Source organism: Callospermophilus lateralis, chromosome 15 (genome assembly GCF_048772815.1).
Source record: "Callospermophilus lateralis isolate mCalLat2 chromosome 15, mCalLat2.hap1, whole genome shotgun sequence".
In the NCBI taxonomy this organism is placed as follows: Eukaryota; Metazoa; Chordata; class Mammalia; order Rodentia; family Sciuridae; genus Callospermophilus; species Callospermophilus lateralis.
Window position 1 is genome coordinate 3,801,930 of NC_135319.1, and position 72,089 is coordinate 3,874,018.

Below are 72,089 nucleotides of genomic sequence, written 5' to 3' on the forward strand. Positions count from 1 at the left end.
TACATGAAGAACTATTTCAATTAAAAATTAACTAGATGTATAACACCTAACCTACATAATGCAAACGGCAATCCAACTATACACCATGCCTCTTCTGAACTGCTTGTATTTCTATTCTGTTTGAGTTATTTTTCTCCATCATATTAGGAATAGTAGTCAGAGTCTAGTAGGGTATGGGTTCGTGTCAGGGATTCAGTATTTGAATGGAAAATTGGAAAATGAATCCAATGTGTATGCAATTATGTGCTACACAAAAATCTTCCCACTTTCCTCCACAACAATGCCTTGACATTACCTTTGCCACAAGTAAGACACAATTAGAGGAGAAGAGTTAGAAAATATGTGAATGCATATCTGGAATGGAATACGCTCAGGAGTTCCCAACCTTTGAGGTGATAGAGCAGTTTCCAAAAGTAAGGGACATGGTAACACTCCACAAACATGGAGCTCTGCTGGCCTAAAGACTTCTTGAGAAACTGCCTCTGAGGTTGGGCACTTGAAATATATGTTGTTGTCAGGAGCTTTAGCTTCCTTTGTAGTGAGCCCATCAAAGCTTGATCTGCATCTATGTGACCAGGAGGACATGGTTTCTTATGTTCCAATGAACCTGAGGCAGCAGTGCTGAATTCTCTCTTTGTAGGTAAACTGTGTCCACTGGCGGGCTAAGTGTCACCCTGTGTGGACTGTGAAGCCATTTGGTCATCTTCCACTTTCTGTGGTGGTTCTTGCTGCTAGACTGGGACTTTGGTATTTGCTTCATGAAATACAACAATTTCAACTGGGAAGCAGTGCTGAAGAGAGTTCTGTCACTTGTGGTGGGTCAGGGTCTGCAGGAGAATGCACCAACCAGGCTTCTTTCCCACATAGCTTGCACCCTTGAAAATATCCTGATTCTGAACATTGCCCTGAAACCTCTCCATATATCAAGATGCCTTTACAAATAAGGGTCTGCTGGCTGCACCATGTCCTTCACAAGCCATTTGGTAGTCAATGGCCAAACCACATGGACCTACCACAGATGTTTTATCACACACCTGCCCACCACTGCTCTAGGCCCACTACTCAGCAGGCTCCAACTTACTGTCATCTTTGTTCTACATTATTTTTATGAAACCCAGTCAATCAAGGCACTATCTAGTATACTCATGATCAGCAACAGGACACCCAAAGATTCTCCAGTTCCACCTGGTCATGGGAATTTCAAAAATTTCATGGTATTTATCTAGCCATTTTTCAAGGATGAAGTTGGAGGCACTGTGGGTTTCAAGAACCACTAAAAGTTATGGAAGCTCATTTCAATGAAACTCTGGAGAACTCTCATAGGCAAGGCTTCCCAAAGAGTGGCCAAAAGGTCAGATATAGCCAGGCCCATTGAGGTATACAATATGAGTTCCATGTGTGTTTTGACTCTCAACTATGGCTACCAAGTCTTTAAGAATAAAATCATGGGATATCCTGGCTGATATTCCCAGTGCTCTGTGGAAAGCCACCCTCGGCCTTGATCTCAGTTTATAAGGGCGACTCTCATGCGTGGCCTCCTAAAATTTCAACACAATTCATGCGATACTTCTCTGAGGTCAGTTCCAGAATTCAGTCTCTAAGGAGATTCACACCAGACTTCAAGCCCAGGTGGACGCAGTCATCTCTTCCAACCGTCACACAAATGACCACAATTAATACCAAAACAATCCCACATTGCCCTCATCTTCTTCCATAAAGGCACTCATCATAACATCTGGCTGGAGGTTTCTATGAGGGGCACAGCCCAAGACAGTGTCCAAAATAAGCTCCCTTGGCCCTCATTTGCCTAAAGTCAGCGTGGCTTGGACACCCTTCTTGTGCACCCAGAGTGATCCGTAATGGTAAAAGAAATTGAAATTAAAGTGTAAAAGTTAAAGTGTAAATGACCGGGTGTTGTAAAGTTTCTAAGCAGCAAGGCTTGAGTTAAAATGTAAAGGACCAGGTATTGGTAAGTTCCTATGCTACATGCAAAACCTGAAATTCCTGTCGCTTGTAGGACAATTCCCGGACTGCCCAGTAAATATTTCCCCTGACCGCCTGGTTGTTTAATAACCTAGGACCCTGTGAGGCCTGGCAAATAGGCATTGCTGGGCCTAAACCAATCAGTTTGAATGTGTACCCGATTTAGGACTGACCTGTCACTCCCGCCTGACATGTTCCCGACAATAAATGAACTAATCATATTTAGGAATTGTTGTTTGATTTTTCCGTGGTGTATGATGATTTCTTAAAGGAGATTGTAATATATGTAAAGTCCCACCCTGCCCAAAAAGTGTGCTTAAGCACTGCTCAACCCCTGCTCGGCGCTCTGGGATGCTCTCCCTTCTTGAGTTAGCACGTAGCCCCAGCATGCTGGATTGGATCCTCAATAAACGCCTTTTACTGTTGCTTGAGCCGCAGTCTCTTGGTGGTCTCTTCCTCCAAGGTTCGCCGGACCCTTACATTTGGTGCGTTGGCTGGGAATCACGCAGCCCAGAACAAGGAGACCCCAACGAACCTTTCTGGGGGTAAGTAAGGCGCCTCTTTCCTTAAAAAGTGATTATGGAAATGGAAAATAATGTGTTTGAAAAGAATCTCATTAAAAGAACAGTCAAGAAACATGGAGGAATACATATGTTCTGAAGCAGGAAGTAATTGAAAGTGAACCAAATGCCTACAGATTTGTGAACTTATGGATGAAAAGTTATATCCAATGATATCCATCAACTGAAGAAATAGTAATGTACCAGTGTTGAAGAAAAATGAACTTCAAAATACACATCATGTCCCATAGGATTATACTTGCATTAATGTTAAACTGGGTCAGTTACTGTGCGAATATTAGGATTTGTAAGCACCATTCACCGAAGTTTGTATTTTATGTGGATGAATCTTTCTGAGAATTATCTTGTGAAAATTTGATTATAAATCAAAATATAGGAACACGAGTGAAATTAGTGAATGTATAATAAGACACATATATTACATATTTTGAATAATCTAGAGAAAAAAAATATATATATATATTTATATATTTATATATAAAGATAAAAACACACACATTAAAATGAAGCAATATATATGTCAATCAAAATTCATCATGAAATATATATCATCCTCATATCCAAAAATATTCTTTTTACTGAGCATGGATTTATGTATAATGTTGTTCATCTAGGAAATTCACAAATATGTTGAATTTTCAGTTCCATCAGTATTTAGGGGGAGTGATCTCTTCTCACAATTTGTATCTTCCATAAACAGCGAGCTCACAAGAATGTACGTGTGATACCAGGTAGGATTCTAAATATGCATAATAAAATACATGAGATGAATAGGCTACAGAGAAAGGGAGACAGAAATATACATATGTGTTAACTTTAAAAACTCATGGAGAAGTATTACAATGAAAAGTTGACTAGATTTATAACACATACCATTGATAAAGCAGAAGGCAAGTCCAAGTATACACCATGCCTCCTATGAATGGCCTGTATTTCTATTCTGTTAGGTTTCTTTTTCTCCATCATATTAGGATTAGTAGTCAGAGTCTAGTAGGGTATGGATTAGGGACAGGGATTCAGTATTTCAAATGGAAAATAGGAAAATGAATCTAATGTGTATGCAAATATTTGTTAGAAAAAATCTTCCCAATGTCATCCAGAAAAATGCCTTGATATTTCCTTTGCCACAAGTAATACACAATTAGTGGAGAAGAGTTTGAAAATCTGTGAATATATATCTGGAAAGGAAAATGCTCAGTAGTTCACAACCTTGGAGGTGGTAGATGAATTTCCAAAAGTAAGGTAAAGGGTAAACACTCCACAGACATGGAGCTCTGGTGGCCTAATGAATTTCTGAGAAACTGCCTCTGAGTTTGGGCACTTGAAATATTCGTTGTTGTCAGGAGCTTTAGCTTCCTTTGTAGTGAGACCATCAAAGCTGAGTCAGCATCTATGTGACCTGGATGACATGGTTCCTTATTTGCAATAGAACATGAGGCAGCAGTTCTGAATTCTCGCTTCATAGGTAAACTGAGGCCACTGGGGTCTAAGTGTCTAACCATGTGGTCTGTGAAACCATTTGGTCATACTCCACTTTTCGTGGTGTTTCTTACTGCTGCACTGGGAGTTTGGTATTGGCTTAATGAAATACAAGGAGAATAACTGGGACACAGTGCTAGAGAGAGTCCTCTCACGTGTAGTGGGTGAGGGTCTGCAGGAGAATGCACCAACCAGGCTTCTATCCCAAAAAGCTTGCACCCATGTCCATATCAACATGATTCTGAACATTGCCCTGAAACCTCTCCATATAATAAGGTCCCTTTACTTGTATGGGTCTGCTGGCTGCACCATGTCAGTCACAAGCCATTTGGAAGCCAATGGCAGATCCACATGGCCCCACGACAGACGTTTTATCATACACCTGCCCACCACTGCTCTAGGCCAACTAGTCAGCAGGCTCCAACATTCTGACATCTCTGTTCTCACCGTTTTCGTGAAACCCAGTCAATAAATGCAATGTCTGGTACACTCGTGATCAGCAACAGACATCCAAAGGTCGTCCAGTACCACCTGTTCATAGGAATTTCAAAAATTTCATGGTATTTATCTAGCCAATTTTCAAAGATTAAGTTGGAGGCACTGTGGCATTCAATTCATTCAGGAACCATGAAATGGTGAGAAAGCTCATTTCAATTAAAGCTCGGGAGAACTCTATGAGGCAAGGCTTCCCAAAGAGTGTCCTAAAGGTCACATTAAGCCAGGCCCATTGAGGTCTACAATTGAGGGCCATGTTTGTTTTGACTTTCAACTATGGCTGCCAAGTCTTTCTGAATAAAGTCATGTGATATCCTGGCTGAGATTCCCAGTGCTCTTTGGAAAGCTATCCTGGGCCTAGATCTCAGTCTCCAAGGTCAACTCTCATGTGTGGCCTCCTAAAATCCCAACACAATTCATGCCAATACTTCTCTGAGATCTGTTCCAGAACTCAGTCTCTATGGGGAATCACTTCAGAGTTGGAGCCCACGTGGACCCAGTCATCTCTTCCAACCACCACAAAAATGACCACAATTAAACCAAAACAATTTCACATGGCCCTCATCTTCTTCAATTTATAGACTCTTCATAACCTCTGGCTGGAGGTTTCCATGAAGGGCGCAGCCTAAGACAGTGTCCAATGTAAGCTCACATGCGCCTCATTTGCCTAAAGTCAGGGTGGCCTGGAAACCCTTCCGGTAAACCAGAAGTGATCAAATAGGCCTGCCATTAATACTGCTCTACTTCTCCAATTTGAGGCCTACTCTCTGTGGGGTATAGATTCTTTATGTGAATTGGGGTCATGAGAAAACCCAAGCACCTATGGGCTACCCTCTGCAGGGCTTTGAAGAACCCATTTGAGTGAGTCGAGGAGTTGGACCAAATGTTCTTTAGATATGGGGTTTTGATTAGAGAGTCAATGTAAATGTCAGCATATGTGAAGAGTCAGTCACAGTGATGAACTGGGGAAAATGTGTAGGAAATCAGATATCAATAGAGACATTAGGAAATAAGGCAAAGTACAAAGTGAGTGATAGGATAAGACATTTTTAACAGGGTTCAGTTTCAATATATAATCTTAGGAAGAAACAAATATGTAGTCACCAATAGGAATGATATTTGAGATCATTAGTTAATCAGGGCATGGATGTTGTTAGTAATACATGCTCACTTTCAATATAGGCTTTGATACTATCATAAGTGTGAACCTTGCATTTTGAGTCAGGAATATTACTGTGATGAAATGTATATGTATATCAGGTGACTAGAGTATTTCTTCCACCATTTCTGAAAGCAATATTTTAAAGACTTAAAAATTATTATTGGGGATACAAATAGGTATACCATCGGTCTATGAATATAGAGATGATGCCTTAATAGACCATACAGTGAATAAACAATATAACTGGTTCAAACTTTAAATAATGGATTGAAATGATATCTGAAAATATATAGGAAATCTTATATTGATATACACACATTCATTCCAACCAGTTATACATCTAATGGTAATATTAACGTTATGGTTTATCATGAAGAGTGTGTGAGTTTTGCTTCAAAAGTGATTATGGAAATCAATAATAATGTGTTTGGATAGAATCTCATGAAAAGAACAGTCAAGAAACATGGAGGAATACATGTGTTCTGAAGTAGGAAGTGATTGAAAGTGAACCAAATGCTTATAAATTTGTGAAATTGTGGATGAAAGGATATATCTTATAATGTCCATTAACTGCAGAAATAGTAATGTACCAGTGTTGAATAAAAAATAACTTCAAAATACACATCATGGTCCCATAGGTGTCTACTTGCATTGATGTGAAACTGGGTCAGTCACTGTAGAAATATTACGAATTGTATACACCATTCACTTAATTTAGTTTTCAGTACTAGGAAAAAAATATGTATTTAAGGCGGATGAATATTTCTAAGAATAATTTTGTGAAAAGTTGATTATAAATCCACAAACACACACATGAGTGAATTTAGAAAGTGTATAATAAGACACATATATTTCATATTTTGAAAATCTTAAGAGTAGATATCTATATATAGATAGATAGATAAATAGATAGATACACACATACACAGACATTAAAATATAGCAACATATATGCCATTTGAAATTCATCATGAAATATATATCATTCACGTATCCAAAAATGTTCATTTTACTGAACATTTATTTATGCATAGTATTGTTCATCTAGGAAATTCACCTATAGGTTGGAATTCAAGTTCCATCAGTATTTAGAGGGAGCGATCTCTTCTCACAATTTGTATCTTCCAAAATAAGTGATCTCACAAGAATGTACATTTGATACCAGCTAGAATTCTAAAGATGCATAAAAAAAATACATGTGATGAATAGGCTACAGAGAAAGGGAGACAGAAATTTACATATGTGTTAACTTTAAAAACTCATGGAGAAGTATTACAATGAAAAGTTGACTAGATTTATAACACATACCATTGATAGAGCAGAAGGCAAGTCCAAGTATACACCATGCCTCCTATGAAAGGCCTGTATTTCTATTCTGTTATGTTTCTTTTTCTCCATCATATTAGGATTAGTAGTCAGAGTCTAGTAGAATATGGGTTAGTGTCAGGGATTCAGTATTTCAAATGGAAAATAGGAAAATGAATCTAATGTGTATGCAAATATGTGCTACACAAAAATCTTCACACTCTCATCCAGAACAATGCTTTGACATTACCTTCACCCCAAATAAGACACAATTAGTGGAAAAGAGTTAGAAAGTCTGTGAATACATATGTGGAAAGAAAAATGCTCAGAAGTTCACAAACTTGTAGGAGGTAGAACAGTTTACAAAAAGGGAGAGGGTAAACACTTCACAAACATGGAGCTCTGCTGGCCTAATGACTTTTTGAGAAACTGCCTCTGAGGTTGGGCAATTGAAATATATATTGTTGTCAGGAGCTTTCGCTTCCTTTGTAGTGAGACCATCAATGCTGGGTCTCCATCTATGTGACCTGGATGACATAGTTCCTTATTTTCTAGTGAACATGAGGCAGCAGTGCTGAATTCTCTCTTTGTAGGTAAACTTTGGCCACTGGGGTCTAAGTATCTAACCGTGTTGTCTGTAAAGCCATTTGGTCATCCTCCACTTTCGTGGTGTTTCTTACTGCTGCACTGTGAATTTGGTACTGGCTTCACGAAATACAAGGAGTTCCACTGGGACACAGTGCTGGAGGATGTACTCTCATGTGTGGTGGGTGAGGGTCTGCAGTAAAATGCACCAATGAGGCTTCAATCCCACATAGCTTTTCAACTTGACAATAGCCACCTTATTCTGATCATTGGCAGGAATCCTCTCCATATAACAAGATGCCTTTACATAGAAGGGTCTGCTGGCTGTACCATGTCAGTAACAAGTCATTTCTAAGCCAATGGCAGATCCACGTGGCCCCACAACAGATGTTTTTTCACAGAGCTATACTCCACTGCTTTATGCCAACTAGTCTGCAGGCTCCAACTTTCTGGCATCTATGTTCTACAGCATTTTCATGAAACCCAGTCAATTAAGGCACTGTCTGGTACAATCATGATTAGCAACAGGACATCCAAATGTTCTCCAGTGCCACCTAGTCATGGTAATTTCAAAAAATTCATGGTATATATATAGATATTTTTCAATAATGAAGTTGGAGGCACTGTGGGATTCAATTTATACAGGAATCTTTCAGAATAAAATCTTATGATATCCTGGCTTAGATTCCCAGTGCTCTGTGTAAAGTCACCCTGGGCCAAGATCTCAGTTTCCAATGGTGAATATCATGCGTGGCCTCCTGAAATCCCAACACAATTCATGGAAATACTTCTCTGAGGTCAGTTCCACAACTCAGTCTCTAAGGGGAATCACAACAGAGTTCAAGCCCAGGTGGACCCAGGCATCTCTTCCAATTGCCACACAAATGATGACAATTAAAACCAAAACACTCCCACACGGCCCTCTTCTTCTTTTATATAGACACTAATCATAACCTCTAGCTGGAGGTTTCCATGAGGGGCACAACCCAAGACAGTGTCAAAAATAATCTCCCTTGCCCCTCATTTGACTAAAGTCAGGGTGGCCTGGACAACGTTAGTGTGAACCAGAAGTGACCAAATAGGCCTGCCGTTAATACTGCTCCACTTCTCAAATTTGAGGCCTACTTACTGTGGGGTATAGATTCTTAGTGTGAATTGGAGTCATAAGAAACCCAAGCACCTATTGTCTCCTCTCTGCAGCGCTTTGAAGAACTCATTTGACACAAATGATCCCTATTCTCACCTGATGGAGGTCAGGAATCTTACACAGGAAGGCGAGAGGCTTCATCCACAATGACTGATCTTTTTTTCATTTTGGTTTTGGATGCCCACATGGGATCTTTCTTTAGATCCATCAGGTGCTGAAAATCTAAACCACAGGCTCACACAGGGCCAAGAGCCTGATTCAGACACATCCATTTCCAAAGCAATGAAGCAAAGAGCCACAGGTTATGCCCATTCATTTCCATTTGAAAACTGTTTTCTTCAGGCTTCACAAAGGGGTGGCCTGAGGCAAAGACCTTTCTGACATTCAGAGGAACAGAACAATAGGTAATCAAAAGGCCCCAAGCAGGGTTTCTCCATGGATACTTTCCTGGTTACTCTGATATGTGAGTTTTCTGAGATGCTCGCCATTCCCTTCAGCTATCCAGTACATGGCCATGTCACAGAGCTTGGAGGTGGTACATATCTTGTACAAAAATAAATGATACTAATCTTTAGAGTGGCCAGAATTCATGAAAAATGGAAACTTAGGTAGATAGCAGGTGTTGCCCATGGATAAGGCAAGCCTCAGTCCATTCATTAATTGGAAAGGATGCATGCTGGGAAGCTTTCTACTAGACAGGACACACCCAATGAGCTATTTTTATTCTAATATCTACAAAGGAAAACACAGTGGGATACACAGACATACAAACAGTCTCCTTGTAAAATGACTTACTGGAAACAGTCCACTCCAAACCAAAAAAACCTCCTTTTTTACCTATTCTCAGAACATAAGAAAAAAACCACAAACACAAACCAACACCCACAAATGCACCTCCTTCCCCCAAGTAGGTCTGTCACTATCTGGAGTGTCCTCTGACTGGTAGGCCATACGATGTTCTCCAGAAATGGCTGTTCTGTCTCAGATCTGGTCTCCTTGGTCAACTCTGTGAAGTTGTCAGGAGGCAGTGGTGAGCCAATTCCTGTCCTCTCAGGAAAGACTCCTCTTCAGAGCTTTCTTGGTATTTGGCTAACCTTACATCAGTAGGTACCAAGAAAGACTGACTCTGTCCTTGGTAAATCCAAACAAGTGAGCCCACTGCGACTGGGACTGGGACTGGCTCTGGGTGCCTGGCTTCCTGGATCACAAAATTCAGAGAGTTCCATCACCAAGGAAATGAGGTGAGGTCACTACCTTCAGGAAATGAATGAGGTCACTGTCGTGGCCACCACTTTGTCCTAACAGTTGCTACCTAGTGTCTCCTGACATGGAGGCTGCCCTACTTCCTGTGATACTTTCACATGTTAGAATGGTATAGAAACCATTGTCACCTGGGAACAGCTCTCCACACAGGCCTGCTTTGGTCCATCTTCCCTACATTAAGAATAGAGAGGCTGACTCAGACACATCCTTTCATCCTGACCATGTTGTTTGCCATGGAATATGACTTTTGTTCTCTCAGGTCTTTCATAGATGCCTACATCTTCTCCAGGGATCATTTCTGCATGGATTTTGAGGTACTCAGCAGGTGGAAGATCGCCTAACTTCCTGTATTGTAATACCAACTTTATCCCTGCTCTTCTGTAAAGTGAGATTGAGGGAATATTGTATGGTTAGGGTTAATAGCATGTTCCATTTGGCTTAGGAATCATTCTGCTGGATGAATAATGGTATTGGGAACCAGCGATATTTATAAGAATATAGAGGTAAAATATAAGTATGAAAACAGAAATCTAGGTAATATTTGAAGCCCAGAAGGATTTGGGCCCTTGATTGGGATCCTTAGTTTGAGTAATGTTTTGCACCGAGGTCTCAGTTAAATCAATATACAATGGCATAAGACCCTGTACCTCAGATGATTGAATGTAGAAGAGAACATCCAGTCCAAAAGGCATAGTGTGTAGGATTAGAAAGATAGTCAGTAGGTTTAGGAGGAAGAGTGAGTCTAGGATTTGGACCAAAAATTCTTTAGCAATAGGTTTCGGTTAGAGAGTGAATATAAATGACACCTTATGTGAAGAGTCGGGCATCATGATGAACTGGGGAAAATATGTAGGAAAGCAGACATCAATAGAGACATTAGGAAATCAGGCAAAGTATAACGTGAGTGATAGGATTAGACATTTTCAACAGGGTTGAGGTTGAATACTTAATCTTAAAAAGAAAAAAAATGTAGTCACCAATTCGATTGACATTTGAGAGCATTAGGCAACCTGGACATGGATGTTTTTAGTAATCCATGTTCACATTCCATTGAGGCTTTAGTACAATCATAAGGGTGACCTTTGCATTTTGTGTCCAGAATATTACTGTGATAATATGTATATGTAGATCAGGTGACATGAGTATTTCTTCCACCTTTTCTGGGAGCAATATTTTGAAAACATATAAATTAGTACTGGGGATACTAATAGGTTTACCCTGTGTTGATGAATATAGAGATGATGCATTAATAGACCATACTGTGAAAAACTTATATGACTGGATCCAAATTTAAATAATGGATTGTTTTAATATCTGAAAATATAGAGGAAATCATATATTGATATATGTACATTCATTCCAATCAGTTATATATCTAATGGTATTATTCGGGTTACCGTTTATCATTTATAGTGTGTGAGTTTTGCTTCAAAAATGATTATGGAATCGAAAATAATGTGTTTAGAAAGAAGTCTAGTGAAAAGACCAGTCAAGAAACATAGAGGAAAATATGTGTTCCGAAGGAGGAAGTGATTGCAAGTGAACCAAATCTTTATAAATTTGTGAACTTGTGAATGAAAGGATATATTTTATGATGTCCATAAACTGAATAAATAATAATGTACCAAGTTTGATAAAAGTGAACTTTAACAAACACATCATATCTAATAGGAATGTATTTGCACTGATGTTAAACTTGGTCAGTTACTCTAGAAATATTAGGATTTGTAAGAACCCTTTCCTGAAGTTAGTTTTCAGTACTAGGAAACAAATATGTATTTCAATGGATGTATATTTCTGAGAATACACTTGTTAAAAGTTGATTATAAATCCACATATATGAATATGAATGAATTCAGGCGGGGTATAAGAAGACATATTTCATATTTTGGAAAATCTGGAGACTATATATATATATATATATATATATATATATATATATATATAGACACACAAACACACACACATTGTAATGTCGCAATATATATGTCAATCGAAATTCATCATGAAAAATAACTCATCCGCATATCCCAAAATATTCATTTTACTGGACATGGATGTATGTATAATGTTGTTCATCTAGGAAGCTCACCCATGGGTTGAATTTTCTGTACCAACAGCATTTAGGAGGAGTGATCTCTTCTCACAAATAGTATCTGCCAAGTCAGCCACCTCACAAGAATGTACGTGTGAAACGAGGTAGGATTCAATTTGTGCATATAAAAATACATGTGCTTGATAGGCTACAGAGAAAGGGAGACAGGAATTCACATATTTCTTAACTTTAAAAACACATGGAACTGTATGTAGTGTCCCTCTTTATCCCTTTTGATTAACTTTGGCTTAAAAAAAGAATTTTATTGAGAATTTTTGTATATATGTTTGTCAGGAATATTGCTCGGAAGTTTTCTTTCCTTGATGTGTCTTTGTCTGATTTTGGTATGGGACTGATATTAGCCTCATGGAATTAGTTTGGAGGAGTTCAATCCTTTTCTATTTTATGGAATAATTTGAGGAGTATTGTGATGAATGCTTCTTTGAAGGTCTTATAGAACATGGCTGAGAATCTGTCTGTTCCTGGGCTTTGCTTGATTGGTAGGCTGTTGACAACAACTTCTATTTCATTGCTTGAAATTGATTTGTTTAAATTGTTCATGTCCTACTAATTCAGTTTGGGTATATCTCTAAAATTTTATTGATGTTATCATGGTATTTTAATTTATTAGAGTATACATTTTCAAAATAGTTTTCAATTATCCTCTGTATTTTAGTTGTGTCCTCTGTAAAAGTTCCTTTATGATCCTTAATTTTAGTAATTTGAGGTTTCTTTTTTTCTTCATTAGCTTGGTTAAGGATGTGCAAATTTTATTTATTTTTCGAAGATTAAATTTTGTGTTTTGTCAAAAAAATAACACATGGAAAATTATTTCAACAAATTCAATAGATTTATAACTCCTACCTTATATCATGCAAAAGGCAAGTCCAACTCTACACCATGTCTCTTCTGAAATGCTTGTATTTCTATTCTGTTTGGGTTATTTTTTTCCATGATATTAGGATTACTAGTCAGAGTCTAGTAGGGTATGGGTTAGTGTCAGGGATTCAGTATTTCAAATAGAAAATTGGAAAATGAATCCAATGTGTATGAAAATATGTGCTACAAAAAAATCTTCCCTCTCTCATCCAGAACAATGACTTGACATTACCTTTGCCCCAAGTAAGTCACAATTAGAGGAGAAGAGTTAGAAAATCTGTGAATACATATCTGGAATGGAAAATGCTCAGGAGTTCACATCTTTGGAGTTGATAGAGCAGTTTCCAAAAGTAAGTGACATGGTAAACACTCCACAAACATGGAGATCTGCTGGCCGAAACCCTTCTTGAGAAATTGCCTCTGAGGTTGGGCACTTGAAATATATGTTGTTGTCAGGAGCTTTAGCTTCCTATGTAGTGAGACCATCAAAGCTGGGTCTGCATCTATGTAACCAGGAGGACATGGTTTCTTTTTTTCCAATGAACATGAGGCAGCAGTGCTGAATTCTCTCTTTGTAGCTAAACTGTGGCCACTGGAGCTAAGTGTCTCCCCATGTGGACTGTGAAGCCATTTGGTCATCCTCGACTTTTCGTGGTGTTTCTTGCTGCTGCTCTGGGAGCTCGGTATTTGCTTCATGAAATACAAGGAGTTCAACTGGGACACAGTGCTGTAGGGAGTTCTGACACGTGTGGTGTGTCAGGGTCTTTAGTAGAATGCACCAACCAGGCTTCTTTCCCACATAGCTTGCCCTCTTGACTATAGCAACCTGATTCTAAGCATTGCCCTGAAACCTCTCCATATAACAATATGGCTTTATATAGAAGGGTCTGCACAGCCCAACCAGTGCCCAAAATAAGCTCCCTTGCCCCTCATTTGCCTAAAGTCAGGGTGGATTGGACACGCTTCCTGTGAACCAGGAGTCATCAAATAGGCCTGCTTTTAATAATGCTCCACTTCACCACTTTGAGGCCTTCTTACTGTGGGGTTTAGATTCTTCTTTTTTAATTTTTTTTTGAAAATTTAATTGGAAAGTAAAAAAAAATTGTATTGCAGAATATTAAATTTCTTATGGCAAAACCTTCATCTTGTTTGTGAAGGAAACCTTGATGCCTTGCCAATCTGGTTGTATGGAGACACTCAAAATTTTCTGTTACATACTAAATGGATGAATGGCTAAAGCACATAGTTTTTAAAAACTGAAAGGCAGATACCAGCAAGTAAGAAAACAAATTAAAGACAATTTTATTAAAAAATAAAGTTGTTAAATGACTCAAATATTGGAAATTCAATTCTTTTTTTTTTCTTTTTTCTTTGGTTGTTCAATACATTATAAAGCTCATGATATATCATCTTTCATATATTTGACTCAATTGGGTTATGAACTCCCATTTTTACCCCAAAAACAAATCGCAGAATCACATCAGTTACACACTCACGTTTTTACATAATAGCATATTAGTGATTGTTGTCTTCTGCTACCTTTCCTTTCCCCTACTATTCCCCCTCCCCTCTTATCTTCCCTCTCTACTTCATCTGCTGTTGTTTAATTCTCTCCCTTGTTTTCCCCCTTTAGTCTCACAACCTCTTATATGTAATTTTGTGTAACATTGAGTGTCTCCTACCATTTCCATATGCTTTCCCTTATCTCTCCCTTTCTCTTCCCCCATCATCTCTGTTTAGTGTTAATATTTTTCTCATGTTCTTCCTCCCTGTTCTGTTCTTATTTGCTTTCTTTATATAGAAGGAAATATTTGGCATTTGTTTTTTAAGGATTGGATAGCTTTGCTTATCATAATTTATTATATTGCTATCCATTTCCCTGCAAATTCTATGATTTTGTCATTTTTCAGTGCTGTGTAATACTCCATTGTGTATAGATGCCATATTTTTTTTTTTACCCATTCGTCTATTGAAGGGCATTTAGGTTGGTTCCATGGTCTAGCTATTGTGAATTGTGCCGCTATGATCATTGATGTGGCAGTATCCCTAGAGTGCTCTCTATTAAGATCCTCAGGGAATAGTCTGAGAAGGGCGATAGCTCGGTCAAATGGTGGTTCCATTCCCAGCTTTCCCAGGAATCTCCATACTGCTTTCCAAATTGGACTCACCAATTTGCAGTCCCACCAGCAGTGTACAAGTGTACCCTTTTCCCCACATCCTCGCCAACACTTGTTGTTTGACTTCATAATGGCTGCCAATCTTACTGGAGTGAGATGGTATCTTAGGGTGGTATTGACTTGCATTTCTCTGACTGCTAGAGATGGTGAGCTTTTTTTCATGTACTTGTTGATTGATTGTATGTCCTCCTCTTTGAAGTGTCTGTTCAGGTCCTTGCCCCATTTGTTGATTGGGTTATTTGTTATCTTATTGTTTAATTTTTTGAGTTTTTTGTATATTCTGGATATTAGCGCTCTATCTGAAGTGTGAGGGGTAAAAATTTGTTGCCAGGATGTAGGCTCTCAATTTACCTCTCTTATTGTTTCTCTTGCTGAGAAAAAAACTTTTTAGTATAAGTAAGTCCCATTTGTTTATTCTTGTTATTAACTCTTGGGCTATGGGTGTCTTGTTAAGGAATTTGGAGCCCAACCCCACAGTATGTACATCGTAGCCAAGTTTTTCTTCTATCAGACGCAGTGTCTCTGATTTTATATCTGGCTCCTTGATCCATTTTGAGTTAATTTTTGTGCATTGTGAGAAAAAGGGATTCAGTTTCCTTTTGTTGCATATGGATTTCCAATTTTCCCTGCACCATTTGTTGAAGATGCTATCCTTCTTCCATTGCATGCTTTTAGCCCCGTTTTCAAATGTAAGAAAGTTGTAATTTTGTGGATTAGTCTCTGTGTCCTCTATTCTGTACCATTGGTCCACCTGCCTGTTTTGATACCAGTACCACGCTGTTTTTGTTACTATTGCTTTGTAGTACAGTTTAAACTCTGGTATCGCTATACCTCCAGATTCACACTTCCTGCTTAGAATTGCTTTCGCAATTCTGGGTCTTTTGTTTTTCCATATGAAATTCATGAGTACTTTATCTATTTCTACAAGAAATACCATTGGGATTTTGATTGGCATCACATTAAACCTGTAGAGAACTTTGGGTAATATCGCCATTTTGATGATCTTATTTCTGCCTATCCATGTACAGGGTATATTTTTTCATCCTCTAACATCTTCTTCTATCTCTCTCTTTAGGGTTCTGTAGTTTTTATTGTATTAATCTTTCACCTCTTTGGTTAGGTTGATTCCCAAGTTTTTTATTTTCTCTGAGTATACTTTAAATGGAGTGGTTTCTCTCATTTCCATTTCAGAAGTTTTGTTGCTGATATACAGAAATGCCTTTGATTTATGCGTGTTGATTTTATATCCTGCCACTTTGCTGAATTCATTTATTCACTCTAGCAATTTCTTTGTAGACCCTTTTGCGTCTGTTAAATATATTATCATGTCATCCACAAATAGCGATAATTTTAGTTCTTTTTTTCCTATTTTTATGCCTTTAATTTCCTTTGTGTAATTGCTCTGGATAGTAATTCAAGAACTAAATTGAAAAGAAGTGGTGATAGAGGGCATCCCTGTCTTCAGTTTTTCTCCATTTAGGATGATGCTAGCCTGAGGTTTAGCATATATAGCTTTTACCATGTTGAGGTAAGTTCCTGTTATTCCTAGTTTTTATAGTGTTTCAAACATAAAGGGATGTTGTACTTTGTAGAATGCTTTTTCTGAATCTATCGAGATGATCATATGGTTCTTCTTTTTAAGTCTATTGATGTGATGGATTACATTTATTGATTTCCATATATTGAACTAGCCTTGCATCCCAGGGATGAATCCTACTTGATCATAAAGCACAATTTTTTGATATGCTTTTGTATTTGATACACCAGGATTTTATTGAGAATTTTTGCATCCAAGTTTATTAGAGATATTGGTCTGTAGTTTTCTTTCTTTGAAGTGTGTTTGTCTGGTTTTGGGATCCGGGTGATGTTGGCCTCATAGAATGAATTTGGAAGATCTCCTTCTTTTTCTATTTCTTGAAATAGCTTGAAAATTATTGGTATTAATTCTTCTTTGAAGGTTTTGTAGAACTCTGCTGTATATCCATCTGGTCCAGGGCGTTTTTTGGTTACTAGTGTTTTGATGGTTTCTTCTATTTCTTCTATTGTTATTGGTCTATTTAAATTGTGTGTATCTTCCTGTCTCAATAAGGGCAGATCATATGACATAAGAAATTTATCGATATCATCATTTTCTTCTGTTTTATTGGAATATAGAATTTCAAAATACTTTCTAATTATCTTCTTTATTTCTGTAGTGTCTGTTGTGATATTGCCATTTTTATTCCATATGTTAGTAATTTGAGTTCTCTCTCTACTTCTCTTCATTAGCATGGCTAAGGTCCTGTCGATTTTATTTATTTATTCAAAGAACCAACTTTTATTTTTTCAATGTTTTTTTGTTTCAATTTCTTTGATTTCTCCTCTAATTTTAATTTTTTCTTGTCTTCAACTACATTTGCTGTTGTTTTGCTCTTTTTTTCTAGTTTTTTGAGGTGTAGTGTGAGATCGTTTATTTGTTGTTTTTTTTTTTTTTCTTTTTTTGAGGAAAGAATTACAAGAAATGAATTTACCTTTTAAAACTGCATTCATTGTTTCCCATAGAATCCGGTATGTTGTGTCTGTATTGTCATTTTTCTCTAAGAAATTTTTATCTCCTCCTTTATGTCTTCTGAAACCCATTGATCATTCAGTAATATATTGTTCATTTTCCATGTGATGTAGAAATTTTTCTTTCTTCTCTAAATCATTGATTTCAAGTTTCATTCCATTATGATCAGATATGGTGCATGGTATTATCTCCATAACTTTATATTTTCTAAGAGTTTCTGTATGGCATAATATATGGTCTATATTTGAGTAGGACCAATGTGCTGCAGAGAAGAACATGTATCCACTTTATGATGTTGGATATATTCTATATATGTTGGTTAAGTCTAGGTTATTGATTGTGCTATTGAGTTCTATAGTTTCTTTATTCAGCTTTTCTCTAGAGGATCTGTCTAATGGCGAGAGATGTGTGTTGAACTCACCCTTAATTATTGTGTTATACCATATTTGACTCTTGAACTTGAGGAGAGTTTGTTTTATGACTTTGCAGCAACATTGTTTGGTGCATACAAATTGATAATTGTTATTTCCTGTTGGTGAATGGTACCTTTTAACTTATATAATGTCCTTCTTTATCACTTTTGATTAACTTAGGTTTGAAGTTGATTTTATTCGATATGAGTATGGCCACTCCTGCTTGCTTCCGAGGGCCAACTATGGCTGCCAAATCTTTCAGAATAAAATCATGTGATTTACTGGCTGAGATTCCCATTGCTCTGTGGAAAGCCACCTCGGGCCTAGATCTCAGTTTCAAAGGGCGACTCTCATGCATGGCCTCCTAAAAACCAACACAATTCATTTCAATACTTCTATGAGGTAAGTTCCAGAACTCAGGCTGTAAGGGGAATCACACCAGAGTTCAAGCCCAGGTGGACCCAGCCATCTCTTCCAACCCCCACACAAATGACTACAATTAAAACGAAAACACTCCGACATGGCCCTCATCTTCGTCCATAAAGACACTCATAAAAAGTTCTAGATGGAGGTTACCATGAGGGTCGCAACCAAAGACAGTGTCCAGAATAAGCTCCCTTGCCTCTAATTTGCCTAAAGTCAGGGTGGCCTAGACACCCTTTCTGTGAACCAGGAGTGATCAAAAAGGCCTGCCATTAATTCCGCTCTGTTTCTATAATTTGAGGCCTAGTGAATGTCAGGTATAGATTTTTTATGTGATTTGGAGTCATGAGAAAACTGAAGCACATCTGCAGAGCATTCAAGAATTCATTTGACTCGAAGGATCCCTATTCTCACTTGAAGGAGGCCAGGAACCTAACAAAGGAAGGCAAGAATCTTCATCCACAATGACTGCTCTTTTTGCCATTTTAGTTTTGAATGCACACATGGGATCTTTCTTTAGATCCATCAGGTGCTGAGAATCTAGCCACAGCCACACACAGGGCCAAGACGCAGATTCAGACAAATCCCTTTCCAAAGCAATTAAGCAAAGAGCCACAGGTGATGCCCATTTATTTCCATTTGTAAACTTTTTTCATCAGGCTTCACAAAGGGGTGGCCTGAGGCAAAGACCTTTCCTGACATTCAGGGCAACAGAACAAAAGGTAACCAAAAGGCCCAAAGCAGGGTTTCTCCACTGAGACTTTCTTGGTCACACTGATATCTGAGATTTCTGATATACTCGCATTTTCCTTCAGCTATTCAGTACATGACCATGTCACAGAGCTTCGAGGTGGTACATATCTTGGACACAAAACCATAAGCGTAATCTGGAGAGTGGCCAGAATTCAGGAAGAAAACAGGAACTTAGGAAGATGGCAGGTGTTGTTCATTCATAAGGCAAGCTGTAGTCCATTCATAAAATGTGCAGGATGAACCCTGGGAAGCTTTCTAGTAGACAGGACACATGCATTGATGCATTCTCTTTTCTAATGTCTACAGCCATGAACACAGTAGGATATATAGACACAGAAACACTCGCCTTGTCAATTGACTTACTAGAAACAGTCCACTCCAAAACAAACAAACCAACTTTCCTACCTATTCTGAGAACATGAGACAAAACAAGAAACACACAACTGCACCCACAATGGCACCTCCTTCTCCCAGTAGGTCTGTGACTATCCGGAGTGTCCTCTGACTGGTGGGCCATAATTTATTCCCCCATAATGGGCTGTCCTGTCTCAGATCTGGTCGCCGTGGCCAACTCTGTGATGCTGTCAGGAGCCAGCGGTGAGCCACTACCTGCTTTCTCAGGAAAGGCCCCTCTTCAGACCTTCCTGGCATTTGGCCATCTTCACAACAATAGGTACCAAGAAAGACTGACTCTGTCCTTGGTAAATCCAAATAAGTTTGACCACTGGGACTTGGATTGGGACTGGCTTTGGGTGCCTGGCTTCCTGGATTCCAAGTTCAGAGAGTTCCATCACCAAGGAAGTGAGTTGAGCTCACTTCCTTCAGGAACTGAATGAGGTCACTACCTTGACAACCACTTTGTCCTAACAGTTTCTTTCAAGGGTCCCATGATATGGAGGCTGCACCTACTTGCTCTGACATTTTCACAAGTTAGAATGGTATATCAACCATAGGGACCCGGGATCAGCTCTCCACACAGACCTGGTTTGGTCCATCTTCTCTACATTAAGAAGAGAGAGTCTGATTCAGACACATCCTTTCATCCTGACCGGGTTGTTTGCCATGGAAGATGACTTTTGCTCTCTCAGGTCCTTCATACCTGCCTACATCTTCTCCAGGGATTATTTCTGCAGGGACTTGTGATTTGCTCAGCTGGTGGAAGATACCATACCTACCTGGATTTTAAGACAAACTCTGTCCCTGCTCTTCTGTAAAGTGAGATTGAGGGAACAGTGTATGGTTAGTGTTAACAGCATGTTCGATTTGGGTTAGGAGTCATTCTGCTGGATGAATAATGGTATTGAAAACCTGTGATATTTATAGAAATATAAACGTGAAATATATGTATGAGAACAGAGATCTAGGAAAGATTTGAAGCCCAGAAAGCATTGGGCCCTTGATTGGTATACTTAGCTTGAGTTATGTTCTGCACCGAGGTCTCAGATAAATTGATATACAATGGCATAGGACCCTATACCACGGATGATTGAAAGTAGAAGAGAACATCCAGTCAAAAAGGGATTGTCTGTAGGATTAGGAAGATAGTCAGTAGGTTTAGGAAGAATAGTGAGTCTAGGAGTTGGACCAAAAGTTCTTTAGCAATTGGGTTTCAGTTAGAGAGTGAATGTAAATGTCAGTACATGTGAAGAGACAGTCACAATGATGAACTGGAAAAAATATGTAGGAAAGCAGATATCAATAGGGACATTAGGAAATCAGGCAAAGTATAAAGTGAGTGATAGGATTAGATATTTTCAACAGGCTTGATGTTAAATATATAATCTTAGGAAGAAACAAATATGTAGTAACCAATAGGATTGACATTTGAGAGCAGTAGGCAAGCTGCACATAGATGTTTTTAGTAATCCATGGTCACTTTCCATTTAGGCTTTGGTACAATCATATGTGTGACTTTTGCATTTTGTGTCCAGAATACTACTGTGGTAAAATGTATATGTAGATCAGGTGACATGAGTATTTCTTCCACCATAACGGGGAGTAATATTCTGAAAACTTATAAATTAGTACTGGGGATACAAATAGGTGTACCTTGTGTTAATGATTGTTGAGATGATGCATGAATAGACCATATTGTGAATAAAGTATATAACTGGATCCAACTTTAAATAATGGATTTAGTTTGCATCTGAAAATATATTGGAAATCTTATATTGATATATATACCATCATTCCAACGAGTTATTTATGTATTGGTATTATTAGGGTTACGGTTTATCGTGAAGAGTGAGTTTTGCTTCAAAATGATTATGGAATCGAAAATAATGTGTTTAGAAAGAAGTCTAGTGAAAAGACCAGTAAAGAAACATGGAGGAATACATGCGTTCTGAAGTAGTAAGTAATTGAAAGTGAAACAAATGCCAAAAAATTTTGTGAAGTTGTGGATGAAAAAATACATCCTATGATGTCCATAAACTGAAGAAATATTAATGTACCAGTGTTGAGTAAAAATGAACTTCAAAATACACATCATGTCCCATAGCAATCTACTTGCATTGATGTTAAACTGGGTCAGTTACTGTAGAAATATAAGGATTTGTAAGCGCCATCCACTGAACTTAGTTTTCAGTAGTAGGAAACCAAAATATATTTCACGTGTATGAATATTACTGAGAATAATCTTGTGAAATTTTTAATTTAAATGAACATAAATGAATATGAATGAATTTAGGGAATGTATAATAAGACACATATTTTTCATATTTTTTTAAAATCTGGAGAATACACACACACACACACACGCGCGAGCGCGTGCACACGCACACACACACATTAATATTTAGCAATATATATGCCAATTGAAATTCATCATGAAATATAATTCATCCACAAATCCAAAAATATTCATTTTACTGAACATGGATTTATGTATAGTGTTTTTCACTAGGAAGCTCCCCCATAGGTGGAATTTTCAGTTCCATCATTATTTAGGGAGAGTCATCTCTTCTCACAATTTTTATATTCCAAAGTCAGTGATCTTACAAGAATGTACGTGTGATACCAGGTAGGATATTGTATATGCACAAAAAAATACATGTGCTGAATAGGATACAGAGAAAGGGAAACAGGAATTTACATATGTGATAACTTTAAAAATCATGGAGAAATATTAAAATGAAAAGTTTACTAAATTTAAAACACATACTCTTGATAAAGCAGAAGGCAAATACAAGTATACACCATGGTTCCTATGAAAGGATTGTATTTCTATTCAGTTAGGTTTTTTTTTTCTCCATGATATTAGGATTAGTAGTCAGAGTCTAGTAGGGTATGGGTTAGTGTCAGGGATTCAGTATTTCAAATGGAAAATAGAAAAATGAATCTAATGTGTATGCAAACATGTGATACACAAAAATTTTCCCTCTCTCATCCAGAACAATGCCTTGACATAGCCATCGCTAAAAGTAATACACAATTAGAGGAGAGGAGTTAGAAAACCTGTGAATACATATGTGGAATGGAAAATTCTCAGGAGTTCACAATACTGGAGGTGGTAGAAAAGTTTCCAAAAGTATGGGAGAGGGTAAACACTCCAGAAACATGGAGCTGTGCTGGCCTAAAGACTTTTTGAGAAACTTCCTCTGAGGTTGGGCACAAGAAATATATGTAATTGTCAGGAGATTTAGCTTCATTTGTAGTAACACCATGAAATCTGCGTCTGCATCTATGTGACCTGGAGGACATGGTTCTTTATTTTGTAATGAACATGAGGCAGCAGGTCTGAAGTCTCCCTTTGTAAGTAAACTGTGGCCACTGGGAGCTAAGTGTCTTCCGGTGTGGTCTGTGAAGCCATTTGGTCATCCTCCACATTTCAGGGTGTTTCTTACAGCTGCACTGGGAATTTGGTATTTGCTTCACAAAATACAATAAGTTCAACTGGGACACAATGCTGGAGGGAGTTCTGTCATGTGTGGTTGGTCAGGGTCGGCAAGAGAATGTACGAACCAGGCTTCTTTCCAACATAGCTTTCCCCTTGATTATAGCAACTTGATTCTGAACATTGCCCTGAAAACTCTCCATATAACAAGATGCCTTTACATATAAAGGTCTGCTGCCTGCACCATGTCAGTCGCAAGTCTTTGGAAGCCAATGGAAGATCCAGGTGGTCCTACCAAAAATATTTATTTACACACCTGCAGTCCACTGCTCTACACCCACTACTCAGCAGGCTCCAACTTACTTGCATCTCTGTTCTACACTATTTTCATGAAACCCAGTAAATCAAGGCACTGTTTGTTATACTCATGATCAGCAACAGGATATCAAAAGGTTATCCAGTGCCACCTGGTCATGGGGATTTTAAAAATTTAATGGTATTAATCTAGTCATATTTCAAGGATGAAGTTGGAGGCACTGTGGGTTTCAATTAATTCAGGAACCATTAAATGGTGAGGAAGCTCATTTCAATGAAAGTTCTGGAGAACACTGACAGGCAAGCCTTCCCAAAGAGTGGCCAAAAGGTCACATGAATCCAGGCCTATTGAGGTATACAATGTGAGGTCCATGTGTGTTTGTACTCTCAACTATGGCTACCAAGTCTTTAAGAATAAAATCATGTGATATCCTGGCTCAGAATTCCCGAGCTCTGTGGAAAACCATCCTGGGCCTAGATCTCAGATTCCAAAAGCGATTCTCATGTGTGGTCTCCTAAAATCCCAACACTATTTTTTGCAATACTTCTCTGAGGTCAGTTCCAGAACTCAGTCTCTAAGGGGAATCACACCAGAGTTCAAGCCCAGGTGATCCCAGTCATCTCTTCCAACTACCACACAAATTACCACAATTAAAACAAGAACACTCCCATATGGCCCTCATCTTCTTTCATATAGACACTCATCATAATCTGGCTGGAGGTTTCCATGAGGGGCGCAGACCAAGACAGTGTCCAAAATAAGCTCCTTTGCCCCTCATTTGCCTAAAGTCAAGGTGGCCTGTGAACCAAAAGTGATCAAATAGGCCTGCCGTTAATACTGCTCCAATTTGAGGACTACTGACTGTGGGGTTTAGATTCTTTATGTGAATTTTAGTCATGAGAAAACCCAAGCACATATGGGCTACCCTCGGCAGGTTTTGAAGAACTCATTTGACCCAAAGGATTCCTATTCTCACTTGATGGAGGTCAGGAACCTTACAGAGGAAGTCGAGAGACTTCATCCAAATAATTGCTCTTTTGGCTATTTTTCTTTTGGATTCACACTTGGTAACTTTCTTTAGATCCATCAGGTACTGAGAATCTAAGCCACAGCCACACACAGGGCCAAGGGGCTGATTCAGACATATCCCTTTCCAAAGCAATTAAGGAAAGTGCCACAGGTATGCCCATTCATTTCCATTTGAAAACAGTTTTCTTCTGGCTTCAAAAAGGGGTCGCCGGAGGCAAAGACCTTCCTGACATTCAGGGCAACAGAACAATAGGTAAGCAAAAGGCCCAAAGCAGGGTTTCTCCTCTGAGACTTTCCTGGTCACACTGATATCTGAGTTTTCTGAGATGCTCGCCATCCCCTACAGCTATCCAGTACATGGCCATGTCACAGAGCTTAGAGGTGGTACATATCTTGGACACAAAACCATGGGCCTATTATTGAGATTGGCCGGAATTCAGGAAGAAAATAAAACTTAGGAAGGTAGCAGGTGTTGCCCATTGATAAGGCAAGCTACAGTCCATTCATAAACGGGGCAATATGAATGCTGAGAAGCTTTCTACTAGACACGTCACATCCATTGTTGAATTCCCTTTTCTAATGTCTACAACCACGGAAACAGTGGGATACACAGACATAGAAACACTCGCCATGTGAAAAGACTTACTAGAAACAGTCCACTTCAAATGAAACAACCTACTGTCCTACCTATTCTCAGAAAATGAGCGAGAGCTGTGTGTTGAAGTCACACATAATTATTGTGTTATAGCCTATTTGACTCTTGAAGTTGTGGAGAGTTTGCTTTATGAACTTTGCAGCACCATTGTTTGGTGAATACAAATTGAGCGCCACTGATGGGGTACTGGGACCCTAATGCACTTCTGTCTCTGTCTCTCTCTGCCTCCTAGCAGCCATGAGGTGGTCAGTTTTCCTATGCCATACACTCTTGGCCACATGTTCTGCTTTGCTACAGGTCCAGATGTAAGAGGGTCAAGTCACCATGGACTCTAATCTCTGAAACCATGAGCCAAAATAAATCTCTGCACCTTTAAATGTGGTGATCTCAGGTATATTATCACAGGTTTGAAAAGTGATTAGGACAGCTGCTGTCCAAAATATAAGAGGCCCCAGACCGTCCTCTAACCAGATTCACCTCTTATGTCTGAATGTAACACAGAAAAGCTGACAATTTACTCACTAATTTTTTGACCAACAAACATGCCAGTAATATCTTCAGGTTAGAATTTGGGCATGTAATGATGCCAAAGGTCTCTTGTGTGAGAACACAGCAGACCCCATTCAGAAATTGGAGCTGATGTGGCTTAGGGGTAGCCCAGGTGAACAAGCCCAGCCCTGGAATTGGAACACACATTGCACAATGATCTGGCTTTCCAGCTAGAAGACATCCATCTGGGCTGATGGTGGATACTCAAAAGAATCTATTTGGGGTGATTCTCTCTTTTAGAAAACCCTTAAATGTCCCAGAGTACCTTCATCTCCAGAAGCATTATCTGAGAGTACTCTCTTATTATTTGAAGAGCTTTCGCTATATTGAGGAGTTATTGAGTGGCTGGCAAGTACCTTTCTGTTTTATAGGAGGGAATGTGCTCTCTCCTTTGCACTTTTATATTTTCTTACATTTTCAACAGCAAGGTATGTGCCTGAAATCTGAATCTTCACCCCTCTACCTCTGTGTGCAGGGCCCACAAGATAAATCCTTGAACTGGGTGTTTCAGTGTTCAGATTATGTATGTAATGTTCTGTATGTGTGTGTGTGTGTTTGCTATTTTGTGTGTGTGTGTGTGTGTGTGTATGTGTGACACACACACAGAGACAGAGAGAGAGAGAGAGAGAGAGAGAGAGAGAGAGAGAGAGAGACAGAGAGAACACAAGAACTTGTCCCTCTAGCACCAGGACTTTGTGCTCAAATTGACACTTGTTATGTCTTGTTGGTGAATGGTTCCTTTTAACAGTATATACTGTTCTTCTTTATCATTTTTTATTAACTTAGGTTTTAAGTTGATTTTATTCAATATGAGTATGGTCACTCCTGCTTGCTTCCAGGGGCCAACTATGGTTGCCAAGTCTTTCAGGATAAAATCATGTGATATCCTGACTGAGATTCCCATTGCTCTGTGTAAAGCCACCTTGGGCCTAGATCTCAGTTTCCAAGGGCGACTCTCATGCATGGCCTACTAAAATACCAACACAATTTATGGCAATACTTCTATGAGGTCAGTTCCAGAACTCAGGCTCTAAGGGGAATCACACCAGAGTTTGTATATATGTATTATATATTATATATGTATTTTATATATATATATTATGTATATGTATTATATATATTATATGTATTATATATATTATATATATGTATTATATATATTATGTAATATATATTATATATATGTATTATATATATTATGGTTGAATTTGTATGCAGTTTCCTTTTCCCAGCAAATCCTTTTGCACTTGACCTTTTGAACTTCAACTTATTCTTTAAGAACCAGCTCAAAGCAGACCTTCTTGGTGAGGTCACCCCATTCTCACAGGTGAAATAAGCTGTCTTTGTACAGAATGCAAAGCACTCGTTTATTTTGTAGTTTTTCTGCAAACATTTATTGAATGCTTATTGACTCATGGGCCAGAGGAGGCCATAGGGATAGAGAAGACTTAAGACATTGACTGTGACTTTCAGGGGTGTGTAGTCTTGCAGCAGATGCAGACAGACATAAAAACAAGGGCAAAAGGGTGGCATGTGCTCACCAGTAGAGAGAGTGCTAATGTATTTATTAACCTGCCAATCACCTATACTGTGAGCCCCTGTGATCAGATTTCCCACATTTAATTTATTCCATAAAAAAATTCCTCTTACACTGAGTTGAAGCCCAGGTGGACCCAGTTATCTCTTCCAACCCCCACACAAATGACCACAATTAAAACCAAAACACTGCCACATGGCCCTCATATTCGTCCATATAGACACTCTTCATAACTTCTGGATGGATGTTTCCATGAGGGTTGAAAACAAAGACAGTGTCCCAAAATAACATCCCTTGCCTCTCATTTGCCTAAAATCAGGGTGGCCTGGACACCCTTCCGGTGAACCAGGAGTGATCAAAAAGGCCTGCTGTTAATACTACTCTGTTTCTCTAATTTGAGGCCTACTGAACGTCAGGTATAGATTTTTTTATGTGATATGAAGTCATGAGAAAATCCAAGAACATCTGCAGAGCATTGAAAAATTTACTTGTCCCAAAGGATCCCTATTCTCACTTGATAGAGGTAAGGAACCTAACAAAGGAAGGCAAGAGTCTTCATCCACATTGACTGCTCTTCTTGCAATTTTGGTTTTGGATGCACACATGGGATCTTTTTTTAGATTCATCAGGTGCTGAGAATCTAACCAACAGCCTCACACAGGGCCACGAGGCAGATTCAGACACTTCAATTTACAAAGCAATTAAGCAAAGAGCCACAGGTGCTGCCCATTTATTTCCATTTGAAAACTGTTTTCTTCATGCTTCAAAAAGGGGTGGCATGAGGCAAAGACCTTCCTGACATTCAGGGCAACAGAAGAATAGGAAAGCAAAAGGCCCAAAGCAGGGTTTCTCCACTGAGACTTTCTTAGTCACACTGATATCTGAGTTTTCTGAGATACTCGCCATTCCCTTCAGCTATGCAGTACATGGCCATGTCACAGAGCTTGGAGGTGGTACATATCTTGGACACAAAACCATGAGCGTATTCTGGAGAGGGGCCAGAATTCAGGAAGAAAACAGGAACTTAGGAAGATGGCAGGAGTTGCCCATCCATAAGGCAAGCTGCAGTCCATTCATAAATTGTGCAGGATGACTGCTGGAAAGCTTTTTAGTAGACAGGAAACATCCATTGATGCATTCTCTTTTCTAATGTCTACAACCATGGACACAGTGGGATATATAGACACAAACACTCGCCTTGTCAAATGACTTACTAGAAACAGTCCACTCCAAAACAAACAAACCAACTTTCCTACCTATTCTCAGAACATGAGACAAAACAACAAACCCACATCCACACCCACAAAGGCACTTCTTTTCCGTAGTAGGTCTATAACTCACTGGAGTGTCCTCTGACTGGTGCGTCATAATATATTCCCCCATTATGGGCTGTCCTGTCTCAGATCTGGTCTCCGTGGCCAACTCTGTGATGCTGTCAGGAGCCAGTGGTGAGCCACTACCTGCTTTCTCAGGAAAGGCCCCTCTTCAGACTTTCCTGAATTTGGCCTCACATCTGTTGGTACCAAGAAAGACTGACTCTGTCTTTGGTAAATCCAAACAAGTTTTATCACTGGGACTTGTACTGGGACTGGCTCTGGGTTCCTGGATTCCTGGATCCCAAGTTCAGAGAGTTCCATCACCAAGGAAGTGAGTTGAGCTCACTTCCTTTAGGAACTGAATGAGGTCACTACATTGGCAACCACTTTTTCCTAACAGTTTCTTCCAAGGGTCCCATGAGATGGAGGCTGCACCTCCTTGCTCTTACATTTTCACATGTTAGAATGGTATGTCAACCTTAGGCAGCCAGGATCAGCTCTCCACACAGGCCTGGTTTTGTCCATCTTCTCTACATGAAGAAGAGAGAGGCTCATTCAGACACATCCTTTCATCCTGACCGGGTTGTTTGCCAAGGAAGATGACTTTTGCTCTCTCAGATCCTTCGTAGTTGCCTACATCTTCTCCAGGGATTATTTCTGCATGGACTTTTGAGTTTCTCAGCTGGTGGAAGATCCTCTACCTTCCTGTATTGTAAGACCAACTCTGTCCCTGCTCTTCTGTAAAGTGAGATTGAGGGAAGAGTGTAAGGTTAGGGTTAATAGCATGTTCGATTTGGGTTAGGAATCATTCTGCTGGATGAATAATGGTATTGGGAACCTGTGATATTTATAAGAATATAGACGTGAAATATATGTATGAGAACAGAGATCTAGGAAAGAGTTGAAGCCCAGAAAGGCATTGGGACCTTAATTGTTATTCTTAGCTTGAATAATGTTCAGCACGGAGTTCTCAGATAAATCAATATACAATGGCATAGGACAGTGTACCTCAGATGATTGAATGTAGAAGAGAACAACCAGTCAAAAAGGGATAGTATGTAGGATTAGGAAGATAGTCAGTAGGTTTAGGAAGAATAGTGAGTCTAGGAGTTGCACCAATGTTCTTTAGCAATAGGGTTTCAAGTAGAGAGTGAATGTAAGTGTCAGCACATGTGAAGAGACAGTCACAATGATGAACTGGGGAAAATATGTAGGAAAGCAGATATCAATAGGGACATTAGGAAATCAGGCAAAGTATGAAGTGTGTGATAAGATTAGATATTTTCAACAGGCTTGAGATTGAATATATAATCTTAGGAAGAAACAAATATGTAGTAACCAATAGGATTGACATTTGAGAGCCTTAGGCAACCTGGAAATGGATGTTTTAAGTAATCCATGCTCACTTTCCTTTTAGGCTATGGTACAATCAGTAGTGTGACCTTTGCATTTTGTGTCCAGAATACTATTGTGGTAAAATGTATATGTAAATCAGGTGACATGAGAATTTCTTCTACCATTATGGGGAGCAATATTCTGAAAACTTATAAATTAGTACTTGGGATAGAAATAGGGTTACCCTGTGTTGATGATTATTGAGATGATGCATGAAGACCATAATTTGAATAAAGTATATAACTGGTTCCAACTTTAAATAATGGATTGAATTTGCATCTGAAAATGTATAGGAAATCTTATTTTGATATATATACATTCATTCCAACCAGTTATATATCTAATGGTAATATTAGGGTTACGGTTAATCATGAAGAGTGAGTTTTGCTTCAAAAATAATTATGGAAGCGAAAATAATGTGTTTAGAAATAAATCTAGTGAAAAGACAAGTAAAGAAACATAGAGGAATACATGTGTTCTGAAGTAGTAAGTACCTGAATGTGAACCAAATGCTGATAAATTTGTGAACTTGTGGATGAAAAAATATATCCTATGATGTCCATTAACTGAAGAAATTGTAATGTACCAGTGTTGAAAAAAATGAACTTCAAAATACATGTCATGTCCCATAGGAATTTACTTGCATTGATGTTAAACTGGCTCACTTACTTTAGAAATATTATGATTTGTAAGCACCATTCACTGAACTTAGTTTTCAATAATAGGAAACCAATATGTATTTCAGGTGGTTGAACATTTCTGAGAATAATCTTGTGAAAAGTTGATTATAAATCCACATACATGAATACAAATGTATTTAGGGAGTGTATAATAAGACACATATATTTCATATTTTGGAAAATCTGGAGAATATATATATATATATATATATATATATATACACACACACACACACACACACACACACACACACACATTTATATGTAGCAATATATATGCCATTCGAAGTTCATCATGAAATATAATTCATCCACATTTCCAAAAATATTCATTTTACTGAACTTGGATTTATGTATAAGGTTTTTCACTAGGAAGCTCACCCATAGTTTGAATTTTCAATTCCATCAGTATATAGGGGAGTCATCTCTTTTCACAATTTCTATATTCAAATGTCAGTGAGCTCACAAGAATGTACGTGTGATACCAGGTAGGATACTATATACGCATAAAAAATACATGTACTGAAGAGGCTACAGAGAAAGGAAGACAGGAATTTATATATGTGATAACTTTAAAAACTCATGGAGAAATATTACAATGAAAAGTTGACTAGATTTAAAACACATACTCTTGATAAAGCAGAAGGTAAATCCAAGTATACACCATGCTTCCTATGAAAGGCCTGTATTTCCATTCAGTTAGGTTTCTTTTTCTCCATGATATTAGGATTAGTAGTCAGAATCTAGTACGGTATAGGTTAGTGTCAGGGATTCAGTATTTCAAATGGAAAATAGGAAAATGAATCTAATGTGTATGCAAACATGTGCTGCACAAAAATCTTTCCACTCTCATCCAGAACAATGCCTTGACATAACCATCGCTCCAAGTAAGACACAATTAGAAGAGAAGAGTTAGAAAATCTGTGAATATATATGTTAAATGGAAAATGCTCAGGATTTCACAACACTGGTGGTGGTAGAGGAGTTTCCAAAAGTAAGGGACAGGATAAACAGTCCACAAACATGGAGCTCTGCTGGCCTAAAGACTTTTGAAAAACTGCCTCTGAGGTTTGGCACATGAAATATATGTAATTTTCAGGAGATTTAATTCGTTTGTAGTGACACCATGAAATCTGGGTCTGTATCTATGTGACCTGGAGGACATGGTTCCTTATTTTCTAATGAACATTAGGCAGCAGTTCTGAATTCTCTCTTTGCAGGTAAACTGTGGACACGGGGAACTAAGTGTCTTCCCGTGTGGCCTGTGAAGTCATTTGGACATCCTCCACTTTTCATGGTGTTTCTTACTGCTGCACTGGGAGTTTGGTATTGGCTTCAAGAAATACAAGGAGTTCAACTGGGACACACTGCTGGAGGGAGTTCTGCAACATGTGGTTGGTAAGGGTTTCCAAGAAAATGTACGAACCAGGCTTCTATCCCACATAGCTTTCCTTCTTGACTATAGCAACGTGATTCTGAACATTGCCCTGAAATCTCTCCATATAACAAGATGCCATTACATATAAGGGTCTGCTGCCTGCACCGTGTCAGTTGCAAGACTTTTGGAAGCCAATGGAAGATCCAGGTGGTCCTACCAAAAATATTTATTTACACACCTACAGTCCTCTGCTCTACCCCCACTACTCAGCAGGTTCCAACTTAATGGCATCTCTGTTCTACACGATTTTCATGAAACCTAGTCAATCAAGGCACTGTTTGGTACCCTCATAATCAGCAACAGGACATCCAAAGGTTATCCAGTGACACCTGGTCATGGGAGTTTCAAAAATTTAATGGTATTTACCTAGCCATTTTTCAAGGATGAAGTTGGAGGCACTGCGGGTTTCAATTAATTCAGGAACCATTAAATGGTGAGAAAGCTCATTTCAATGAAAGCTCTGGAGAACACTCACAGGTAAGCCTTCCCAAAAAGTGTCCAAAAGGTCACATGAATCCAGGGCCATTGAGGTCTACAATGTGAGGTACATGTGTGTTTGGATTCTCAACTATGGCTGCCAAATCTTTGAGAATTAAATCATCTGACATCGTGGCTCAGAATCTCCGAGCTCTGTAGAAAGCCATCCTGGGCCTATATCTCAGTTTCCAAGGGCGACTCTCAAGCGTGGCCTCCTAAAATCCCAACACTATTTTTTGCAATACTTATTTGAGGTCAGTTCCAGACCTCAATCTCTATGGGGAATCACACCAGAGTTGAAGGCGAGGTGGACCCAGTCATCTCTTCCAACTACCACACAAATGACCACAATTAAAACCAAACACTCCCATATGGCCCTCATCTTCTTCCATATAGACACTCTTTATAACCTCTGGCTGGAGGTTCCCATGAGGGTCTCAGCCCAAGACAGTGTCAAAAATATGCTCCCTTGCCCCTCATTTGCCTAAAGTCAGGGTGGCCTGGAAACCCTTCCTGTGAACCAGGAGTGATCAAATAGGGCTGCCATTAATACTGCTTCAATTCTCCTATTTGAGGCGTACTGACTGTGGGGTTTAGATTCTTTATGTGTACTGGAGTCATGAGAAAACCCAAGCACCTATTGGCTAGCCTCTGCAGGTTTTGAAGAACTCAGTTGAAACAAATGATTTCTGTTCTCACTTGATGGAAGTCAGGAACCTTACAGAGGAAAGTGAGAGACTTCATCTCAATGACTGCTATTTTGGCCATTTTGGTTTTGGATGCACACATGGGAACTTTCTTTAGATCCATCAGGTGCTGAGAATCTAAGCCACAGCCTCACACAGGGCTAAGGGGCTGATTCAGACACATCCCTTTCCAAAGCAATTAAGGAAAGAGCCACAGGTATGCCCATTCATTTCCATTTGAAAACTGTTTTCTTCAGGCTTCACAAAGGGGTGGCCTGAGTCAAAGACCTTCCTGAGGTTAAGGGCAACAGAAAAATAGGTAATCAAAAGGCCCAAAGCAGGGTTTCTTTACTGAGACTTTCATGGTCATACTGATATCTGAGTTTCTGAGATGCTCGCTTTTCCCTTCAGCTATCCAGTACATGGGCATGTCACAGAGCTTGGAGGTGGTACATATCTTGGACACAAAACCATGGGCCTATGCTGGAGAGTTGCCAGAATTCAGGAAGAAAACAGGAACTTAGGAAGATAGCAGGTGTTGCCCATCAATAAGGAAAACTACAGTCCATTCATAAATGGGGCAATATGAATGCTGAGAAGCTTTCTACTAGACACGACACATCCATTGAAGCATTCTCTTTTCTAATGTCTACAACCACGGACAAGTGGGATACACAGACATAGAAACACTCGCCCTGTCAAACGACTTACTATAAACAGTCCATTGCAAACCAAACAAATCGACTTTCCTACCTATTCTCAGAAAATGAGACAATACCACAAACACACAACCACACCCACAAAGGCAACTCCTTCCCCCAAGTAGGTGTGTGACTATCCGGAGTGTCCTCTGACTGGTGGGCCATAATATGTTCCCCCAAAATGGCCTGTTCTCTTTCTGTTCTGGTCTCTTTGGCCAACTATGTGAAGTTCTCAGGAGCCAGCGGTGAGCCACTACCTGCTTTCTCAGGAAAAGCCCCGCTTCAGAGCTTTCCTTGCATTTGGCCTTCCTCACATTTGTAGGTACCAAGAAAGACTGACTCTGTCCTTGGTAAATCCAAAACAAGTGAGACCACTGGGACTGGGAGTGGGACTGCCTCTTGGTGCCTGGCTTCCTGGATCCCAAGTTCAGAGCATCTAGAAACAGCTCTCCACACAGGCCTGGTTTGGTCCATCTTCCCTACATTAAGAAGACAGAGACTGATTCAGACACAACTCTTTATCCTGACCAGGATGATTGCCATGGAAGTTGACTTTTGCTTTCTCAGGTCCTTCATACCTGCCTACTTCTTTTCCAGGGATCATTTCTGCACGAATATTTGAGGTTCTCAGCAGGTGGAAGATCCCCTATATTCCTGTACTTTAAGACCAATTCTGTCCCTGCTCTTCTGTAAAGTTAGATGGAGGTAACAGTGTATGGTTAGGGTTAATAACATGTTCGATTTGTGTTAGAAATCATTCTCCTTGATGAATAATGGGATTGGGAACCTGTGATATTTATAAGAATATATAGGTGAAATATATGTATGAAAACGGAAATGTAAGTAAGATTTGAAGCCCAGAAGTGTATTGGGCCCTTGATTGGGATACTTAGCCTTGAATTACGTTCTGCACAATTGTCTCTGTTAAATCGATATACAATGGCATAGGACCTTGTACCTTGTATGATTGAATGTAGAAGAGAACATCCAGTGAAAAAGGGATAGTCGGTAGGATTAGAAAAATAGTCGGTAGTTTTAGGAAGAAGAGTGAGTATATGATTTGGAAAAAAAAAAAACTTCTTTAACAAAAGGGTTTCGTTTAGAGAGTGAATGTAAATGTGAGCACATGTGAAGAGTCAGTCAAAATGATGAACTGGGGAAAATATGTAGGAAAGCAGGTATCAATAGAGACATTATGAAATCAGGCAAAGTATAAAGCTGGTGATAGGATTAGACATTTTTAACTGGGTTGAGTTTGAATATATAATCTTGGGAAGAAACAAATTTGTAGTGACCAGTAGGATTGATATTTGAGAGCATTAGGAAACGTGGACATCGATGTGTTTAGTTATCCATGTTCACTTTCCTTTTAGGCTTTGGTACAATCATAAGTGTGACCTTTATATTTTTTTTTGTTCAGAATATTATTGTGCTAAAATATATTTGTAGATCAGGTGACATGAGTATTTCTTCCACCATTTCTGAAACCAATATTTTGAAGATGTATACGTTACTATTAGGGGTACAAAGAGGTGTACCCTGTGTCTATGAATATAGAGATAATGCATGAATAGACCATACTGTGAATAAATATTGTAACTGGTTCCACTTTAAATAATGGATTGAATTGATATCTGAAAACATATAGGAAATATTATATTGATATACAATCATTCATTCCAACCAGTTATACATCTAATTGTAATATTAGTATTATGGTATATCATGAAGGTGTTTGACTTTTGCTTCATAAGTTATGATGTTAAACAAAAATAAAGTGTTTAGAAAGAAGTCTCATGAAAAGACCAGTCAAAAAACATGGAGGAATACATGTGGTCTGAAGCAGGAAGTGATTGATCGTGAAACAAATGCCTATAAATTTTCTAACTTTTGCATGAAATATATATCCTATGATGTGCATAAACTGAAGACATAGTAACGTACAAGTGTTGAATAAAAATGAATGTCAAAATACACATCATGTCCCCTAGGAATCTACTTGCATTGATTTTAAACTGGGTCAACAACTTTAGAAATATTAGGGTTTGTATGCACCATTCACTGAAGTTAGTTTTCAGTACTAGGAAACAAATATGTATTTCAGGTGGATCATTATTTCTGAAAATAATTTTGTGGAAAGTTGATTATAAATCCACATTCATGAACATGAAAGAAATACACATGCACATGCACAGAAATTAAAAAGTGGTAATACTGGAGATCCAACATGGCATCGGGCATGGAGTAATCAAGTCTCTGACCTCTTCAGCTGTGAGGCATAGGGAGTCGTAAACTGTGTAAATGCTGTTTCCTCAGAATCACTAGGCAAAGTTGACCTGACGTGTATCTTGGGCGAACTATCTGCACCCCTCAGAACACACACAGAGCCCGGATTGGCTTCATTCAAGCTCAGATTCGCCTGCTTCTTGTGACTCATCACTAACATTCCCACTGAAATAACTGGTAAGCCCTTCTGAATTTACAGAGGTAAAAGCCAACTGAGCCTTCATTGTCAGTGGCCACAGGATTGAAATGGGACTTGGAAGAGACACCCGTTGCATTGGTCACCCGGGAAAGGAAACGAACAGTCACCATTTGAATGGATACCACCATGGCAGAGAACTGACATCAAGGTCGGAGGAGACAACTTCATTGAAACCAGCGCGACAGGTGTGTAATCCCCTAGCCATCTCTCTCAACACAGTGGGAAAACCTTAATGGCCCCTCCCTGCTCTCCTGTAAGGTCCCCTCCCAGCTCTCCCGTGAGCGCGATAGCCAGACCTAGGGAATCAGGAGTGGTGCCCGACTCTACCGCTCCCACCAGTGCTAACAACTGAGGTCTCTTGCACCACGTACCAGGGGCAAGCAAATTCGCTGGGGGTTCTCACCCCAAGCTCTACAAACGTAGGGTCTGAGGGAGGCAAACAGGGAGAGTGTGCCCAGGCATTCATGAAAACAGGGCTACCAAGAGCAGAGGCCTGGCGTGTAGCCAGTATTGAGGTGAGCGTCACAGGTGAGCGGGGCCTGGCTTGAGGAAACAAAAGAGAAGGCCCTAGGCACTCAGGATTGGAGACACACGCAGTCTGGGAGGAAGAGAAGCTGCACAGTGATTGGTTCCCACTTATTGAGAGGAGAAGCTTGGCCCAATGCGCACAGCTCCAACTACTGGAAGAGAAGTTAATTGAACTCTATGACTGCATGTATTATTATTATTATATTTTTATTTTTATTTTTTTCTTTTTCTTTCATTTTCATTTTTTTGTTGTTGTTCGTTAACTTTTTCACTTTTTTATTTTTTCATTTTTAAATTTTTTAAATTTTTTAAATTTTTTTCATTTTTTCATTTTATTATTATTTTTTTATTATTTTAAATTTTAGTTTTCATTTTTTAATTATCATTATTATGTTTTAAAATTTTTTCTTTCTTTCTTTCTTCATTTTCTATTTTTTTCATTTGTCTTTTTATTTCTTTTCAATTTTCTCATTCCCCCTTCCTTGAATTCTACCTGCCTACTCTCATTCTCTTTAGTGACTTCTTCCCTTCTCTTCTAATGTCTTTCCTCCCAATAATCAAATAAATTTATAAGAGTAAGCAGTAACTCAGCATTCAAACTGAACAAGAAGTAACATGAGCAGCATAAAAAATTAATGAAGAAAATGATTACAAACAATGAAGGACAGCCTAAATATTCAGGAGGACCTAGAGTCATCAGAAAAATGGTCATATGAAGAACTCAAGGAATACCTCAGACAGATGGAATGGAACCTTAAAGAGGATACGAGACAGCAAATCCAAACAGTGAAAGAACACATTGAAAATGAATTACATAAACAGATAAAAGAAGAAGTTAAGCAGCTTTATCAGGAGATAGAGATTATAAAAAAAATCAAACAATAATTCTAGAAATGAAGAAAATGATAAACCAAATTAAAAACTCAATTGAGAGTATCACTAACAGAGAGGAGCATGTAGAAGATAGAATGTCAGATAATGAAGACAAAATATATCATCTTTTAAAGAGTCTGGCCAACAAAGAAACGGTGGTAAAAAATCATGAGAAAAACATCCAAGAGATATTGGATAACATAAACAAACAAAACTTATGAGTCATCTGGACGGAGGAAGGTACAGAGATTCAAACCAAGGGAATGATTAACCTGCTGAATGAAATAATTACAGAAAACTTTCAAGAAATAAAAAAGTAAACGGATATACAAATTGTAGATGCTTACAGGACACCAAGCACACAAAATCACAGTATACAAATGCCAAGACAGATTGTTAGGAAGATATCCAATATACAGAACAAAGAGAAAATATTAAAAGCTACAAGAGAAAGGAGGCAGATTACATTCAGGGGTAAACCAAAAAGGGTAACAACGGATTTTTCATCACAGATGCTGAAAGTGAGAAGATCCTGAAACAACGTATTTCAAACACTTAAAAACAATGGATGCCAAACACAAATTCTGTATCCAGCAAAACTAAGCTTCAGGTATGACAACGAAATAAAAATCTTTCATGATAAACAAAAGCTGAAAGAATTTGCAGCCAGAAAACCAGCATTGCAAAGCATCTTGAGCAAAACACTACACGAGGAAGAAATGAAAATCAACAACCAAAACCATCAGTGGGAAGTGCCTCAGTAATGACAGAGAGCGGGAGAAAAGCTAATCATGGAGAAACAAAGAAAATTAAAAAAGAAAAAAGATAAATAATCGAACATGGGTGGCAGTACAAATCATATATCAATAGTATCTCTAAACGTTAATGGCTTAAACTCTCCAATAAAGTGACATAGGCTTGTAACCTGGATTAAAAAAAAAAAAAAAACAAATCCAACAATTTGTTGCCTCCAGGAGACACATCTGAATGGAAAAGACATACACAGGCTGAAGGTGAAAGGTTGGGAAAAAATATACCATGCACACGGCCCTTGTAAGCAAGAAGGGGTGTCCATCCTCATATCGAATAAAATCGACTTCAATACTAATTTAATCAAAAGGGATAAAGAAGGACCTTATATAATGTTTAAAAGAACCATTCACCAAAAAGACATAACAATTATCAACATTTACGCAGCAAATAATGGTGCTGTTATCTTCATAAAACAAATTCTTCTCATGTTCAAGAATCAAATAGAGCACAACACAATAATTATGGGTGACTTCAACTCACCTCTCTCACCATTGGACAGATCCTCCAAAAAAAAATTGAATAAAGAAACTATAGAACTCAATATCACAAACAATACCCTAGACTTAACTGACATATATAGAATATATCAACCATCATCAAGTGGATATACTTTCTTCTCAGCAGCACATGGATCCCTCTCAAGAATAGACCATATATTATGCCATAGGGCAACCCTCAGTAAATATAAAGGGGCGGAGATAATACCATGCATTTTATCTGATCATAATGGAATGAAACTGGAAACCAATGATAAAAGAAGAAAGGAAAAATTCTATATCACATGGAAAATGAACAAAATGTTACTGAATGATTGATGGGTTATAGAAGACATAAAGGAGGAAATAAAAAAAAAATTCTTAGAGATAAATGAAAATACTGACACAACATATCAGATTCTATGGGACACAATGAAAGCAGTTTTAGAGGGAAATTCATGGCCTGGAGGTCATTAATCAAAAAAGGAAAAAACCAACAAATAAATGAGCTCACACTTCATCACAAAGCCCTAGAAAAGGAAGAGCAAAACAACAGCTAATGTAGTAGAAGGCAAGAAATAATTAAGATCAGAGCGGAAATCAACGAAACTGAAACAAAAGAAACTATTGAAAAAATTAACAAAACTAAAAGTTGGTTCTTCAAAAAAATAAATAAGATCGACAGACCCTTATCCATGCAAATTATGAGAGGAAGAGAGAGAACTCAAATTACTAACATATGGGATGAAAAAGGCAATATCACAACAGATGCTACAGAAATACAGAAGACAATTAGAAATTATTTTGAAAACCTATATTCCAACAAAATAGAAAATAGTGAAGACATCGATAAATTCCTTAACTCATTTGATCTGCCCAGACTGAGTTAAGAAGATAAACACAAATTAAACAGACCAATGTCAATGGATGAAGTAGAAGAAGCAACCAAAAGACTACCAACCAAGAAAAGCCCAGGACTGGATGGGTATAGAGCGAAGTTTTACAAAACCTTTAAAAAAGAATTAATACCATTACTTTTCAAGTTATTTCAGGAAATAGAAAAAGAGGGATCTCTGCCAAATTCATTCTTTGAGGCCAACATCACCCTGATTCCGAAACCAGACAAAGACACCTCAAAGAAAGTAAACTACACACCAATATCTCTGATGAACCTAGATGCAAAAATTCTCAATAAAATTCTGGCGAATCGGATACAAAGGCACATCAAAAAATTTGTGCACCATGATCAGGTAGGATTTATCCCTGGGATGCAAGGTTGGTTCAATATATGGAAATCAATAGATGTTATTCACCACATCAATAGGCTTAAAAATAAGAACCATATGATCATCTCGATAGATTCGGGAAAAGCATTTGACAAAGTAGAGCATCCCTTTATGTTCAAAACATTAGGAAAACTAGGGATAACAGGTACTTACCTCAACATTGTAAAATCTATCTATGTTAAGCCTCAGGCTAGCATCATTTTGAATGGAGAAAAATTGAAGGCATTCCCTCTAAAATCTGAAACAAGACAGGGATGCCTTCTATCACCACTTCTATTCAATATAGTTCTCGAAACACTGGCCAGAGCAATTAGACAGATGAAAGAAATTAAAGGCATAAAAATAGGAAAAGAATAACTTAAATTATCACTATGTGCAGATGACATGATTCTATACATAGAAGACCCAAAATGGTCTACAGAAAAAACTACTAGAACTAATACATGAATTCAGCAATGTGGCAGGACATAAAATCAACATGCATAAATTAAAGGCATTTCGGTATATCAGTGACAAAACTTCTGAATAGGAAATGAGGAAAAACACTGCATTCACAATATCCTCAAAAAAAATACTTGGGAATCAACCTAACAAAAGAGGTGAAAGATTTATACAATGAAAACTACAGAACCCACGAGCTGGGGATGTGGCTCAAGTGGTAGCGCGCTCGACTGGCATGTGTGCGGCCCAGGTTCGATCCTCAGCACCACATACAAACAAAGATGTTGTGTCTGCAGAAAACTAAAAAATAAATATTAAAAATTCTCTTTCTCTCTCTCTCTCTCTCTCTCTCTCTCTCTCTCTCTCTCTCTCTCTCTCTTTCTCTATCTCTTAAAAAAAGAGAAAACTACAGAACCCTAAAAAGAGAAGTAGAATAAGATCTTAGAAGATGGAAAAATATACCCAGTTCATGAATAGGCAGAACTAACATCATCAAAATGGCGATATTACTAAAAGTTCTCTATAGGTTTAATGCAAAGCCAATCAAAACCCCAAAGGCATTTCTTGTAGAAATAGATAAAGCAATCATGAAGTTCATATGGAATAATAAAATACCCAGAATAGCAAAAGAAATTCTAAGCAGGAAGAATTTTTGAATCAGGTGGTATAGCGATACCAGATTTCAAACTATATTACAGAGCAATAGTAACAAAAACAGCATGGTACTGGTACCAAAACAGGCAGGTGGATCAATGGTACAGAATGGAGGAAACAGAGACTAATCCAAAAAGCTACAACAACCTTATTTTGATAAAGGAGCTAAAAGAAAGCAATGGAGGAAGGATAGCATCTTCAACAAATGGTGTTGGGAAAACTGGAAATCCATATGCAACAAAATGAAACTGAATCCACTCCTCTCGCCATACACAAGAGTTAACTCAACGTGGATCAATGAGCTAGATATCAAATCAGAGACTCTGTGTCTGATAGAAGAAAAAGTTGGCTCCGTTCTACATATTGTGGTGTCGGGCTCCAAATTCCTTAATAGGACACCCATAACACAAGAGTTAATAACAAGAATCAACAAATAGGACTTACTTAAACTGAATTTTTTTTTTCTCAGCAAGAGAAACAATAAGAGAGGCAAATAGGGAGGCTACATCATGGGAACAAATTTTTACTCCTCACACTTTAGATAGAGCCCTAATATCTAGAGTATACAAAGAACTCAAAAAATTAGACAATAAGATAACAAATAACCCAATCAACAAATGGGCCAAGGACCTGCACAGACACTTCTCAGAGGAGCACACACAATCAATTAACAAGTACATGAAAAAATGCTCACTATTTCTAGCAGTCAGAGAAATGCAAATCAAAACCATGCTAAGATACCATCTCACTCCAGTAAGATTGACAGCCATTATGAAGTCAAAAAACAACAAGTGCTGGCGAGGATGCGGGGAAAAGGGTACTCTTGTATATTGCTCGTGGGACTGCAAACTGGTGCGGCCAATTTGTAAAGCGGTATGGAGTTTCTTGGGAAAGCGGGGAATGGAACCACCATTTGACCCAGCTATTGCCCTTCTCAGACTATTCCCTGAAGATTTTAAAAGAGCGTACTACAGGGATACTGCCAAATCGATGTTCATAGCAGCACAATTCACAATTGCTACACTGTGGAACCAACCCAGATGCCTTTCAATAGATGAATGGATAAAAAAAAATGTGGCATTTACACCATGGAGTATTACACAGCACTAAAAAATGACAAAAATCATGGAATTTTCAGGGAAATGGATGGCACTAGAGCAGATTATGCTTGGTGAAGCTATCCAATCATTAAAAAACAAATACCAAATGTCTTTTTTGATATAATGAAAGCAACTAAGAACAGAGCAGGGAGGAAGACCAGGAAGAAAAGATTAACATGAAACAGAGACATGAGGTGGGAGAGAAAGGGAGAGAAAAGGGAAAATGCCTGGTAATGGAGGGAGACCCTCATTGTTACACAAAATTACATATAAGAAGTTGTGAGGGGAATGGAGAAATAAACAAGGAGAGAAATGAATTACAGTAGATGGGGGTAGAGAGAGAAGATGGGAAGGGAGTGGAGGGTGGATAGTAAAGTATAGGAAATGTAGCAGAATACAATAGTAACTAATAGGGCATTATGTAAATATGTAGATGTGTAACTAATGTGATTTGGCAATCTGTATTTGGGGTAAAAATGGTAGTTCATAACCCACTTGAATCTAATGAATGAAATATGATATGTCAAGAGCTTTGTAATGTTGTGAGCAACCAATAAAAAGAAGTAGCAATATATATGCCAATCGAAATTCATCATGAAATATATATAATCCACAGATCAAAAAATATTCATTTTACTGAACATGGATTTATGTATAATGTTGTTCCACTAGGAAGCTCACCCATAGGTTAAATTTTCAGTTCCAACAGCGTATACGAGGAGTGATTTCTTCTCACAATTTGCATCTGCCAATTCTGCCACCTCACAAGTATGTAAGTTTGAAATCAGGTAAATGGGGGCGGGGGCATACAACCCGGTTCCGCCGGGAACCTGTATCCCTCACTTTAGCTATCCTATTAGGAATAGGAGTTGCTGCAGGGGTGGGCACAGGAACCACTTCCCTAGTCCATGGTACACAAGAAATCACCCAATTAGAAGCAGCAATAGACCAAAACTTAAAGATATTGAAAACCTCCATCACAGCCTTACAGGAATCTTTAACTTCTCTCTCTGAAGTAGTTTTACAGAACAGTCGAGGGTTGGACCTCCTCTTCATGAGAGAAGGGGCCTTTGTGCTCCATTGAGGGATGAATGTTATTTTTATGCCGACAATACTGGAGTTGTAAAAGAATCTATGAGTAATTTACGAAAACGCCTTGAAGAGCGTCAACGAGAGACAGAGGCCGAAAAAGTGTCATTTGAGTCTTGGTTCACACAGTCCCCATGGTTAAGTACGCTTTATTAGCCTTGGCCAGTCCATTAATAATCCTAATATTATTGCTAACTTTAGGGCCCTGTTAGCTCAACCATGTAGTTTCCATTCTCCAAGCTCAAATTAGACAAGTTAAACTTATGGAAATTAGACAAAAATATACCCCACTAGCAGACATAAAATGTGACACCCCCCAATGATCAATTTTATGATTAAAAATAACCGGAACAAGAAGTGGGGAATGAAAGGTTAATAAAATAGGTACTTGTCACTTCCTGTTTTTCCTGTATGCTTAACAAAACACTGTTGAAATCTTGAGAATTCTTTGCTAATCTTGTTCCCAGAATGTGCTGTCCCCAACTGCCAAACTGCCGAATGTGCTCCCTCACACATTTGCACGCAAACTGCCCACTCGCCCTGACCCATCAATAAACTTCACTCCCTGCCCTCTCCAAAGAAAGTATATAAGCTCTGCTTAAGCTGTTCTCAGGGCTCTCTGCTAAATTCAAGTTAGCTTTGAGCCCCAGCATGCTGGACCCCCAATAAACTCTTTGCTGTTGCATGAGACAGTCTCTTGTTTGTCTCTTCCTCCGACGCTCGCCCGACCTTTACTTGGTACAATCATAAGTGTGACCTTTGCTTTTTGTTTCCAGAATATTAATGGGATAAAATGTATATGTAGGTCAGGTGACATTAGTATTTCTTCCACCATTTCTGGGAGTAATATTTTGAAGACGTACAAATTAGTATTGGGGGTATGAAGACGTGTACCCTGCGTCTATGAATATAGAGATAATGCATGAATAGACAATACTGTGTATAAATAATATAACTAGTTCTACTTTAAATAATGGATTGAATTGATATCTGAAAATATATAAGAAATCATACATTGATATACAATCATTAATTCCAACCAGTTATACATCTAATGGTAATATTAGGGTTATGTTTCATCAAGTAGGGTGTGTGAGATTTGATTCAAAATTAATTATGGAAATCAAAAATAATGTGTTTGGAAAGAAGTATCATGAAAAGACCAGTCAAGAAGCATGGAGGAATATATGAGTTTTGAAGTAGAAAGTGATTGAAAGTGAAAATAATGCCAATAAATATGCGAACTTGTGGATGAAATATATATATATCCAATGATGTGCATAATCTAAAGAAAGAGTAATGTACCAGTGTAGAAAACAAAATGAACTTCAACATACACATCATGACCAATAGGAGTCTACTTGCATTGATATTAAACTGGGTCAGTTACTTTAGAAATATTAGGATTTGTATACACCATTCACTGAAGTTAGTTTTCAGTAGTAGGAAAAAAATATGTATTTCAGGTGGATGAATATTTCTGAGAGTAATCTTGTGGAAAGATGATTATAAATCCACATACATGAATATGAATGAATTTAGGAAATGTATAATAAGTCACATATATTTCATATTTTGAAAAATCTGGAGAGTATATATATATATATATATATATATATATATATATATATATATATATATATACACACACACACAAACACACACAGATATTAAAAAGTAGCAGTATATGCCAATTGAAATTCACCATGAAATATATATCATCCACAGATCAAAAATATTCATTGTACTGAACATGAATTTACGTATAATATTGTTCAGCTAGGAAGCTCACCCAAATGTCGAATTTTCAGTTCCAACAGCGTTTAGGAGGAGTGATCTCTTCTCACAATTTGTATCTGCCATGTCTGCCACCACCCAATAATGTACGTGTCATACCAGGTAGGATTCTACATGTGCTTAAAAAAATACATATGCTGAATAGGCTTCAGAGAAAGGGAGACAGAAATTCACATATTTGTTAACTTTAAAAACACATTGAGAACTATTTCAACAAAAAATTGACTAGATGTATAACTCCTACCGTATATAATGCAAAAGGCAAGTGCAACTATACACCATGCCTCTACTGAACTGCTTGTATTTCAATTCTGTTTGCGTTATTTTTCTCCATAATATTAGGATTAGTAGTCAGAGTCTAGTAGGTTATGGGGTAGTGTCAGGGATTAAGTATTTTGAATGGAAAATTGGAAGATGAATCCAATGTGTATGCAAATATGTGCTACAAAAATCCTCCCACTCTCATTCAGAACAATTCCTTGACATTACCTTCGCCCCAAGTAAGACACAATTAGAGGAGAAGAGTTATAGAATCTCTGAATACATATCTGGAATAGAAATTGCTCAGGAGTTTACAACTTTGGAGGTGGTAGAGGAGTTTCTAAAAGTAAGGGATAGGGTAAAACTCCACAATCATGGAGCTCTGCTGGCCTAAAGACTTCTTGAGAAACGGCCTCTGAGGTTGGGCACTTGAAATATATGTTGCTGTCAGGAGCTTTATCTTCCTTTGTAGTGAGACCATCAAAGCTGGGTCTGCATCTATGTGACCTGAAGGAAATGCTCTCTTATATTCCAATGAACATTAGGCAGCAGTGATGAATTCTCTCTTTGTACGTAAAATGTGGGCACTGGGGTCTAATTGTCTCCCCGTGTGGACTGTGAAGCTATTTATTCATCCTCCACTTTTCGTGGTGTTTCTTGCTGCTGCACTGTTAGTTTGGTATTTGCTTCACGAAATACAAAAAGTTTAACTGGGACATGGTGCTGGAGGGATTTTTGTCCCATGTGGTGGGTCAGGGTCTGCAGGAGAATGCACCAACCAGGCTTCTATCCCACATAGCTTGCCCCCTTGACCATAGCAACCTGATTCCGATCATTGCCCTGAAACTTATCCATATAATAAGAAGCCTTTATATCCAAGGGTCTGCTGGCTGCACCATGTCAGTCACAAGCCATTTGGAAGCCAATGGCAGATCCACATGGCCTCATCACAGATGTTTTATGACACGTCTGCACACCACTGATCTAGAACCACTAATCAGCAGGCTCCAAATTACTGACATCTCTGTTCTACAACATTTCCATGAAACCAAGTCAATCAAGGCACTGTCCGTTACACTCATGATCAGAAACAGGACATCAAAGGTTCTTCAGTGCTACCTGGTCATAGGAATTTCAAAAATGTCATGTTGTTTATGTAGCCATTTCTCAAGGATGAAGTTGGAGGCACTGTGGGTTTCAATTTATTCAGGAACCATTAAATGTTGAGGAAGATCATTTCAATGAAAGCTCTGGAGAACTCTCACAGGCAAGCCTTCCCAAAGAGTGGCCAAAAGGTTACATGAAGCCAGGACCATAGAGGTGTACAATGTTAAGTCCATGTGTGTTTTGACTCTCAACTATGGCTGCCAAGTCTTTCAAATAAAATCATATGATATCATGGCTGAGATTCCCTGTGCTCTGTGGAAAGCAAACCTGGGCCTAGATCTGAGTTTCCAAGGGCGACTCTCATGCGTGGCCTCCTAAAATCCCAACACAATTCATGGCAATACTTTTCTGAGGTCAATTCCAGAACTCAGTCCCTAAGGGGAATCACACCAGAGTTTAAATCCAGGTGGCCCCAGTCATCTCTTCCAACCGCCACACAAATGACCACAATTAAAACCAAAACACTCCCACATAGCCCTCATATTCTTCCATATAGACACTCATCATAACGTCTGGCTGGAGGTTTCCATGAGGGGCACATCCAAAGACAGTATCCAAAATAAGCTCCATTGCACCTCATTTGCCTAACGTCATTGTGGCCAGGACACCCTTCCTGTGAACCAGGAGTGATCAAATAAGCCTGCGTTAATACTGCTCTGCTTCTCCAGTTTGAGGCCTACTGACTGACAGGTATAGATTCTTTTTGTTATTTGGAGTCTTGAGGAAACCCAAGCACCTCTGCAGGGCTTTGAAGAACTCTTTTGACCCAAAGGATCCCTATTCTCAATTGATTGAGGTCAGGAACTTTAGAGAGGAAGGCAAGAGACTTCATCCACAATGACTGCTCTTTTGGCCATTTTGGTTTGGGATGCACACAGGGGATCTTTATTCAGATCCATCTGGTGCTGACAATCTAAGCCACAACCTCACACAGGGCCAAGATGCTGATTCAGACACATCCCTTTCCAAAGCATTTAAGCAAAGAGCCACAGGTTATGTCCATTCATTTCCATTTGAAATCTATTTTCTTCAGGCTTCACAAAGTGTGTCCTGAGGCAAAGACCTTTCTGACATTCAGGGCAACAGAAGAACAGGTAAGCAAAAGAACCAAAGCAGGGTTTCTCCACTGAGACTTTCCTGGTCACACTGATATCTGAGTTTTCTGAGATGCTCCCATTACCTTCAGCTATTCAGTACATGGCCATTTCATTGAGCTTGGAGGTGGTTCATATCTTGGAACACAAAACCATGAGCCTATTCTGGAGAGTTACCAGAATTCAGGAAGAAAACTGGAACTTAGGAAGACAGTACGTGTTGCCCATTTATAAGACAAGCTGCAGTCCATTCATAAATTCGGCAGGATGAATGCTGGGAGCTTTCTACTATACACGAAAAAATCATTGATGCATTCTCTTTTCTAATGTCTACAACCTCGAACACAGTGGATACACAGACATAGAAACACTCGCCTTGTCAAACGACATACAAGAAACAATCCACTCTAAACCAAACAAACCGACTTTCCTACCTATTCTCAGAACATGAGATAAAACCACATACTCACACGCACACACAAAAAGGCACCTCCTTGCCCCAAGGAGGTCTGTGACTATAGGGAGTGACCTCTGACATGTGGGACATACTATTTTCACCCAAAATGGCATTTACTGTCTCAGATCTTGTCTCCTTGTCCAACTCTGTGAAACTGTAAGGAGTCAGTGGTGAGCAACTACCAGCTTTCCCAGGAAAGGCCCCTCTTCAGAGCTCTCCTGGCATTTGGCCATCCTCACATCAGTAGTTACCAAGAAGCCTGACCCTGTCCTTGGTAAATCCAAACAAGTGAGCCCACTGGGAGTGGGACTGGGACTGTCTCTGTATGCCTGGCTTCCTGGATCCCAAGTTCAGAGAGTTCCATCACCAAGAAAGTTAGGTAGGTCAATTCCTTCAGGAACTGAATGAGGTCACTGCCTTGACAACCATTTTGTCCTAACAGTTGCTTCCAAGGGTCCCATGAGATAGAGGCTGCCCCTACTTCCTGTGACACTTTCGCAAGTTAGAATGGTATATCAACCATAGGCACCCGGGAACAGGTCTCCACACAAGCCTGGTTTGGTCCATCTTCTCTATATTAAGAAGAGAGAGGCTGATTCAGACACATCCCTTCATCCTGACCAGGGTGTTTGCAATGGAAGATTATTTTGCTCTCTTAGGTTCTTCATAGCTGCCTACATCTTATTAAGAGATCATTTCTGCATGAATCTTTGAGGTTCTCAGCAGGTGGAAAATCCCCTACATTCCTATATTATAAGACCAACTCTGTCCCTGCTCTTCTGAAAACTTAGATTGAGGTAAGAGTGTATGGTTAGGGTTAATAACAGGTTCGATTTGGGTTAGGAATTATTCTGCGAAATGAATAATGATATTGGGAACCTGTGATATTTACAACAATATACAGGTGAAATATTGGTTTGAAAACAGAAATCTAGGTAAGATTTGAAGCCTAGTAAGGCATTAGGCCCTTGACTGGGATACTTAGCTTTGAATTATATTCTGCACAGATGTCTGAGATAAATCGAGATACAATGGCATAGGACGTTTTACCTTGGATGATTGAATGTTTAAGAGAACATCCAGTCAAAAAGGGATAGTAGGTAGGATTAGGAAGATAGTTGGTTCGTTTAGAAAGAAGAGTGAGTATAGGAGTGGGACCAAAAGTTCTTTAGCAATAGGGTTTCGGGTAGAGAGTGAATGTAAATGTCAGACCATGTGAAGTGTCAGTCAAAATAATGAACTGGAATAATATGTAGGGAAGAAGATATCAACAGAGACATTAGGAAATCAGGCAAAGTATAAAGTGAGTGATAGGATTAGACATTTTCAACAGGGTTGAAGTTGAATATATAGTCTTAGGAAGAAACAAATATATAGTCACCAATAGGATTGACATTTGAGAGCATTAGGCATTCTGGACATGAATGTTTTTAGTAATCCATGCTCACTTTCCATTTAGGCTTTGGTACAATCATCAGTGTGACCTCTGCTTTTTGTGTTCAGAATATTACTCTGATAAAATGCATATGTAGATCAGGTGACATGCGTATTTCTTCCACCATTTCTGGGAGCAACATTTTGAAGACGAATAAATTAGTATTGGGGTTACAAATAGGTGTACCTTGTGTCTATGAATATAGAGATAATGCATGAATATACCATACTGTGAATAAATAATATAACTGGTTCTGACATTAAATAATGGATTGAATTTGTATCTGAAAATATACAGGAACCCTTCTGTTGATATACAATCATTCATTCCAACCAGTTTTACATTTAATGGTAATATTAGGGTTATGGTTTATCATGAAGAGTGTGTGAGTTTTCCTTCAGAATGATTATGGAAATCGAAAATAATGTGTTTGGAAAGAAGTGTCATGAAAAGACCAGTCAAGAAACCTGGAGGAATACGTTTTCTGAAGCAGGAAATGATTGAAAGTGAATCAAATGCCTATAAATCTGTGAACTTGTGGATAGAATATATATCCTATGATGTTCATAAACTGAAGAAATAGTAATTTACCAGTGTTGAATCAAATGAACTTCAAAATACACATCCTGTCCCATAGGAATCTACTTGTATTGATGTTAAACTGCGTCAGTTAATGTAGAAATATTAGGATTTTATGCACCATTCACTGAAGTTAGTTTTCAGTACTAGGAAACAAATATGTACTTCAGGTGGATGAATATTTCTGAGAATAATCTTGTGAAAAGTTGATTATAAATCCACATACATGAACATGAATGAATGTAGGTAGTGTACATAAGAAATATATATTTCATATTTTGAAAATTTTGGAGAATATATATATATATATATAAAACACAAACACAAACAATTAAAAGTAGCAATATATACGCCAATTGAAATTCATAATGAAATATATATCAACCACAGATGCAAAAATATTTATTTTACTGAACATGGATTTATGTATAATGTTGGTAAACTAGGAGGCTCACCCATAGTTTGAATTTTTAGTTACAACAGCGTTTAGGACAAGTGATCTCTTCTCACAATTTGTGTCTTCCATGTCAGCTCACCTCACAAGAATATACATGTGATACCAGATAGGATTCTATATGTGCATATAGAAATACATGTGCTGAATAGGCTACAGAGAAAGGGAGACAGGTATTCACATATTTGTTAACTTTAACAACACATGGAGAACTATTTCAATTAAAAATTAACTAGATTTATAACACCTACGCTCTATCATGCAAAAGGCAATTCCAACTATATACCATGCCTCCTCTGAACTTCTTGTATTTCTATTCTGTTTGGGTTATTTTTCTCCATCATATCAGGATTAGTAGTCATAGTCTAGTAGGTTATGGTTTAGTGTTAGGTGTCCCGGCCGGCTGGACACATCAACCTGGGCATCGAACCTAGTTGGGGAGGAATGAAGGGACAAGAGACATGAGAGATGACAGCAAGATAGGAGTTCTGATCATGCTGCAAACTTTTATTGTTCTCACAGTGTATTTATATGCTTCGGATGGGAAAGCTCTCTTTTCAGAAGTTGCTGGATGTCTTCACAGTTTGAGATAACCTCAGGATATTTCAGGATGACAGTTGGCCTCAGGATGTCTCAGGGAGATAGATGGCTGCGGGATATCTCCTAGGCAAGATGTCCCCCAGGGGGCTGTTTCTTGTAACTGTCAGGCTATTCTTTGAAGGAGAACTTCCTTCTAGCTTCTGACCTCTCCCCCTTTCTTATATAAAATATTTGACCATACCTTATCGGCCAATGTTTTATTGGGTGATAGAGGGTCTGTTTCTCTAGGAGGCCTTAGAATATCTCCTGATCCTAGCGAGCATGTTTACTAGGAGATTTCGTGTTGGCCTTGGCATGTTTTTGGAGGAGATGGCTTTCAGGGGGAAGCATGCCAACCACCATGCACCAGAGCTTGTCACTCAGAGGTCTTGTGTTTTGAGATCTGTGGATCCATCCTCCTGCAGTCCTTTCTGCACCCTCCGTTATTATGGCCTAATGTCCTCACTCCATGGGTGCATCCTCCCCCAAGTGGTGGGGCCCATGGAAAACAAACTTTTATGGCAATGGCAGAAGATGGTTTGTCAGAGCTGTTACTTAGAGTTTCATGTAAGAAAGAGCGATCTGTGGGGATGTAAACTTAAGAAATAAGCCTGTGAGAAGGCTAGAACATCCTTTTAAATGTTGGCAGTGCAGTCTTCCATCTCCAGACGATGATAGTGGATCTGAATGGGCTTAGAGGTCAAACTATTAATCTGTTCTTTAATAAATTTTACCAGCCTGTTAATAATGCAGGGTCCTATGGACACCATTAAAAGTAAACCCAACAAATGGCCTAATCGGGGAAGAAGGTAAGGTAGAAATCCATTAAGCCCTGTCCAGAGGGGATTTTCAAATAGTTCCCTTCATCTCTTTTCTAGATCTTCTTGAAGCTGCTGAATTTTAGTGCAAACTATGCCTGATTTATTGGCAGAAAAGCAGCATCTTTCCCCTAAGGCCAAGCAAATACCTCAATGGTTAGCTCTCAGCAAATCTAAGCCCCGTCTGTTTTGAAGGAACACTTCTGCCAGGGAGTCTATTTGGTCCTGCAAATCTTTAATGTTTCCTGATAGAGTTTGTACATCTTTTATAAGTTGTTGAGATAGGCGATGGTAAGAGTGTATAGCCGTGCATAAGCCAGTGTACCTGTGCCCACAGCAGCTGTTATTCCAAGGTTGGCAATGAGTGGTAAGGCCTGTATTGCCCGCCTGTGTCTTTTGACTAAGGTGTCTTGGCTAGGAATGGGTAGAGGTTCGTGTCATGGGACAATAGTTATATCAGAGAGTAATAAGGTAAGAACACAGCCACCGGTCAAATTTGCTGGAAGCTTGGGGAAGGCCAAATTTACTCCACACATAAAAACTGTGCCATTGGGGGGACAAAGAGATGGGGTGGGTGTGGAACAATTTTGTACTGTTGAGCAATTTCTAAAAGAAGAAACTCCAACATCAATATCATAGGTATTATTCTGCAACGTGCCTAAAAGACATAATGTAAAAATACCAATGGGCTGTACTTTAAAAAGAAATCCGGGTTGGCATGTATTATTATTGTCTATGATAGAATTAATAGAAACTGCCATGGGCATGATTGCCCCTGTTCTCATGCAGAGCAAGCAATCACCATCAAGGTTGGGGTTGGAATTATTAAGCAAGGAGAAGGTAGTTTCCAAAATTTCTAATGTATTGGTATCTAAACCTGGGAGCTGGGATTTAGGCTGCATTAAGGGATGATATGTAAGCTCAGGGATTTGGGGTTTCAAAAGTTTGATTATCTGAGGATGCTTGACAGCATCAGTGGGTCCTCCACCATGAGAGAAGCCTGTAGGGGCCTTAATGGGCCAGCAGGAGGGTTTACCGACAGTGCCTTTTCACCCACCTGACTGTAGCTTGGTGTATTTGCCTTCTCCTCCATGGTCAAAGAGAACGGGGGTATAATGAAAAGTGGTCCCCCTTGCTGCATGAGTTTTAGTTAGGGAAACTTCAAAAAATTGTTCTCCCTGCTTGGTAACACAAATTGAGGGTGACACATAACAAGAGTCATGCATCGCCTGGGTATCCGTACAGGTTGCAGAACAATTTTGGAGAGCTTTACTTGTACTAGGGGGAATAATCTTTGGCTTGTTAACACATACCCATTTAGGCTAATGAACTCCTCCGAGTTTATGGTCAACCTCGGCACAGTCAGCAGTCTGGGTACAGCTAGCGGGAGCGTGAGTCCAAGATCCCAACTTGCATTTGCAGGGGGCGCCAAAAACGTACTCCATGATGTTGGAAGGTGGAGGACCAAGGCCTCCATGTACAAACCAGTTCAGTAGTAGTGCCTTAAGCAGGATCCTCACAAAAATTGTTGGCTGCATCTGAAAAAGAGGAAAATTTGTTCTCAGAGGGAGGGCCTTCGTTCCTGTGTTGAGGTAAGTCATTAACCTGTTTAACCAGGCGTTCTGTTAAACATCTTGTTGCTGCTTGCTCTTGGTCCAAAACACAAGCTAAGCCTCATCCCCAGATGAGGACAGGAAGTGGGCCTTTCCGTTTATTTGTAAGGGGATTGCGCCACATAACAGGTGGGCGAACAGAATTGGACGAGGGATGCCAGTGTCTGTCTGCGGTCGAATGGTATTCACTTTCTAGGGTAAGAAAAATAAGGACAAATAATGCATGGTGAAGGCAAAGCCTGGGAGTGGTAAATACAAAGGCGGAAGCCTTAAAGTTGGTTAGCCAAGTCTTTAAGGTAAGGTGGGCATGTTCCACGATGCCTTGGCCCTGAGGGTTGTATGGAATTCCAGTAGTATAACAAATTTGCAAGGTAGCACAAAACTGTTTAAACTTGGCACTGATATATGCAGGACCATTATCTGTTTTAATATGTGTTGGTTTACCCATTATGGAAAAGGCTGAAACAAGATGAGAAAGACATCTTTGGTAGCCTCTTCAGAATGTGGTGATGCAAAAATAAAGCCGCTGAAGGTATCTATAGAAACGTGTATATATTTGGTTTTTCGAAATTCAGGAAAATGAGTAACATCCATTTACCAAAACTGATTGGGCAGTAATCCTCGGGGTTAAACTCCCAAGTGTTGAATGGGGAGGGAGACAGTGCAACCAGGGCATGCTTTTACTATCTCTCGTGCCTGTTGCCTGTAGTAATCGAAGGCTCTGGCAATTTAGATGGTGAAGATTGTATAACTCCATGGCCTTTTGAATGGAGCCAACAAAAATTGGAAAGATGGAACAAGTTGCTGCATCAGCTTGGGCATTACCTTGTGTTAGAGGGCCGGGAAGTTCAGAGTGTGCCCTAATGTGTCCTAAGAAAAATGGGTGTTGTCTGGCCTGAAATAGGTGCTGAAGCTGGTGAAACAGAAAGGCCACATTGGAAGAAGCCTTCATGGAGGGTGAAATATCCATCAGGGGCAAACAATGAGCAATGTAGCCACTGTCTGCATAAATATTAACAGGATTATCAAAAAATGTTATAAAAACTTGTGTTATGGCAAACAATTCCACACACTGTGTTGACTGATAGACAGTATCAAAGGTGATAGGCTGGTTATTGACAACAAAGACCGCATGGCCATTACTGGAACAGTCTGTAAAGACAGTAAGGGCTTGAGGAATGGGAGCCTTTTGAGTAATTTTGGGAAAAATAAATGGATGTAACTGGACAAAATGTTAAAGGGGGTCATTGGAGTGGTGGTTATCAATTGTTCCCAAAAAGCCTGATAGGGCAATACTTCATTCTTTCCCTGACTGAAGTAAAAATTGGGTTTGGTTCTTAGTATATGGAATTAAAATATTATCAGGGTCTTTTCCAAAATGTTGTCGAGAAAGCAAACTCCCTTTAATAATAATAGAAGCTACCTGAGCAAGATAAACAGTAATAACCTTGGAGGATGTGGTGGGTAAATGAACCCAATGCAAGGGGCAGCCTTTATTTTTAAAATGTGGATCTCACTGCCAAAATATTCCTTTGGGTTTAAGAGGAGTGTGTGAAATAACCAGAACCAGAGGAAGGTTATAAGAAATTTGTGTAAGAAACTGTTGTTCAGTGGCTTCTGTGACTTGGTTAAATACATGTCATGCCTTGGGAGTAAGCTTTTGAGGGGAGGAGGGGTGGGAATCACCTCTCAAAATATTATTAAGTGGAAAAAGTACACAAGTGGGTATTTTTAAATATGTTCTTAGCCATTGAATATCCCCCAGTAAGTTTTGAAAATCATAAAGGGTGTGAAGATGGTCCACACGTAGTTGTATTTTAACAATTTGAATCTGATTATCTTGAAGTTTAAGGCCCAAATAGGTATAAGGGTCCTGTGTTTGAAACTTATCAGGAGCTATCTGTAGTCCCAAGGTAGTGAGGATTTTGTAAAGGTCCAAGTAACAATTATTAAGGTCATGGGTATTAGGTGCAGCAATTAACAAATCATCCATATAATGTAAAATATAAATTTGTGGCCATCACTCTCCACAGGGTCTAATGCTTGAGCAACGTATTTTTGGCAAAGACTAGGGCTGTTGGCCATACCTTGGGGAAGAATTTTCATTGAAATCTCTGCATAGGGCCTTGAAAATTAATGTGAGGGAGACTAAAGGCACAATAGTGTCTATCCTCAGGATGTAAAGGAATGGTAAAAAAGCAATCTTTTAAGTCAATAACCATTATACAATAGTTTTTGGGAATAGCCACTGGTGTAGGAATGCGAGGCTGTAGTGCTCCCTTCAGACGCAGAACTTTGTTAATGGCACACAAATATTGCAAAAGGTGCCACCTGCCTGATTTTTTCTTGATAACAAAAATAGGAGTAGTCCATGGTGAGGTTGAGTGCTCTACATGGCCAGCTGCCAGCTGTTCATGCACTAACATGTTTTCTTGGGTAAGGGGCCTTGATCCACCCACACAAGAGTCTGAGTCTCCCAAATAATTTTATCTCCATGGGATACAGGAGGGTCAGGGACCGACACTAAAAAACTGAATACCCAAGTCCATATGAATTTGTTTTTTGTATGGGTTGTATAGGCTCAACCAGTCCTTGTCTCAGCCTCACAAGGCCTGTACCAGGGACAAAATTCATAGGAAGCATTTGATGAGTCACCATGGAATTGGGACTGTCAAGAATAATTTCCATTTGACTCAAAATATCTCGGCCTCATAGGTTAACAGGGAGGTCAGGAACAACGAATGGAGTGACATTTCCCTTATTACCCTCTTTATCAGTCCAGCTAAGAGCCCTAGAGCTGACCAGAGAATTTTTTGTCTGTCATATCCCTTTAAAGTGTGTCAAGGATGAGGTGAAAAGCCAACCTGATGGCCAGTATTTTTGAGAAATAATTGTGGCATCAGCTCCAATATCTAGAAATCTTTGGAATTCCTTTCCTTCATTAAGTAAGGTAAGGGTGGGTGTATTGTGAGAAATGGGCTGAACCCAATACACATCAGAGGAGCCCAAGGAGGCAGTCCCCCACAGTAGGTTTGTGTGGTGGAAGTGCTTCCTAAATCCAAGGGCAGGAGTATTAATTGTGCAAGTCTTGTTTCTGCGGGGATGGCCGCAACTCCCTTAATAGCTGTGGCCAGTATTTTTATTTCTCCAGTGAAATCATTATCAATAATGTCAGGGAAGACCTGAACAACTTATAAGGTAGTAGAGGCTCTTCCAATAATAAGGGCACACCTATGAGATGAAGGGGGACCCATAATTCCAGTGGGTATTATCTGGGGCCCTTGCATTGAGTCTAATATTGTATCGGTGCAGGCAAAGAGGTCAAATCCTACGCTGCCTGGGGTGGCTCCTTAGAGGGAGGCAATTGTGGAGTAGGATTTTGAGGTAAGTTGGAAGTTTGGGAGGAAACAAACCTTATTGCCCCTGGGTTTGTCCTGGGGGAGGTCAGGGCCAGGGGCTGTCCCCATAGGGAGTTTCCCGAGAAGCAGGAAGAAATAGCCTGTGTGAGGGCATTTGTCTTAGATCTGCACTCACTGGCCCAGTGATGACCTTACCACATCTAGGGCAAAGGGTAGCTGGGGATGTTTACCCCAGTTTGAGGAGACGCTATTCCTAGGCTTTGTTTGCCTGTCAGACAATCATGTGTAAAATGGCCAGGTTGTTTACAAGTAAAGCAAGTATGTGAGCCAGGATTGTTAAAGGCCTTGGTAAAGGTGGCACCTAGGTCGGGACCCATGGCATAGGCTGCTCCCACCCCTGCACAGAGTCTAATAAAATCAGAAAGTTTCCCTTTATCCTTATGTGGTCGAAGAACATCCTGACATGCTGGCTTGGCGTTTTCAAAGGCCAGATGTTTTACAAAGGTGCTTTCCCTTTTGCTTGGTCGAAGCAAGCATTCCGCGGCTAGGTTAAGCCTGGGAACAAAGTTGCTATAAGGCTCCTCGGGCCCTTGTCGAATATTTGCCAGGGAAGTGTTAACTGAGGCCTTATGAGGGAGGCATCTCCAAACATGTAAGTCAGCAGTCTGAATCTGCGCCAAAAGTCCAGCAGGGAAATGTGCCTGTTTAATTTTAGTGTCACAAAGTGCATTGCCCACTAGCTTAGCATAAGTCCAGGAATTAGAGGAGGCCTAAGTTAAATTTTTTTTAGCAGTTTCCGGACAGTGCTCTTTGAAATCTGCATTCCATAACAGGAAGTCTCTGGCACTGAGGGTAGCTCAGGCTAGAAATTTCCAATCATTGGGAGTAAGCCATTGGCGCTGTGGCTTTCTAATAAAGCCAACGTTTAGGGCACAGTGGGGCCATAGTGAACACAAGCCTTTTTCAGTTTTTCAAGAAAATGCAGGCTTAATTTTTTGTAGACACTCTGGGTTCCTTCCTGCCAAGGGGTGAACTCCTCATCCTCTAAGTCCTGATCTCCTTGATCCATTTCCCCGCTTCCTCCTCTTGATCCTTTTGACCTCCGCCTGGGCAGGCTTATCTATCTGACTGCAGGTGACTGGGAAGGTGAGAACAGCCTGATGGAGCGACTTAGCCTTTGTATTAGACCGCTGTGGGCCAGCTTGCTTGACTCCGTGCCTAAGGCTAATGAGCAGAGCTCAGATTCAAGGGATCTTAATTCTTTTAAAAGTTGGATTTGTTCCCGTCTATGTTGGAGAGACTCTCACAAGGGAGCCAGGTTAGGCAAGGGAAGTGGGGAAAAAATATCTGGGGAGGCGCAGTTGGCCCCTGAATGGCCAGATCACAAAAGGCAACAGGGATAAAGGAGGGAGGTGGATGGGGAAGTTTTGTAGGTTGTGGCAGGGTCCTGAGAGGTGGCGGGTCTTCTGAATGGTAGCGAGCTGCTTTCTCCTCCAAAGTAACCTCCTCCCTAGGGGTCAATGTGTCTCTGGGAATTAAAACTGGATAAAGGCGGTTGGTAACCATTGGAGCCTTATTCATTAGGGTGGTATTTTGAGGGGGACCAGGAAGGTTCCCAGGTCCTTGGGAGACTGAGAAGGGTCTATGTCAATACTAACTGGTGGGCATGCCGAGGCGGGACGAGAGGTCTTTTGCATAGTCTCATCCCCAATCCTGACAAGTTTTAAGGTACCATTGTCAAAGGGTGAATTTTTAGAATTTCATTAATTAAGTTCCAGTAAGAAAAGGTGGGAACAGACACCTCTTCTGGGCCAAAGGAGTCATAATAATCTTTTAAACAGTCTCCAATTCTAAGCCATCTTTTACCATCAATGGTCTCTTCAAGGGGAAACCATGGACACAATTCTCTTATGTATGAAAAGAAAAATTTTAAGTCCTTTTTCTAAACACGTGCCCCCCCCCCCATGTCTTGAAGGACTTCCTGAGGCCTGACAAAAACAAATCATGTCACGAAACTGCTTGCCCTATGGTGGGTCACTCACCGTGCGTCATCCCCACTCTCCTCCAGGATCTGTTTTTCGGTGGTGTCTGCTGAGGCAATCACAAGCTCCACTTGACCAAGTCTTCCAGGAGAATGGGATTACCGTTCAGTAAAAGGCTTGAGCCCCTGTTGGTGGGAGCCAGATATAACGGCCGGCAGGACACATCAACGTGGGCAACGAACATAGATGGGGAGAAATGAAGGGACAAGAGACATGAGAGATGACAGCAAGACAGGAGTTCTGATCAAGCTGCAAACTTTTATTGTTCACACAGGGGATTTATATGCTGGAGATGGGAAAGCTCTCTTATCGGCAGTTATTGGATGTCTTCACAAGGTGAGATAACCTCAGGATGTTTCAGGAAGACAGATGGCCGCAGGAAGTCTCAGAGAGACAGATGGATACAGGATGTCTCCCAGGAAGGATGTCTCCCAGGGGGCTGTTTCTTGTAAGTGTCAGGCTATTCTATGAAGGGGAATTCCTTCTACCCCTGAAAGACAAGAATTCAGTATTTCGAATGGAAAATGGGTAAATGAATCCAATGTGTATGCAAATATGTGCTACAAAAAAATCTTCCCACTCTCATTCAGAACAATGCCTTGACATTACTTTCACCCCAAGTTAGACACAATTAGAGGAGTAAAGAGTTAGAAAATCTGTGAACACACATCTGAAATGGAAAATGCTCAATAGTTCACAAACTTGGAGGTGGGAGAGAAGTTTCCCTAAGTAAGGGATAGGGTAAAAACTTCACAAACATGGAGCTCTGCCGTCCTAAAGACTTCTTGAGATAATGCTTCTGAGTTTGGGCACTTGATATATATGTTGTTGTGAGGAGGTTTAGCTTCCTTTGTAGTGAGACCATCAAATCTGGGTCTGCATCTATGTGACCTGGAGGACATGGATACTCATTTTCCAATGAACATGAGTCAGCAGTGCTGAATTCTCTCTTTGTAGGTAAACTGTTGCCACTGGGGCCTAAGTGTCTCCCAGTGTAGACTGTGAAGCCATTTGCTCATGCTCCACTTTTCCTGGTGTTCCTTGCAGCTGCACTGGGATTTTAGTAATTGCTTCATGAAATGTGAGGATTTCAACTGGGTCACAGTGCTGGAGGGAGTTCTGTCACGTGTGGTGCATAAGGGTCTGCAGGAGAATGCACCAACCAGGCTTCTATCCCACATAGCTTGCCCCCTTGACCATAGCAATCTGATTCTGAACATTGCCCTGAAACCTCTCCATATAACAAGATGCCTTTACATACAAGGGTGTGTGGGCTGCACCATGTCAGTCACAAACCATTTGGAAGCCAATGACAGATAAACATGATCACACCACAGATGTTGTAACACACACCTGCACACCACTTCTCTAGGCCCACTACTCAGCAGGCTCCAAATTACTGGCATCTCTTTTCTACACCATTTTCATGAAACCCTGTCAATCAAAGCACTGTCTGGTACACTCATGATCATCAATAGGATATCAAAATTTCTCTAGTGCCACCTGGTCATGGGAATTTCAAAAATTTCATGGTAATTATATAGCCATTTTTCAAGGATGAAGTTGGAGGCACTGTGGGTTTCAATTCATTCAGGAACCATTAAATGGTGAGGAAGCTCATTCCAATGAAAGCTCTGGAGAACTCTAACAGGCAAGGTTTCCCAAACACAGGCCAAAAGGTCACATGAAGCCAGGGCCATTGAGGTCTACAATGTGAGATCCATGTGTCTTTTGACTTGCAACAATGGCTGCCAAGTCTTTAAGAAGAAAATCATGACATATCCTTCCTGAGATTCCCAGTGCTGTGTGCAAAGCCACCCTGGGCCTAGATCTCAGTTTTCAAGGGAGATTCTCATGCATGCCCTACTAAAATCCCAACCCAATTTATGGTAATACTTCTTTGAGGTTAGTTCCAGAATTCAATCTCTAAGGGGAATCACACCAGTGTTCAAGCCCAGGTGGACCCAGTCATCTCTTTCAACCACCACACAAATTACCACAATTAAAACCAAATCACTCCCACATGACCCTCATCTTCTTCCATATAGACACTCATCATGACCTCTGGCTGTAGGTTTCCATGAGGGACAGAGCCAAAGACAGAGACCAAAATAAGCTCCTTTGCCCCCATTTGCCTAAAGTCAGGGTGGCCAGGGCACTCTTCCTGTGAACCAGGAGTGATCAAAAAGGCCTGCCGTTAATACTGCTCTGATTCTCCATTTTTAGGCCTACTGACTCTGGGGTTTCGATTCTTTATGTTAATTGGAGTCATGAGAAAACCCAAGAACCTCTGGTCTAGCATCTTCAGGGCTTTGAAGAACTCCTTTGATCCAAAGGACCCCTATTCTCAATGATGGAGTTCAGGAACCTTACAGAGGAATGAGAGAGACTTCATTCACAATGACTGTTCTTTTGGCTATTTTGGTTTTGGATGCACAAATGGCATTTTTCTATAGATTCATCAGGTGGTGAGAATCTAAGCCACAGCCTCACACAGGGCCAAGAGGCTGATTCAGACACATCCATTTGCAAAGCAATTAAGCAAAGAGCCACAGGTGATGCCCATTCATTTATATTTGAATACTGTTTTCTTCAGGATTCACAAAATGGTGGCCTGAGACAAAGACCTTCCTGACATTCAGGGCAAAAGAAGAATAGGTAAGCAAAAGTCCCAAAGCGGGGTTTCTCCACTGAGACTTTCCTGGTCACACTGATATCTGAGTTTTCTGAGATGCTCGCCATTCCCTTCAGCTATCCAGCACATGGCCATGTCACAGAGCTTGGAGGTGGTACATATCTTGGACACATAATCATGAGCCTATTCTTGAGATTGGCTAGAATTGAAAAAGAATAAAAGAACTTAGGAAGGTAGTAGGTGTTGCCCATCCATAAGGCAGGCCGAAGACCATTCATAAATTGGGCAGGATGAATGCTGGGAAGCTTTTTACTAGATAGGACACATCTATTTATTCATTGTCTTTTCTAATGTCTGCAAGCATGGACACAGTGGGATACACAGACATAGAAACACTCGCCTTGTCAAATGACTTACTAGAAACAATTCACAGCAAACCAAACAAATCAACTTTCCTACATATTCTCATGAGACAAAACCACAAACCCACACGCACACCCACACCCACACAGACCCTCAAGTAGGTTTGCGACTATCCGGAGTGTCCTCTGACTGGTGGGCCATAATATATTCTCCCATAATGGGTTGTCCTGTCTCATATCTGGTCTCCGTGGCCAATTCTGTGATGCTGTCCGGAGCCAGCAGTGAGCCATTACCTGCTTTCTGAGGAAAGGCCCCTCTTCAGACCTTCCTGGCATTTGGCCATCCTCAAATCAGTAGGTACCAAGACAGACTGACTCTGTCCTTGGTAAATCCAAAGAAGTTTGACCACTGGGACTTTGACTGGGACTGGCTCTGTGTTCCTGGCTTTCTGGATCCCAAGTTCAGAGAGTTCCATCACCAAAAAAGTGAGGTGAGTTCACTTCCTTCAGGAACAGAATGAGCTCACTGCCTTGGCAACCACATTGTCCTAACAGTTGCTTCCAAGGGTCCCATGAGATGGAGGCTCCACCTACTTCCTGTGACATTTTCACAAGTTAGAATGGTATATCAACCATAGGCACCTGGGAACATCTCTCCACACAGGCCTGGTTTGGTCCATCTTCTCTACATTAAGAAGAGAGAGCGTGATTCAGATACATTCTTTCATCCTGACCGGGTTGTTTGCCATGGAAGATGACTATTGCTCTCTCAGGTTCTTCAGAGCTGCTTTCATCTTCTCAAAGGATTATTTATGCATGGACCTTTGAGGTTCTCAGCTGGAAGACGATCCCCTACCTTCCTCTATTTTAAGACCAACTCTGTCTCTGACCTTCTGTAAAGTGAGATTGAGGGAACAGTGTAAGGTTAGGGTTAATAGCATGTTCGAGTTGGGTTAGGGATCATTCTGCTGGATGAATAATGGCATTTTGAACCTGTGATATTTATAAGAATATAGACATGAAATATATGTATGAGAAGAGAAATCTTGGAAAGATTTGAAGCCCAGAAAGGCATTGGACCCTTGATTGGTATACTTAGCTTGAATTATGTTCTGCACAGATGTCTCAGATTAATTGATATACAATGGCATAGGACCTTGTGCCACGGATGATTGAATTTAGAAGAGAATATCCAGTCAAAAGGGATAGTCCATAGGATTCAGAAGATAGTCAGTATGTTTAGGAATGATAGTTAATCTAGGAGTTGGACCAAAAGTTCTTTAGCAATAGGGTTTCGGTTAGAGAGTGAATGTAAATGTTAGCACATTTGAAGAGACAGTCACAATGATGAACTGGGGAAAATATGTAGGAAAGCAGATATCAATAGGGACTTTAGGAAATCAGGCAAAGTATAAAGTGAGTGATAGGATTAGATATTTTCAACAGGCTTCAGGTTGAATATATAATCTTAGGAAGAAACAAATATGTAGTTACCAATAGGATTGACATTTGAGAGCTTTAGGTAACCTGGACATGGATGTTTTTAGTAATCCATGCTCACTTTCCATTTAGGCTTTGGTACAATCATAAGTGTGACCTTTGCATTTTGTGTCCAGAATAATACTGTGGTAAAATGTATATGTAGATCAGGTGACATGAGTAATTATTTAACCATTACATTGAGCAATACTGCAATATTCTGAAAACATATACATTAGTACTGGGGATACAAATAGGTGTACCTTGTGTTGATGATTATGGAAATGATGCATAAATAGACCATTTTGTGAATAAAGTATATAATTGGTTCCAACTTTAAATAATGGATTGAATTTACATCTGAAAATATATAGGAAATTTTATATGTATATATATATAAATATATATATATATATATATATATATATATATATATATATACACACACACATTCATTCTAACGAGTTATATATCTAATGGTAATATTAGGGTTATGGTTTATCATGAAGAGTGTGTGAGTTTTGCTTCAAAAATGATTATGGAATTGAGAATTATGTGTTTAGAAAGAAGTCTAGTGAAAACACCAGTAAAGAAACATGGAGGAATACATGTGTTCTGAAGTAGGAAGTAATTGAAAGTGAACCAAATGCCTATAAATTTGTGAAATTGTCGATGAAAAAATATATTCTATGATGTCCAAAATCTGAAGAAATTGTAATGTACCAGTGTTGAATAAAAATGAACTTCAAAATACACATCAGGTCCCATAGGAATCTACTTGCATTGATGTAAACCTGGGTCAGTTACTGTAGAAATATTAGGATTTGTAAGCACCATTCACTGAAGTTGGTTTTCATTCCTAGGAAACCAATATGTATTTCAGGTGGTTGAGTATTTCTGAGAAAAATCTTGTGAAATGTTGTTTATAAATACACATGCAGGAACATGAATGAATTTAGGGAGTGTATAATAAGACACATATATTTCATATTTTAGAAAATCTGGAGAATATATATATATATATATATATATATATATATATTTATATATATATATTATCATTGTGTATATATATATATATATATATACACACACACACACAAACACACACACACACACACATTAATATGTAGCAATATATATGCCAAGCTAAATTCGTCATGAAATATAATTCATCCACATATCCAAAAATAGTCATTTTACAGAACATGGATTTATGTGTAATGTTTTTCAGTAGGAAGCTCACACATAGGTATAATTTTCAGTTCCATCAGTATTTAGGGGGAGTAATCTCTTCTCACAATTTTTATATTCCAAAGTCAGTGAGCTCACAAGAATGTACATGTGATACCAGGTAGGATACTATATATGCATTAACAAATACATGTGCTGAATAGGCTACAGAAAAAGGGAGACAGGAATTTAAATATGTGATAACTTTAAAAACTCATGGAGAAATATTACAATGAAAAGTTGACTAGATTTATAACACATACCTTTGATAATGCAGAAGGCAAATCCAAGTATACACCATGCTTCCAATGAAAGGCCTGTATTTCTATTCAGTTAGGTTTCTTTTTCTCCATGATATTAGGATTAGTAGTCAGAGTCTAGTAGGGTATGGGTTAGTGTCAGGGATTCAGTATTTCAAATGGAAAATAGAAAAATGAATCTAATGTGTATGCAAACATGTGATACACAAAAATCTTCCCTCTCTCATCCAGAACAATGCCTTGACGTAACCATCGCTCCAAGAAAGACACAATTAGAGGAGAGGAGTTAGAAAGTCTGTGAATACATATGTGAAATGGAAAATGCTGAGGAGTTCAAAACACTGGAGGTGGTAGAACAGTTTCCAAAAGTAAAGGAGAGGGTAAACACTATACAAACATGGAGCTCAGCTGGCCTAAAATTTCTTGAGAAACCTCCTCTTAGGTTCGGCACTTGAAATATATGTAATTGTCAGGAGATTTAGCTTCGTTTGTAGTGACATCATAAAATCTAGGTCTGCATCAATGTGACATGGAGGACAAGGTTCCTAATTTTCTAATGAACATGAGGCAGCAGTTCTGAATTCTCTCTTTGTAGGTAAATTGTGGCCACTGGTAGCTAAGTGTCTCCCCATGTGGTTTGTGAAGCCATTTGGTCATCCTCCAATTTTCGTGGTGTTTCTTACTGCTGCACTGCGAGTTTGTTATTGGCTTCAAGAAATACAAGAAGTTCAACTGGGACACAATGCTGGAGGGAGTTCTGTCACGTGTGGTTGGTCAGGGTCTCCCAGTGAATGTACGAAACAGGCTTCTATCCCACATAGCTTTCCCCCTTGAATACAGCAACCTGATTCTGAACATTGCCCTGAAACCTCTCCATATAACAAGATGCCTTTACATATAAAGGTCTGCTGCCTGCACCATGTCAGTCACAAGGCTTTGGAAGCCAATGGCAGATCCAGGTGGTCTTACCAAAAATATTAATTAACACAACTACAGTCCACAGCTCTACGCCCACTACTCAGCAGGCTCCAACTTAGTGGCATCTCTGTTCTACACCATTTTCATGAAACCCAGTCAATCAAGGCACTTTCTGGTACACTCATGATAAGGAACATGCCATACAAAGGTTCTCCAGTGCCACCTGGTCATGGGAATTTTAAAAATTGCGTGGTACTTATCTAGCCATTTTTCAAGGTTGAAGTTGGAGGCACTGTGGGTTTCAATTCATTCAGGAACCATTAAAAGGTGAGGAACCTGATTTCAGTGAAATCTCTGGAGGACACTCACAGGCAAGTCTTCCCAAAGAGTGTCCAAAAGGTCACGTGAAACGAGGCCCATAGAGGTCTACAATGTGAGGTCGATGTGTGTTTTGATTCTCAACTATGGCTGCCAAGTCTTTCAGATTACAATCATGTGTTATCCTGGCTAAGATTCCCAGTGCTCTGTGGAAAGCCACCCTGGGCCTAGATCTCACTTTCCAAGGGAGACTCTCATGTGTGGCCTCTAAAATCCCAACACAATTCATGGCAACATTTCTTTGAGGTCAGTTCCAGAACTCAGTCTCTAAGGGGAATCACACCAGAGTTCAAGCCAGGTTGACCTACTCAAATCTTTTAACCCCCACACAAATGACCACAATTAAAACCAAAACACTTCTGCATGACCCTCATCTTATTCCATGTAGACACTCATCTTAACCTCTGGCTGGAGGTTTCCATAAGGGACACAGCCCAAGACAGTGTCCAAAATAAGCTCCCCTGCCCCTCATTTGCCTAAAGTCAGGGTGGCCTGGAAACCCTTCCTGTGAACCAGGAGTGATCAAATAGGTGTGCCGTTAATATTGCTCTGCTTCTCCAATTTGAGGCCCACTGACTGTGGGGTTTAGATTCTTTATATGAATTGGAGTCATGAGAATACACAAGCACTTCTGGTCTAGCCTCTGCAGGGCTTTGAAGAACTCATTTGATACAAAGGATCCAAATTATCACTTGATGGAGGTCAGGAACCTTACAGAGGAAGGTGAGAGACTTCACCCACAATGACTGCTCTTTTGGACATTTTGGTTTTGGATGCACACATGGGATCTCTCTTTAGATCCATCAGGTGCTGAAAATCTAAGCCACAGCCAAGAGGCTGTTTCAGACACATCCCTTCCCTACGAAATTAAGCAAAGAGCCACAGGTGAGGCCCATATATTTCCATTTGAAAAATGTTTTCTTCAGGCTTCACAGGGGTGTGGGCTGAGGCAAAGACCTTCCTGACATGTAGGGGAACAGAACAAAAGGTAAGCAAAAAGGCGCAAAGCAGGGTTTCTCCACTGAGACTTTAATGGTCAGAGTGATATCTGAGTTTTCTGAGATGCTCGCAATTCCCTTCAGGTATCCATTACATGGCCATGTCACAAAACTTGGAGGAGGTACATATCTTGGACACAAAACCATGAGCCTATTCTGGAGAGTGGCAGAATTCAGGAAGAATACCAAAACTTAGGAAGATTGCAGGTGTTGCCCATCGATAAGGCAAGGCACAGTGCATTCATAAATTCGGCAGGATGAATGCTGGGAAGCTTTCTACTAGACAAGACACATCCATTGATGCATTCTCTTTTCTAATGTCTACAACCTCGGACACAGTGGGATACACAGACATAGAAACACTCGCCTTGTCCAATGACTTACTAGAAACAGTCCATTCCAATCCAAACAAACCGCCTTTCCTAACTATTCTCAGAACTTGAGACAAAACCACAAACACACACCCACACCAACAAAGTCACCTCCTTCCCCCAAGTAGGTCTCTGACTATCTGGAGTGTCCTCTGACTGGTGGGCCATAGTATGTTTCCCCGAAATTGCCTGTTCGATTTCAGATCTGTTTTCCTTGTCCAACTCTTTGATGTTGACAGGAGCCAGAGTTGAGCCACTACCTGCTTACTCAGGAAAGGTCACTCTTCAGAGCTTTCCTGGAATTTGGCCATCCTCACATCAGTAGGTACTAAGAAAGACTGACTATGTCCTTGTTAAATCCAAAGAAGTGAGAACACTGGGACTGGGACTGGGACTGGCTATGGGTGCCTGGCTTCCTGGATTCAAGTTCAGAGAGTTCCATCACCAAGGATGTGACGTGAGGTCACTTCATTCGGAAGCTGAATTAGCTCACTGTCTTGGCAACCACGTTGTCCTAACAGTTGCTTCCACGGGTCCCATGAAATGGAGGCTGCTCATACTTCCTGTGACAGTTTCACAAGTTAGAATGGTATATCAACCAAAGGCAACCGGGAACAGCTCTCCACATAGCCTGGTTTGGTCCTTCTTCTCTACATTGAGAAGAGAGAGGCTGATTCAGACACATCCCTTCATCCTGACCAGGTTGTTTGCAATGGAAGATGACTTTTGCTCTCTCAGGTCCTTCATTGCTGCCTACATCTTCTCCAGGGATCATTTCTGCATGGACCTTTGAGTTTCTCAGAAGTTGGAAGATCCCCTACATTCCTGTATTGTAAGACCTACTCTGTCCCTGCTCTTCTGTAAAGTTAGGTTGAGGGAACAGTGTATGGTTAGGATTAATAACATGTTGGATTTGGATTAGGAATCATTCTGCTGGGTGAATAATGGTACTGAGATCCTGCAATATTTACAAGAATATAGAGGTGAAATATAAGTATGAAAACAGAAATCTAGGTAAGATTTGAAGCCCAGAAGGGCATTGGGCCCTTGATTGTGATACTTAGCTTTGATTTATTTTCTGCACAGATGTCTCAGATACATCGATATACAATGGCAAACGTCCTTGTACCTCAGATGATTGATTGTCAAAGAGAACTTCCAGTCAAAAAGGGATAGTCGGTAGGATTAGGAAGATAGTCGGTAGGTTTAGAAAGCAGAGTGAGTATAGGATTTGGACCAAAAGTTCTTTAGCTATAGGGTTTCGGGTATAGAGTGAATGTAAATGTAAGCACATGTGAAGATTCAGTTACAATGATGAACTGGGGAAAATATATAGGAAAGCAGATATCAATAGAGACATTAGGAAATTTGGCAAAGTATGTCGGTGTTGAAATGTTAATAAAATAGATACTTGACACTTCCTGTTTTTCTATATGCTTAATAAAAAACTGTTGAAATCTTGAGAACTGTTTGCTAATTTTGTTCCCAGAATGTGCTGTCCCCAACTGCCAAACTGCAGAAAGTACTCCCTCACCCGGTTGCACGCAAACCACTCACTCACCCGGACCCATCAATTAACTTCTCTCCCTGTCCTCTCCAAGGAAAGTATATAAGCTCTGCTTAAGCTGTTCTCATTGCTCTCTGCTCTATTCAAGTGAGCTCTGAGCCCCAGCATGCTGGACCCCAAATAAACCCTTTGGTTTTGCATGAGACAGTCTCTTGGTGGTCTCTTCCCCCGACACTCGCCCGTCCTTTTCATATGGAGGTTCCACCAAGATCTGGCAGCGGTGGAGGAGACACCCCAACGGGCTCCTCTAGGGGTAAGTAAGGCGCCTCTTTCTGGTTTCAGGTTTCAGGTTAGGGCTTGGCACAATGGCTGTCAATGAAGAACGTGAGCTCTCTCCGACAGTGGCTGACAGACGTGTCACAGAGCCACAGGCCACGTCCCTGTGGGAAGCCACAGAGGACTCGGGAAATCGAGGAACAATAGTCTCCTCGACTCAGTGATATTTTGTTTCAGATTTGGTATTGCCAGCCCATCGGGTTTTGCCGGCTACTCAGTCCTGGTCTCAGTGTTGGACGTCCATTGCCTGTCTTTATTGTCTTGTCTTGTTTGTGTCGTGTGTCATTGCTTTTAAACTTTGTGTATCATTCATTATGGGACAGAGCACTTCAATGCCTCTGTCCCTGACCATTGATCACTGGAACAAAGTCAACTAAAAGGTTCAGAATCTTTCTTTTTCAGTGAAACGCTGGAGCTGGAAGACTCTCTGTGCCTCAGAATGGCCCAACTTTAAATTTGGATGCCCCCTAGAACGATCTTTCTACTTCCCACTAATTTAAAAAGTCAGAGATATTGTCTTTCAGCCAGGGCCACATAGCCATCAAGATCAACAGCCATATATCTTAACTTGCCACGACCTCTGCAAATCTTCTCCTCCATGAGTGAAGCCTTTCCTTGCCCCTGCCCCCGATCCTACTCCTTCCCCCATGATCTCTCAAACCCTAAGCTCCTCCTCTTCCTCCACCCTCTTTTCTCCCTGAGTCACAAGATTTGACTCTACTGGACTCTCCTCCCCCTCCTTATCCCCTGCCCTAGTTCCCCAACCCCCAACCCCCTCTAAGTGATTCCCCTGCTTCTGCTTTCTGCCATTGGAGGAAGCTAAGCCAGCCCAGCGCCCTCCAGATAACTCCCTCTGGCAAACACAGCCCCTCCTCCCCTGGAGGAAACTGGCCCAGCTAAAGGAACTCGCCAGGAGAGAATGATTGAAAACCCTGGAACTCCCGTGGTACTCCCCCTCCATCCCTACAGGCAAATGATTGACAACAGCCATGGTGGAAAAATGCAAGCCTACCAGTATTGGCCTTTCTCCTCTTCAGACCTATATAACTGGAAAAATAACAATCCCCCTTTTACCGAGGACCCCACCTGGCTCTCAGGTGTGGTTGTGTCATTGATGTTTTCACACCAGCCTACTTGGCATGACTGGCAAAAACACCTAGGGACTCTCTTCATGACAGAAGAACAAAAGAGAATCCTCCTGGATGCTAGAAAAAAATATCCTCGTACCAGGTGGGTGACTGACAAACTTCCCAATATATTCATAGCTGGCTTTCCCTTGAACCGACCCAACTGGTACCCCAACAAGTTGGAAGGTAGTGAGCATCTGTCCACTTATCACACGACTCTAATACCGGGTATCTTAGTGGCCACTAGGCGACCAACTAATTTGGCCAAGGTAAGAGAGATTATTCAATGGCCTGATGAATCTCCTTCTATGTTTCTAGAGAGAATTATGGAGGTATATAGGAGATATGCTCCTTTCGATCCTCAGGCAGAGGATCAAAAGGCATCTGTCACAATGGCCTGTATTTGGCAAGCTGCCCTGGATATTAAAAGAAAGTTACAATGCTTAGATGGATTACAACATATGGCTTTGAAAGATTTAGTCAGAGAAGCTGGGAATGTATACTATAAGAGAGAAACTGAGGACGAGAAGGGAGCAAAGGGAGGGTAAAGAAACAAAAGACAGACTAAGGCATTGACTACGGTCCTGGTCACAACAACAATTAGGCCAGAAATTAAGAAACATGAAGACAGGAAGGGATACCTGGGCCCACACTAGAGGCCAGCCCTGGCCTCAGATCAATGTGCCTACTGTAAAGAAAAAGGACACTGGGCCAAAGAGTGCCCTAGAAAGAGACAGTTATGCCAGACAGACATTTTGACTCTGGAGGATGACTAAGAAAGTCATGGCTCAGATGCCCCCCCCCCCCCGAGCTCAGGGTAACTTTTGAAATGTAGGGGATCCCAGTAAACTTTGAAGTGGATACAGAGGCAATATACTCAGCACTTAAGGCCCCATTGGACCCTCTATCAAATAAAAGGTCTCTAATTCAATGGGCTAATGGCAGTAAATATTGGGCTTGGACAACTAAGAGGACCATGGAACAGGGGAAAGAAAAAATCCATCACTCCTTCCTAGTAATCTCAGAATGCCCAGCCCCATTAATGGGCAGAGATCTGCTCACCAAGCTCCGGTCCATAATAACCTTTAACCCTTAAGGCCCTCAAGTGGAATTTCTAAATTCTTCAGTAAAATCTCCTATAATCACAGCTCTAACTATGTCAGTAGAAAATGCACATCAACTC